The sequence below is a fragment of the Sciurus vulgaris genome (genome assembly GCF_902686455.1).
Source record: "Sciurus vulgaris genome assembly, chromosome: 5".
Taxonomy (NCBI): Eukaryota; Metazoa; Chordata; class Mammalia; order Rodentia; family Sciuridae; genus Sciurus; species Sciurus vulgaris.
The window spans coordinates 36,078,933-36,151,021 of NC_136465.1; the positions used below are offsets into that span (position 1 = coordinate 36,078,933).

The 72,089-nt window shown below is 41.4% G+C and overlaps 1 protein-coding gene across 5 annotated transcripts; it reads right to left on the bottom strand.

Moving 5' to 3' along the window:
* Positions 1-17,993: 17,993 nt before the first annotated feature.
* On the bottom strand, positions 17,994-42,712 carry DCTD (dCMP deaminase). 5 transcript variants are annotated; one of them, XM_079140609.1, is made up of 6 exons: positions 42,693-42,712; positions 39,784-39,898; positions 39,418-39,553; positions 22,103-22,219; positions 20,639-20,735; positions 17,994-19,358 (listed from the first exon to the last, which is right to left on the bottom strand). In XM_079140609.1, the coding sequence occupies exons 2-6, from the start codon at positions 39,889-39,891 to the stop codon at positions 19,280-19,282; spliced, it is 537 nt and encodes a 178-aa protein (XP_078996735.1). In that variant the 5' UTR covers positions 39,892-39,898; positions 42,693-42,712; the 3' UTR covers positions 17,994-19,279. The 5 variants fall into 5 exon arrangements, with proteins under 5 accessions (XP_078996735.1, XP_078996732.1, XP_078996731.1 ...); XM_079140606.1 differs by lacking the exon at positions 42,693-42,712 and adding an exon at positions 42,529-42,635; XM_079140605.1 differs by lacking the exon at positions 42,693-42,712 and adding an exon at positions 42,488-42,612.
* Between the last annotated feature and the right edge of the window lie 29,377 nt (positions 42,713-72,089).

Genomic DNA, 72,089 nt, shown 5'->3' on the forward strand with positions numbered 1-72,089 from the left:
TGTTGGAGATGTCCACCTCCCCACCACTTCCCCACTGTAGCTCCTGAAGTAGCCATGAGCACCCGCATTTCAGATCTCTCATACTGCCGAAACCTTTTCCATGCAGTAATCCCCATATTGCGACTGCCATCTCTGTCTTCGTTCATTCAACAAATAATTCATCGTGCGCCATTCCTATGCCAGGCTCTGTTCTCATCACTAAGGATACAATAGACAGAGTCCCTGGCTGATGGAGTTCTTATCCCAGCAAAGGAAGACAGATCATGAACACACACGCCGTAGATAAGGGCTCTGGTTGGTCTTTTCTTAATTCTGCTTGTAACAGATTATAGCAAACTCAGTGTCTCTTGTAGTTCTGTAAGCCAGAGGTCCATACTGAGTCTTGCAGACCTAAAATCAAGATGTCCGCAGGGGTGGTTCTCTCTCAGGCTCCAGAGAGAACAATTTCCTTGCCTTTGTGAGCTTCTAGTGGCTACATGTAGCTCCTGCCTCCTTCTTCAAGACCAGCAGTTTAGCATCTTCTCTCCGAGCTCCTTCCCTGGATGAGACGGATTGTGATCTTGTCAGCCCCACCCAGATAATCCAGGAAGATCTTCCTGAGATCACAAGGTGCTTAACTCAATCGTATCTTCAAAGACCATTTTGCCATATTTGTTCACAGGTTCCAGGGATTGGAGCATGGACCTTGGGGGTCACTATTCAGTTTGCTGCAAGTGCTTTGTTATTTGCACTGTGTGTGATGTGAGGGTGGCTCCATTTTACTCTGTGAGGGATTCAGGAAGGCCTCACTGGGAAGGTGACATTTTAGCACAAGCCTTATCACCCTTGGCATTCATGAAGTTTCTCTAGTGAAAATAATTCATTTTTCAAGAATTAGTTCAAGTTTCCCTTGTCTGCAAAACCCTGCTCCACTCATCTATGTTCCATGTTGAGTTAATGTGGCCAGAGTATGTCTAACATCCCATTGTGATGGTGCTGGGCATTCCATATGATAAATTTTGCTCACATAAGGGTTTTTTCTATAGTTTATGGGTTTCTTTAGGGCAGAGACAAGGTAGTGTGACCACTACCTACCTCCCTCTGCAGTTCCAGGCATAGTAAATGTCAGGTGAATAGTTTCAGAGCAGATAAAAAAAATGAATGAGACCTCAACTTAGAATCAAACCTGGATTCAAATTTTACCTCTCCCACTTAGCAGGTTTTTTTTTTTTTAAGCAAGTTATAAAATCTCTCCTTGGTTCCTTTTCTTATCTGTGAATGGGATGATAATAATGTCACTTGCCATCTAGGATTAATTTGGGAATCTAATAAGAATAAAAATATGCAAAAACTTCCAGTGCTTGGCTGATAGTGGGAATTTCATTAAGTTATATAAAGTCATGTTTTACAATATTGGGGGTGAAAAGCAGTTCATACAAAAGAAGGTTTTGAAAATTAGTCTGTAGTCACTTGAGATTAAGCTGATGTCCTAGCCGAGCACGTACTCAATGGAGTCACCACCCTGGCTTAGGCCCTTGACCCCTACAGGCAGGAACCTTATTTTACCTATGTTATGTCCCGGTGGGACCTAAAATGTATTTGTTAAGCTTAGTAAGTATATTTTGAGCACCTACTGTGTCCAGGAAACTGTGCTGAGGGTACACAGTTGACCAGACTCATCTCAAGGCATCCTAGACATGAATAGAGTAGAAGTGACCAGACCCTAAGACTCATAAGACTCAGGGGGCAGGAAGGGCCTGTTCTCTGGGCAGCAAAGAGATAATACTTGCCTCAGAAAACACCTCGGTCATAGCTCCTGCATTTCAAGCTTTGGAGCAATCTTGAAAAAAGACAATACTTCCTTATTCCATATTTTCCACACAGGCTTCTGTTGACAGCAAAACCACTTTGTATTTGTGAAATCTGCTCATGCACAATGCTGCTCTCATGCACTCGTAAGGCATTTCATGACATTGTGCAGCTCTGTTAAAGAACATGCTCATTGGGGCAGGGGGGAGACACAGGGAGGGACAGTGCAGTGGGCTCCCAGGAAATTTTCATTTGCTCTTCACTTAGCGCTGCCGCTAATCATCATTCTTTTGGTGTGCCTGACTGCGAGATGCTATCGCCACGGTTATTTCTGAGAGAATGTGAGTTTCCCAGTGCAGCTCTAACTCCCGAAAGTATGTTGACAGAATGCCAAATCTCCCTGCCCTTCCCACAAGGTAAGGGCCTCCAGGATGACCCCCACTCCTCTCCCTTGACAGAGGTGGCAGCAAGAGAACCTTCCCTGGTTGCCATTACGCAGCCGCCATCCTCTGGGATGGTCATGTTTGCAAACAGTCCTGCTGTTGTCACACTTCCCCAGCCTGGCAAGAGAGCAGTGACAAGGCTGTGGCACACGCACCTGCCCTTAACCTTGGAGGGTACAGAGGTGGCTCCGGTACAGGTATCAGTCAAGAGGTCGCAGGCAGTGAATGTGGGTGCCAGAGTCACACCAGGCAGGTAAGAGCACTGTGACTTCCCTGATCTTGCCCAGAAAGTGCAGGCGCTACCTCCTTCCACCTGCTCTGCACTCCCGAGCTCAGATTTTTGCTGTACTCGCTAACCTCTGGCCTTCCGCTTAATGTGACTTCTTTTCCTGCCATCAGCATTTTCTGGGAGATGCAGCTTGAATTTTCACCCCTGCCTGTTTGTCCTCGACACTGGTGAGAGTTCAGGATTGCTGGGAAAGGGCAATGTGGCCATGGGGTCTGAGGACTGATCTGGCCTATTTGGAAATTTAAATTTGGTTTTAAGTCATAAAAGGGCTATAAAAACCTTACACTAAATAAGGAAAACGATCCCGTCCGGGGGCCTAATCCCTGCCCCGTTCTGCTCGGCTTCTCTCCCTCATTATGCTTGTATAATACAGTATGGTTTCTATTGAGTGTTTCCTTCCTGTTTTTACACTTATTCTTGCTTCACTGACTTTATTATCGGCAGAATTTTGCAGCATTTTTTTTTTTACACAGCCATAAATACTATTCAATTCAACAAATGCATACAAATGGTTTCCATTAGAATTTTAATCTACTCTCAAAATGAAAGAAAAGCTTAATATAAATCTTTTTAAATTACCAGAACATAAATTCAGACAGGGACAGCTCCACCTAGACTACGCACAAGGGGTCACATCCTGCTGTCCTCGCTCATAAATTAATTGAGGTCTCTCGCCGCCGTAAACGAACAGTGCATCCCGGAAAGATCATATCTGTCAAGATTGCAGATTGGTTTCCCTCCGACTTTGTAAAAGTCACAGCTTACAATACCTTCATTATGCCGATGAGAATGGTTGTCTCCCCAACTGGAAAGAAATAGGTGTTTTGTTCTGTTGGACCAAGATTTACAGAAAGTAATTTTCCTCCATGCAGGAGATATGACAAACCTGCTGGAAAAAAATGTCATTTCACAACTTCTTTCATTTCATCACCTTTTTTACTGCTAGATGTAGATTCTCTCCCCTGTGCGAATGGGCTGCAGTGACATTTAATGGCTAAGTGAGGTAGTCACCGGTGAGTGAAGGCACCTTTCTGAGGGGCTAAGCTGTGGAGAGTTCATGTCCCTCTCCCTCTCCCCCCTCCTCCAGAGACTATCTGGAAAGTTCTCAGCAGCTGCCAGAGGGAGGGAGTGAAACACAGAACTTGGACCCTCTTGAACAGAAGAACTCTCATGGCCCTTGAGAGTCCTTTGTAAACAGCTGAAGTGGCCTCAGTTGTACCCTTGTTTGCTGGGCCCAAGAACCACAGCACGCTTGCTCTGTCCTTGGCCAACGGCGGCATGCTCTCTCAGGAGGACAACTGAAGGGCAGAGTTTGGGCTTAGGTTTTTTTTTTTTTTTTTTGCCATTTCCTCATGTCATAACCTAATGCTGTTCTAGCAGAGCTTCTGCATATTAAATCGCCTTTTAGCAACTGGGAAGAGGGTGGCGTGATCTATGGAGAAAAGGCCCCTCATGTAAATGTATGATGGCTGACACTACCCCACTGAGGAGAAAGGGCAAGATTAACTGAGAGACCAAGGGTCAGCAAACCCCGGGAAACGTCACTCTTTACAGCCACTTCCCTCTCCTTGAGTCAAGAGCCGCTATTCTGGGCTCTTCACCCACAGCTGCCCCATCCCGAGCCTGTCACCCACTGCCTGGTCTCTGGGCCTTGGTTGGTGAGCAGGCTGAAGTCTAAGGAGGGGCTATGGGAATGCTTTGGGTTCTGAAAGCTGCTCTGAGCTTTGTGTACCAGAAAAAGAGCGGGCAGCAAAGTCCAAGTCAAACCTCTTTCCTGCCCAAGGGGACGGCCTGGCCTTGGGCAGCCATTCATGCTGCTGGAAGGTTTCCTACCCAGTGGCCGCTGGGCTGCACCAGGCAGGGAGGGCAGCGATGCCCTAGTGGGGAGTTGTTTCTATGGACTGGTGAGATTTTTGCAAATCTTTCTACAAACGATGATCTCTATCCACATAAAGTGGCATAATAGCCTCTTCTCTTTCCTGAGTGGTGCTGGCTGTTCAAGTGCTTATTTCTTGATTCTTAGCCCATTTACTTTCCATTAGCAGTAATCCCAAGCCTGCAAAACTCCAATTACTAAGTGATAATAGAAACACTGCTCCGCCAGATTCGCTGGCACACAGGGTCCAGAGTGGGCCCAGGTTGCACACATAGCCACATGCAAGCATGTGTATGTCACAAGAGCAGGACACCTGTCAGGCCCTGGTGGTCTGGGTGGGTATTCTCCAAGGGTGTCTGCATTCCAGGGTCTTAAGGAGCTGGTGGGATCAGGATAGGTGCTCCCCAGACAGTCTAAGATGGTCATATAGGGAAGGAGAAATGGAGGCTATAATGTAGAAAGCTGAATATGTGCCTCTTTGAATTTTTGAGTTGGGGGAAAAGATGTGATATAGATTGAATTATGTCCCTCTCCAAATTCATATGTTGAGGTCTTAACCCACAATATGACGGTATTTGAAGATGGGACCTTTGAGAGGTTAGCAGGATTAGAGCATTTTATAAGACCGGGGTCCTCAAGATGAAATTAATGCCCTTATAAAAAGAGCCCAGAGAGGGTGCATGTCCCCTTTCTTCCCACGATGTGAGCACACAGCAAGAAGGTGGCTAGGATCCAGGAAGAGAGTTCTCACCAGAATCTAGCCATGCTGGCACCCTGATCTTGGACTTCCCAACCTCCAGACCTGTGAGCAATAAATGGCTATTGGTTAAGTTCCCTGGACTCTGGTATTTTGTTATAGAAGTGCAAGCTAAGGCAGGATGACAGGACTGAGTGATTGCAAAGACATAATTTACTCCAACATACCTGTCTGCCATGACGTTTTGCCTCACCACAGACCCAGGAACAACAGAGTCAAGTGACCTGAAACCTCTGAAACCATCAGCCAAAATAAACCCTTCCTTCTTTAAGTTGATTTTCCTCAGGTATTCCGTCATAGTGTTGGAGAGCTAAGACATCACTGCATGTATGTGCCACGTTTTGTTTATCTAATCATCCATGGAGGAATGCTTGGGTGACTTCTGCCTCTTGGATATTATAAGTAAAACTGCCATGAACATGCATATGGGGCAGCTAGTTTATGAAGAGAACTGTCAGACATTTTAACAGTACTCAGATCAGCAGTCTGCCCTGTTATTCTGTCTAGCACCTCCCTGAAGGACTGACCCCTGATTTTTTTTTTTCCTCACAAATTCCCTCCTTCTTCACTAAGCTCCCTATACCCTAATTAATGTTACCCTTGGTTTCATTCTTCCCAAGGCTCCCATCCCTTGAAATGGTCTCCTTTTTGGCCTGCTACCAGTCTTCTAGAACATCTACTTTTTCTTTTACTCACTAGCCTCAGTTTACTCCACTATCAAGTCCACCAAGCGCTCTCTCAAATTTTTCTTCACATTCTCTCTCAACCCCAGAATCCTCTTTTTTTTTTTTTTTTTTTTTTTTTTTTTTTTTTTGTGGTGCTGGGAATGGAACCCTGGGCCTTGTGCTTGCAAGGCAAGCACTGTACCGACTGAGCTATCTCCCCAGCCCCAGAATCCTCTTTTAAACATTTTGGATTAACCTAACTTTTTCTCAGTTTCACACCCAGGATAGGCAGATCCAAGCAGACAAAAAGACAGTGGTGTTTCAGGGGCTCCTGAAACTCATTTTGGTGTTTCATGTCCTCGTTCATATGTCTGTACCTGCATCCACATAAGAAACCTTGTAATTCAGTACTGTTGCCATCATGCAGACACATGCGGGTTTGTCACCTGGGTGACAATCCTAAAAGAATGTTCTTTCCAACAATAAAAAGTAGCAAAGAAAACAGTATGTTCTTCCTCTCTGACCCCTTTGCCCTTTTCTCAATCAAATTAATTGCAGCACCAGCCACATTCTTTTTAAAGAATATATATGTATTCTTTAGAGCAGTTTTAGGTTTACAGAAAATTGAATGGGAAGTAGAGGCTTCTATTCCATATTCAATTCCTGGCCCTCTGCTCCTAGCATGTACAATTTCTCCCATTATCAATATCTTGAATCTCACTCAGGGACTGGCCCTGTCTCAGCTGCTGTAGCTGCCCTAACCCAGGAGAGGATCCAGCCCAGCATCCAGAACTTCATGGTCAGCCTTTGCTGCAAGTGGCTGACCAGGACCTGCCTGCTGTAAGAGAAGGCCTCTGTGGATGCCCTGTGGCATAGCTGCAGGAGCGCCATGCACAGAGCATGCCACAGGCAATACACCCAGCAGTAGTACCACAAGGCCACTGCCTCTTAGACGCTAAGCAACCACTGAGGGCAGAATCATAAATGCCCACTTTGTATATAACAAGCAGAGTCCATTTACACCACCCCTCAATCTGCATTGTTTCCCCTGAGCCCCAAGAGATGGAAAAGCAGTCAACTGAATTAAAGAACTTTCATAGACCAAGTTTATCTCTTCACTCAATTAGTCACTTAATACCTATTTATTCCTGAGCCAAGCACTGTCCTAGGTGCTAAGGAGTCAGCAGACAGTAAGACGGGCTTGGCCCTTGGCCTTGGAGGGGTGCTATGGTTTGAATGTGTTCTCCAAAGTTTGTGTTTTGAAAATTCAACCTTGGATGCAGGTATTGACAGGTGGGACCTTTGAGAAGTGATTAAATCATGAGGGCTCTGCCTCATGAGTGGATTAATGTCATTATGGTGGGAGTGGGTTAGTTAACATGGGAGTAGGTTCCTGATAAAAGCATGAATTCAACCCTCTCTAATCACTCTCGCAAGAATTCTCATGTCCTCCTATCTTCCACCATGGGGTGATGTAGCAAGAGGGCCCTCACCAGATGCTGGCACCTTAATATTGAACATCCCAGTCACCATGATTATAAGAAATAAATTTCTTTTCCTTATAAATTACCCAGTCTGTGGTATTCTGTTATAGCATCACAGAACAGACGAAGTCAGGCAGAGACAACAAAAAACAATTAAAAAACAAGCAAATTGTTTATTAAAGGTAAAGGGAGAAATTGGATTATGTATTTGTTAACTGGGAAGCTGTCGGGGGTCCCTGGAGGGTAGCTAGTGAGGACAGGTCAGGGTAGGCCTATTTGAGGAGTAATACTTGAGCTGAATGCTGTAGATGTGAAAGGACAAACTGTGTGATGAGGTGAGGAGGAGGTTTTTATCCAGGAAGGAGAAATAGCAAGCACAGCAGCCTTGATCTAGGAAGGAAACTTCAAGAAGCAAAAGAGTTCATCAAGCCTAGGGCACCATGAACAGGAGGGCAGGAGAGGCTACACACATAGCCATGGTGGAGAACTGCAGAGCATGGTGCTTACCTGCCTAACTCTAAGACCTGTCTCCTTTGCGACCTAACCCAGTGACATGAGCCTCAGAATTTGGAAGTCTGAGTTCCCAACCAGTTCTACCTTGAAAACTATGCTAGCCTGGCTACATTCCTTAACTGCATGTCCTTGTCCACAGGTAAGACTGAAAGACGTGATGCTCTACTCTAACATTCCCCAGTAGTCACTGTGGGATACTGGTCACCCCTGAACGCAGACGCATGGAGAATACTAGGAGTCTAAATGCCAAGGTGCCCTGCGTGCATTTAAAGAGACTAGGATCTTCCCTGCAAGCTCTGCTGCGGCTCCTCTGAGAGTGGAAACCTGCCAACGTGCAGCCCAGGGACACTAACAACTCACTTGGCCAGGGAGCCATGTCACGGTCGTGTCCAAGAGAGGAGAGGCAGGAGGAGAGAGGTAACAGGCAGGAAGCCCACTCCCGGACAATGAGGCTCTTCGAGTCCTGACTGAGCAGCGGTCTAAATTGAAACATCATCCCACCGCAGCGGAGTGATCGCACTGAAGCAAGTTGGCAAAACATCAGACAGCAGGTAACACGGCTGCCCGTGCGGGAGGCTCCAGCTGGCTTCCTAATTGGGCCAAAGCTCCTCGCGCATTCTGAACTTCACTGGCACCACCACCAGTGGCTAAAACTACTAATCCTTTAATCAATTAAACCCTGTTTCCACGGGCATTCCGCAGCCATGGGAATTATTCTTGTGACCAGCTCTGGCTTTGAGACCCATGTTCAGTACTGAGAATCCAAGCAGCGTGGAGCACATGACTCCCAGGCCTCTGCACGTGCGGCTTGGCATGAGCTCCTGGGTGGCTTTTGCTATCTGTCCATTTTGCTCGTCCTTACGTACAGCTGGAGGATGTTTAACCAAGAGACTTTTATGACAGAAGAGGCCCATTCCCCCTTCAATCCTGGCCGTACCATTAACCTTTCCTTGGTGAGAATTTGCTGAGCTGCTCCTCCTTAAGAAAGAAATCCCATTTTGTGTGTGTGTCGCAAAGCAGGCCTATGTCACAAGGCCGCTTCATACGTCTTTTTCCTGTAAATTTCACAAGCTGGAAGTACCTTTTGGGAACTGTCTACTCCCTGATACTGCCCCTCCACACCATTTTTTAATGGTACCAGGGATTGAACCCAGGGATGCTTAACCCCCGAGCCACATCCCCAACTTGTTTTATATTTTATATATGACAGGGTCTTGCTAAGTTGCTTAGAGCCTTGCTAAGTTGCTGAGGCTGGCTCTGAACTTGTGATCCCCCTGCTTCAGTCTCCTGAGCTGCTGGGGTTATAGCTGTGCACCATGCCTGGTTCCCTCCACACCTTTTGAAAGTATTAGTAGTTACCTTATCAAACGTGCCAGTAAAAACTGATGTCCCTATGAGGTAGGAAAGGGCTGGATTGATTGACAGGTGCATGCTTGTTGGATGCTTTTCTTAAGCCAGTTTACATCTTCCTTTCACTTGGTGTGGGTGTGACATGGGAGAGGCAAGCCTGCCTCGGTCATCAGCATCAGGGAAGCCATGGAAAACAAAACAGACGTAGCAGTTGTTAGTTTGTGATGTTTGTGGAACGAAATAATAACTCCACTATGTCCTTTCCCAAACTCCAAAGGGCTGAAACCAGCCTCATGCTCCCTCCCTCTCTGTCTCCTCTAATAATATGAAAGAATCAAGGTTGCAAAACACGCAGAGAACATGCTCACAGTATGCAGTTTCTTCTAAGTAATACTTTTCTGATTCATTTTATTAAGAAATTAAATCGCTGATCCATTTGAACTCTCATTAATAGATATTAAATGTTGCTTATTATAAAAATGCTAATAAATCATTAGGTTTTTAAAAAAATTAACCACCAAATGCCTAACAAATTAAATTTAAATCATTAAGTCTGATCTTCCTAGAGAGGGATCACAGGGGGTGGTACATTAGCGAACCTGTTTTTATTTTGTTTGGTTTTAAACACAAAGAGCCCGTGCTGACTCCTGGCTCGTGCCTCGCTGGCCCCTTTCCAGAAGGCAGTGAGCATCTGCGAGGCAGCTGACCAGGTGGAGGCTGCCATTTAGAGGGTGGCCAGGCTACCTGGGCTACAGGGCCAAGCCCGTGACCTTGGCCTCATTAGTCCCTGCTCTACCCAGCCATGCTAATCAGCACTGACATGTGTTGCTCAATGTGTTGATCGCTGTCACTCATTGCCTTTTCTAGGGCTGCCACTGGTAATTAAAAGCTTCACTACCAAGATGGCTAGTCGGCCTCATCCAGGCCTAGAAGAAAAGCTCTTGTCCCTTTTTAATGAAAAGGATGCAAGAAGCATGAATCCCCGAGCGTGCGGACACAGTTTTAATTAGAACTCAGAGCCACCTTTCCAGCAGTTTGCCTAGGCCACTGAATATTTCATTCTCTTGAAATATATTGCAGTAACTTGACTCAATCCACTCTCTCTTATTAACATTTTAACACAGGAGCATTAAATAAAAAGAGAGTCTGTGATGTTCTAATTTGTAAAACCATAACAGACTGTTCCATTTATTCAACTACAGCAAACCAAGATAGCCTGAACAGGAACAAGAACAAGAACAAGAACAAGAATGTGTCCATTTTCTCTTCTCCCAAGGCAATGATATCAATCACGCTTCCATATTCTGTGTATTACAAGCGATGAAACCACAGATGAGAAGAAAGTAATCTCACTGAACTCTTAAAATACGTCTCCCTCCTCTTGGCAATGTCACCCAGGTCCAAAATACTTGAGGTGATTGACTTAAAAAGAGGAACTATTTATTTGGGCTCATGATTTCAGAGGTTTAAGTCCATTGTCACTTGGCTCTGCTGCCTTTGGGCCTGTGGTGAGGCAGCTCATCTAGAGAGCACATGGTAGAGCAAGCTATTCACTTCATTAATGGCCGGGAAGCAAAGAAAGGAAGAAGAGGCTGGGGACCCAATAACCGCTTCAAGGGCACACCGCCAATGACCTAACTTATTTCCATTATGCCCACTTCTTAAAGGTTCCACTACCTTCTAATAGCAGCATGGACAAGGGAGCAAGCCTTAGGCCCATGAGACTTTAGGGAACATTTTAAATCCTAAACTATAGCACCCAGGAATATATAAATAAAAAGTGGAAAAGGTAACAGTGTTTAGACATTTCTGAAGTGCCCTTCAGGTTGGAACCACACTGTCATCTAAGGTGCCAGTCAACATCTCAATAAATTGTTCTGTAATTCTTTCTTTGGGTCCACACTTTCAAAACGATTTTCACTATAATACTAAGTTGTTCTTTGGCTTTGTTACTATGTTGATATTAGCACTGATGCAACAAAAGCAAAGGGGGCTAAAAGTTCTTGCCAATGAATCAAAAGCAGTGGCATTGATATGTACTAGTACTCTTTGCTACCACACACTTAGGGAAAGAAATTTAAAGAGGAATTAAAAAAAAAAAAAAAAAAAAAAAGCCAGTTTCCCTTAAGAATGTTCTTAATGATGCCTGAAAAAAGCATTACTTATACTAAATCTTGACTGTTAGGTAGTCAACTTTAATAATATTCCGTGGCTGAGATGGGAAATGTGCATAAAGTACTTCTGTTGCATACCCAAGTACAAAGTGATACCAGAGGGTTGTCTTCAGGAAAAGCACTGTGCAGTTGTTTGAGTTGCAAGCTAAACTAGCCACTTTGTTCATGGAACACCATTTATATTTAAAAACCTACAAGCTATGGATACTCAGATTTGGACACACTCAGACATTTTCTTGAAACTGAATGAAGTCTATCATTCCAAGAAAAATGAAATGATAAAATGATAAAAATGGAAACTTTCAAGATAAAATTAGAATTTTCAAAAACTTACCTGTCACTGTGATCTTGACAATTTCCCAAATGCTTAAAAAGATTTTTCTGATGAGATCTGTGGTGATTTATAAAAGTGATTTTTGGATATTGTATAATGAAATGTGTCAACATTTGGATGATCTGTGTAACCAGTATTTTTCAAATGACTGATACATTGATAAAACACAAATTCAAAATACAAGCTACACCAATAAAATTTAAAAGTAAGACAATATGAAATGTTCATTGATATGATTTCTGGTTCCACACTGTAATTGATCTGTAGGAAACTCTATCACTTATCAAGTTGTGGTGTGATTTCAAGAAAGAATATCCATACTTTTCTAAAAATGCTATGTCTCCTTTTCTAGCTACATATATGTGTATGGTCAGTGTCTTTGTCTGCTTTGTGTTACTATAACAAAATACCTGAGGCAAGTTAATTTAGAAAGAGGTTTATTTGGCTCATGATTTTGACCAACAAATTCAAACATAGCATAGCACTAGTATCTAACAAGAGTCATGTGTGACAACATGGCAGAGAAACAGAAAGGGAACTGATTGCATGTAGAAAGGGCCAAGCACATGAGGTGGACTTGCTTTATTTTTAAAAAACAATAATTATTAATGCATATTCATTATACAAACTAATGAATTTTACTATGACATTTCCATATGTGCATATTTTGTGCTTTGATCATGTCCACCCTTTCTTTTACCCTCTCTTACCCTTTCTCCTTTGGACCCTTTCCCTTTACATGAGAGAGTGAACTCATTTTATAATGACCTGTACTCAAGACTAAGCCAGTCACCCAAGACCCACTCTTGTGAGACCAGAATTACTCCCTGCAAGGAGTATTACTCCATGATGGAATCACCTCCCACTAGGCCTCATCTCTTGGGTTCCACCAATTCAACATCATTACTTCAGCACATGAACCTTTGGAGGACAAACTATATCCAAACCACTGCAACCAGTTTCTTCACATCCTAGAGCTCAAAAGAAAATCTAGCTGTTTTCTATTAAGCTAGATATCTGAAAAGTTGAAAAAGTTTTAAAACAGTGCCACTCTTTTCCTAAATACTTTTTGTAGTCCTGGAACCCTTACAAGTTTAAATGAATTCGAATATTTTTAAAATTTCTCAGTTTTAATTTCTGATGCAGTAAATATCAATAGACATAACCCACGTTAAAAAAAAAAAAAAAATTCTTGGAGTCCTCCATTATTTTTAAGAGTGTAAAGGAGTCCAGAGACCAAAAAGCTTACAAACTACTGATTCTAAGGAATCTTAGCAGAAGGCAGCAGGAGAAAGGTGCTCTCTTCAGAACTCGTGCCACTGTGGAAATGTTCCAGATAGAAGAAGCTAAAGACACCTGACAACTGAAGGCAATACCAAACCCTAGGCTGGATCCTGTTCTAAAAACACTATGAAGAAAATGATTTGATCAACTGACAAAATTGGAATATGAACAGCAGATTAGATTGTAAAAACGTTAAATTTACAAGTCAGCAAGTACATTGTGGTGATACATGAAAATATCCCTATTTTTAGGAACTAGGGACCAAAGACCAGGATGTAACTTAATCTCAAATTTGCGCACACAGAAGTGTACATGTGTTTACATAAACAAACTCTTTTATATGAGTTTTATATACTCTTGTATATGTTTGTTTCTAAAAAAAAATAGAATTTTTTCTACATAGGAGTTTGAAAGTTAATGCAAAATTTACAAAAATTTTGTGATACAGGTATCATCTCTCAATTCAACAAATACTGAGGCTGTAAAGAGTAGCTGAGCAGAAACTACGTAGTCTGTTTCACAACATTCCAAGTAAAGAGTATGCCGAGGGCAGTATCATAAGTAACAGCCATTACTACCCCCCCTCTCTGCAGCCTGTGCTCTAGGACCTGGACTGCTAAGTAGCCTGCCAGCTTTCCTCACAGCCAGGGGTGGCCATGTGATCCTGCTGTGGCCAAAGAGATAGAAGAGAGTATTTACTGAAGGTTTCTGGGAAAGTTTGTTTTCCTGCTCAGAGGGACAAGCAAGAAGGGAAACGTCTCACCCCATCCCACTTCCTATCTTTTTTGTTGCATTTAATGTGATCGGGATGCCTGGAGCTTGACAGAATAAGCTTGAAGACATCAAGTGAAAAGATGGCTAAGCGAAAATAAAGAAGAGTCTGGATCTTTGCTGCCATCATGCAGCTGCTAGACAGAATTCAGCAAATGCTTACTGCTATATTTCTTATTGTGCAAGAAAAATTTGTTTAAGCCACAGACAGGTTAGGACTGCACACATTAATGATGCCTGCTTATCCAGGAAGTGGGGACAAGTAGAAGAAATACAAACAGAATAAGAATGAGACTGTGCAGCACTGTGCAGAGGAAGCAACTCCAAAACAAAATGCCTATTTAAAACCTACACCAAATGGTATGTTGAAGTTTTTATGCAATGCCAAGATGCTAACAATTTTCATTTTAAAAAGTTTAAGAACTCCTATAACAGTAAGCATGCTACAGTGATTTAAGACCTGAAAAGGACAAGACATCCTCTAATCAGATGGGTTTCAATGCAAACATTATTTCTGGGTGGTCTGCCAAGAGTGTACCTAATTGCCAAATTCCTGATTTAAAACTATATATAAGAATGCCTTCACTGAAACACAGAAGTGAAAAAATAAGACTTTTAAACAGCAATCTCACTTCTCTCTCAAAGATAAATGTGTCCATTAACACTGGAAGATTTCTTTCTCTTACATTCTATAAGGCAACTTTTTTCCAAGGTGTTCATAAAGAAGTCAGCATGAAAAATAATAATTTAGGAAGTTGGCTTCTGATCAGCTACTTCACTGAATTAAAGTACAATCAGGTTCATAACTTTTGAGAATATTAAAAACATGGATGAAATCCTTCTACATAAGGTCCTGTACAAACACATGGGAAGAATATGAAGCAGTTGGGGACAGCAGATACACACGTACTCTGGTATAGTTCACCATCTAGTTAGGGCAGGAAGAGATAAATGTGAAAAGTTAAATGAAATGTTTCAATAACAGTTCTTTAGAACTGTAGAAGAGATGTCACACAGCAGTGCACAATTTGCCGAAAAGACTGTTGTTGATAATAACAGCTGCAGAATTTCAAAGAAGAAAAAAATTACTTTAAGCCAGGAATGTCCAGGGAGGCTATAAAGAGAAAGCAAGATTCCAGTTCAGTCTAGAAACATTCATAGAAACCTACAGGCTGGTATCAGGAAGCACATTAAGAGCCTCTTAGAAATGCTTAGAGCTGAGGATGCAGCTCAGTGGTAGAGGGCTTGCCTAGCATGTGGGAATTCCTGGGTTCAATCCCCAACATTACAAAAAAGAAATGTTCATTAAAAAAAAAAATGAGAAAACCTTTAGGACAGATAACTGGTGGAGGGAGAGAGGCAGGTGATCAGGGACTGAGGAGATGGTGCCAGGTTAAAGAGGAATACTGGACTTTCAAAAGAGAATGACAGCCCAATGGTGGCAACGACCCAAGGGTCTGCCAAGGAACCAATGCTAAACAAAATGTGTTCTGTACCTACAACAGGATATATCCTTCAGAAAATTCTGACACAGGCTACTACAAGGATAATGCTTGACAACCTCATGCTAAGTGAAATGTCATCACATAGAAAATTCTGAGCGATTTCATTTGTATGAGGCAGCTAGAATAATCAAATTCAATCCAGAAAGCAGAGCGCTGGCTGCCAGGGGCTGGGGAGTCAGAGAAGGGGGTCAGTGTTCAGTGGGTATGGAGTGTCAGTTCTGCAAGGCAAAAAGAGCTCCGGAGATGGATGGTAGCAAAGGCTGCACAACGGGAACATAAGATGACAAATTTTGTTATTATATATATATTTTTTCTTTTTTTTTTTCTTTTTTTTAGAAATTTAAAAATTTTTAAGAGAGGAAGCACAGCATCAAGCAAGTGGAAAGAGTGGAATGGACTCAAGAGGGGAAGCAGAGGTTCGGCAGTTGGCTCCCCCAAACATGGAAAGCATTTTTGTTCAAGGCTCCAGGCCTACGACTACCCTGAGCCCCACAAAGTACTTTTGCTCTGAAGTGAGTGTTGGTGTCACTTTTCTTACACCGACATAGAACTTCTCCCCTACAGTTCTTTGGAAATACTTAACTCCTTTTAATTTGATGAAGGACCTTTATCATCTTTTAAAGACTTTTGCCTCAGTAAGAACCAGGCTCCTGCGGGTATTCACTTCTGGCCCTGACCTTTTCTTCCCTGGCCCTGCTCCATCGGATGTTGACACAAAATGTAGACAGAGTGCAGGTCACATCTGCGAGGCTCAGGTACCTAGAGAGCATTAGTTAGTTTAATAAAGAGGTGGGCACAGTTGGGCTTCCTCTAACATTTCTAGTATCCAGCTATCTGTCTATTCCAACCTTAAAGTAGGAACTATCAGAGAACCCAATGCCTGGTAGGCCTAAATAACTATTTGGAGGTTTATATAATCTCATCATGAAACGGCTTTAGAGTCCTCTAAGAACTCTGCAAGAAAGAGGGCCAGCTCTAGCTCTTTCTAGAACTCTGGGGCAGTTCTCACTTAGGCTGAAGGTGTCATGCTTTTCCCTCTAAATGTGAGCCTAGCTCCAAAGAGTTCTGGACCCAGGGAAATTTTGCCTGCCCCTCTGCAGCTGGTAACCTGTAGCTCTACTCATCATGGGTCCCGGACAAGAGATAAGTTTGCAAAGCATTGCCACTTGAATTGTGGTCCTGCCAGTGGGCTCAGTGGACCTCCTGGTAAAGACAAGGAAACTACCATTTCTAAAGTGGCCTTACTTTAAAAAGTGAACTAGAAACATGAAAACATTCTATTGATGTCACCAGTAATAAAACTGCCTCCTTGCATTCCTTGGGCCCTTCTACAACAAATTCTTCCTGTTTTTAATCCTCAGATTAGAGGATTAAAATTTTTGATCACCAAAAATTATTCATGGCCCACAGAAACTTCAGAACATCAGGCATGTGAGCCTAAATTTTTATTCAGGAGGTTTTCTCAGTTTTTATGCTTTTGTTTTGTTTTGAAAACAAAAAGAAAAGGTGGCTAATATATTAGATCACTTTTATTACTAGGTCTTGTTGGGCTTGTAAGTCTTAAAGGACAGGTTCAATTCTTAAAAAAAAAAAAAGGGGGGGGACGAAAGCTTAAAATGTCAGGAAAATGGGGTTCCTATCATTTCACTCTCAAATTTTGCCTTTTTAATGTAGTTCTGCCAATGGTTCAGTGAAAGATGGCTTCCTTATTGTCATTGATTAGCCATGACAGGCAGCAACACTTCTCTCAGATACAGTCTCCCTTCGCCACAATTATCTAGTAATGCCTGCAAGGCAAAAGACTGCTCAAAATTTCTTCCTTCTGGAATGCTTTTCCCAAAGGCAACAGTTCAAAGCAAACCTCTATTAACTGGAACACTGACATCTGCAGAATTCTCTGGACAGGACAATTCCACTACTTCTAGAGTGATAGCAGAAACTAAGATGTAATTACCTACAGTCCAGTCACCAGGAAATCAGGCTTCAAGAAGTTTCGAGGTGGAGGTCTTATATACCCACACTGACAGCACCCCCACCCTTAAGCAACCCAACCAGACTGTCATCGTCACATCCTTTTAGTGAGGACCCTTCCTCTTAACCTTCCTCCAAAAAGAAAAAGACAAAAATTCCCCAAAACCTTTTTTCACTAAAATTCAATGCAAGAGACCAAATATGACAGTATCAAAGTTAAATAAATGTACCATCTCTTATTAGCCCCCAGATATATATGCAAATGTGACATAAAAATTATACACTTCTTGCTAACATGGATCATAACTTGTAACTTACAATATAAAAATACAATGTTTTCTATTTTAACTCTCTTTACTGATTTTTTTTTCTTCTACTTTCCTTTTGTTTTGTGTATCTTGGAGCAAACACAGGGCAAGGGGTTTGGAGGACAAAAGAGAAATAGAGGAGAAAAAAAGATGTAGAATACAGTGAGAGGGCAGCAGAGGATGGGCTAGGGAACTGAAGCATTCCAGGAGGGAGCAGCTGGGGACCTATCAGATGCCTGCACCTGAGACAGGGAGCAGGAAACCCAGGAGAGAGTCATAGACAGCCTTCTACCAACACCTGAAATTGGTCACAAGGAAGCGTCACCCATCGACCCTGGGCAAGTATACAGCATACAGTACCTCTGACTGTTCTCTGAGCATAAATCTATGTAATGTGTTTCACGACAATACAGAAATGGCAGAAATAGGGAGCTAAGCACATAATTATGAGAATATAAAAAATGAACATACTCTGCTGTGGTGAATTTTAATAAGATTTTAATAATATTGGTAAGGAGCCAAATTACACAATGCCCTAGAACACAGGAGTACAAAACCTCAGAGACAAAATAAAAACTCATGAAAACATAAGAGCACTCTAAAAAAGGTAATAATCTTTAAGATAAAGAAACCATTTTCTCAACAAAGGTACTGAGCATGTTTAATAAAATTTAAATGAGATTAAAGACAAGGTGCACAGCCACACAGTCCCGACCCGCAGTGACGGGGAGGGTGATATCCGTGCAGGTGAAGGCATGGCGCCAGGAGCTCAAATGAGCTCCGGTTGCCAATAGATCTGGAATAAGCAGCCTCCAGGTGGGTGGAATTTCTCACAATTCAATTTCAGGACAGGAATTAATTTGCTCGGAAATGAACCACGCTGGCGTGTGCAGGAGAGGCAACCTGTTTCCACACATCAGAAGCCTGGGGGACATGCCTCACGCTCCCATTCCCCCAAAGCCCAGTTGCCACCACAGCAAGGTTTGGTCTTGGGGAGGTGACAAGGGGAGATGGGCTGTCTCCTCTGAGAACAATTCATTATTCAGATAAACTAAATGTAACAGCTCTCTGTGACCAACTAACCAAAATTAAGAAGCCAAAACAACAGGGGTCTCCACCCCCAGAGGGATAATGTGCCACTCGCGTGTGTGCAGCAGGATAGCAGGAACAGAGAAAATATTCCTGGTTCAGTGACGCTGATCATCTGTCGGGACAGATGTGCCATCCTATCTAGGTTTTCTGGGTGGATGGGTGGGAGCTTCCCTCAACTCTGCAGCAAAGACTTTAATGCTACTGTCACAGGTCTTATTTTTTTTTCCAAGGGCACTACATGTTCTGCTTCATTTGGGCCAGATGTTCACTTCAGTGTGCCTGCTCATTCCCACTAAGAACACAACAATTATTTATTTGTCCTTCCTGCACATACAGCAGTGAGGAGTCGCTGTTCAAATGTAGTGGGGAACAGAGAGCTGATGCTCTTCTGCACAGCCCCCAGCATCCCAGCAGGCCAGGCCACAGGGAGGAGACTCCCTCACTCCAGCCGTCTGCAGGATCCCTTATTTTCAACCCTAAATCAATAGTTTAAACTGATGCAGATTCCATGTGACAGGAGGGACAGTAAGGGAGAGTTGAGACTTTATATTCTTTAGATGTCTACTGGCACTGTGCTGGCTATTAAAAAGTTATGGGCAACTTCAAGATGAAAGGCATTAGCAGCTTCTAAGAAGAGGACAGTCCCAATCTTCTGGAGATTTAATGAGATGGAACTCACTGAAGCTTCTGACTCGGTCGGTTGTTAATTGAATCAAAGTCAATGACAATCTTGCTGCACTTGGGTGTGAATTTCCTAAACATGAAAAACAAAACATATAAAGATATTATCCAATGAGTAGTTAAAGCAATTTATTTACTTTGGCTTAAACTATATTTTCTGTGCAGAGGAAAAAAAATGCTCTGGGATTTGCTTGATAGTTTATCTCTATAGGAGCCAATTATAGTGCACCATACCGAGAGAAACATGGACCAGAAAAGACTAAGACAAAAAAAAGATGCATGGGGTGGCTTGGTTTGTATGTTCTTCAGCTACCTGAGTTCATGAATTATCCGGGAGTCAAAGGATTTCTAACAAGTTAGCTGCACAACATGATATCCGTTTACTCGTTTTCCTATCAGATCTATCTTATTTTGTAGGAAATTTCTGCAGCCAACTTGGAGTCGCTCTGAAGCAAATGATAGTAAATTTTCTTCTGCCTCTTATACATAGCAAAATACAACTAGCTTTAGTGAGGAGCAATTTTTTAAAATCATATTTTGAAAAGGCAAAGATAAAATAAACCCATGAGTATTTTTGTTCTCATTAGCTTTTTTATTCATTACTCATTACCTCTACAGCAACTAAAAAGAAAATTATTGGGGACCTAAACATATTCTTTTTACAATCAGTCAATAAGAGGATTTAAAGTCTCATAAGGCACAACAGTTTACTTCTAGAGATTCATCATGTAAAACCCATATTCCGAATAGTGAACACAGGGGGCTGAATTACAGTCCTACCACTGCTGACCAAAACTACCATCAAGCTTTGTAAAAGCTTTTCAGTATCTAATGAATTTTCTGCTGTTAATCAAAGATGACTGATTTAATTGCAAGTAAAGCATGCTACATAATCTTTGCTCAGCAAAGATGATCATAAAAATCCAAGACTTCTAATCTCAATTAAAATTTGCTCTGAAAAGAACTCCTAGTGTTTTGACCTGACAGGTTACTTTCATCCTAACTTGTCTATGCCAGAGCTGGTACATCTGCAAAATTTACAAAGGTTTGGCATTACTATACAAAACTTCTAAATTTTTAAATTTCTCGCTATTTGAATAATTAGCCTAAGCCCTGGGAAGTTACTAATATTAAAATATAATCATTAAACAGATTGTCTTCAGATACTTCTGTCACTACTCTTAAAAATCTACCCCTAAAATAAGCTTTATATTCTTATGCCATCACGTTTCTGAATACTCTTCCAAGCGTGGAATTCAGGTATCACAAGGAGAAACTGAATATCAGACAAGGTCAAATATATTGCTACATCAGCCCTTCATACCATCTTTCCCCCAAGGTCTCCCAACTTACCTGAACGAAACCCCAGCCATTTCAAACATGAGCCTTGCTGCTGTTGTCTCATCACTGTCATGGTATTTATCAGACATAAAAATAACTTCTTTTATACCTTAAAAGGGAATAGTGGAAGCCCCATTAGTATATGCATATATAGATCCTGCAAAAGAAAGGCAGAGGCAGATGGAGTACTTGTAGCATCTATGATTAATTACCTTTTCCAAGTGCTTGCAGACAATGTCCAGTTACTAAAATATATATCTGCTGCTTTCTAATACAGCAGAGGGTGGATTATATTTAATTTGCCCTCCAGTCTTCACGGATTTTTTTTTTAACAAATGCAAAGTGAAAACACGTCAAACAGTCAAGCCTTAATACAATTAACAAATTTTCTTTATTGCAGGTGAGCAAATATTCTTTATTCACAAGGCAACTACTCTGAACTTAAGGGGCACATGGGAGGAGTGGTGGGTGCTGGACAAGTGAGAGATTAGTACCACTGGGTTTCTAAGAATGGCTTGGCAGACCAGTACAACCCAGCTCCACAGAGGGCAGATCTGCTTCCTTTTCATGCTCTCGCCAGGCAATACAAACCTGAACGTCAGGAATCCCAATGGCCCTGCACTCCTCCAGCTCTGGAAGGAACGAGAGAGCTGACCACACAGACCGTAAGCTGCTCAGTGTATACACTGCTGCCACCTCTACAGCCTACAGACGGCCGAGGAAACATCCCAGAAGACGGAATAGCAGCACCAGCATGGAAGCCCATGCCGCTCCTTAAGGGCGGCTTCTGATTCAATCAGACCTCTTCTGTTCTGAGATCCACGGGGCTCATGATAAACAGCCCCTTTAAACCACACATCTGGCTAAACATGCTAAGTCTTTAAATCTCAAGCTGAGAGCTTTATGGAGATAAAGTGTAGCTGAATCTTAGATGTGACAGTTTGAGAAAGGTGAAATATTCAGAATACAACCGTGTAGATTTATGGTAACTGTAATATAAGAAAAACTTAGAGTAGTACCATTTGAGTCTTATGGCATTTATATGCAAAGATATGCTTAGATCCTCAAATATCTACCATGTATTAGCTACAAATTAAAATTTGATATACAGACTCCCAGCTGACCTTGTTTCTGACAGAAGTTCATTTCCCTCCCTCCCCCCTAATCTATGCACAATATGTCAGAGAATGGTAAATTGACAGTAATTATATGCAATGCCTGTGTTGTTTTTTGGCAGCTTGCAGTTTAAGAAGTTGCAAACTAAATTAAAAACATGCTAAGAATCACAGAGGATGCAATTAGTCTTAGACTACCTGGCACCATTCAAAAACAAAACACGGGAAATATCTTGCAAAGTTGATAGTGCAATTAATTTAGATCTAAACAATAGCAATTTAAGATCAAATGCATCTGCAATGAGCTACTGATGAGCAGGCAGCAATGCAAATGTGACAAATGGAAAGGCCGGGTTCCTACCTGCCTGGATGATGAGCTTAGCACATTCATTACATGGGAACAAGGCGACATACATGCTGCAGCCCTTCACATCAGCCGAATTCTTGTTCATGATGGCATTTAGCTCAGCATGGCACACTGTGAGTTTGAAAAAGAAAGAAAAACTTCGATCGCAGTTCATGAAGAATTTACCAAGTGTTAGGCATTCCACTCCCCCCTCTGAAATAGGCCAGATAAAAACAAATTGATTAGAAACAGCATACACTGAGAATACCAAATGAGGGCCACGTGGTCTGAAATATCTTCACACTGACAGCCCTCAGTCCTTGCGCACTAGAGCAGCCAGGGGGGCTGAGGTCAACTGCCTTCACCCACCTTAGGCCAAGCAATAGCTCATCGCTCCACAAGACCCTGAGGTATTGAACTGCCCACATAAAATGGCTCATTTGTGTGTGGATACACACACACGGGGTACTTTGTGTGGCTGTTAAGAGGGCAGGGAGCAGTAAGAGCAAGAGAATCAAGAAGCAAAGCTGAGCATTTCTACCCTGAGGGCTCTATCTGCTTCACCTCAGCATTCTCAGCCCAAGACACACAAGGAAAAACACAGGGAGATAACTAGCAGTTTATCTTTTATAAGAAAAACATTCATCCACTTAACAGCAATGAGGAGTCAAGATCTTGAAATGCTGTCCTATTCCACCAATGATCCCAAAGTGAGGATCCAGGGTCATCCTCAGGGTTGCCTGAGTTCAAGGTCAAAGGGAGCACCGTCCTTTCTTCCCCACTCCTGTCTTATTTCTTTAGATCTCCCTGCAATGCCTGAGGAGGACTCTAGCCTTGGCCAGTTTTGAGTCCCTTGACCTGCCCATGAGGCTTCCGTATGGCCATCCTTATCATTATTAAATTTCTGGGTGTGTTATTGGAGACCATATTATACACTGCTAATGGCAGTAACTGGCAAACTTGGCCTTGGAGGAGCTTCCAAAACATTCAAATCTGTGTTCCACACCCAGAATGTGATGGGGGGGTGGGCCAGTGGCCTGAACTTGGGAACTGCAACCACCTCTGGGCACGTGTCCCCAGCAGCTCGGCAAGGCTGCGGGCAAAAAGCTGACCAAGAACTCTCTCAGGAAATGTTAGTATATACTAACGTCCCCCTTTTAGACAAGGAATACCATTTTTTAGGAGGTTTCAGCCATGTGTGAAAATGAACATTCTCTGGCTTTGCAGGGAAATCTAAAGAAATAAGCTGTGCTTAATCAGATCGCAGCCCATCAGAGAATAATCCTCGCTAGTCACACAGGCCTCTGAGCCACACCTCCCAAGACTCGCTGGCCTAACAAACCCCAAGGCCACGGGAAGACAAAGAGAGAGAACTCAGGAAGGAGCAGCATGGCCATGTGGGCACTGGCCTCGGACAGGCCCCCCAGCCCCTTCTCCCCTGGTGACCAAGATGTTCGGAAGCTGGCATTAACACTGCTCAGTGTTAAAACCAATTAGATGTAATTGTTTCTTTTATTTCCCCCTTGAGGGCAGAGCCCAGCCTTCTAGGTTCTTTGTAACTTCCCCAGAGTCTAATGTGATGCCACGAACATAATGGGTGTTAAATATTTATTGAATGAATAAAGGAGGAAATGCAGATTCCAATTATTGATGGTGACACTGGGAAATACCAAAAGTTCTCATAAATTCAAATATCAAAAATAGGTGTTCCCACCTAATAAATATTTTTTGATGGTGTTGGTATTAATATTCAGAACTAGAGTCTTCGAAACTGTTACGAAACACTATTATGATGTCCGTTTTTCAATCTCTTAAGAATTGTCACACTGACAGCAACGATCTTCCTCTAATTCATCTGAGGCAGTTTGGGGCAAAATTTAACACTGTAGGTCTGGATTCATTAGTGAAAATTAGCATATGAAACAGACTCTCTAGGGAAGTATCTGATGTCCCTGTGTATCAAGGGTGGTTTATAGAAATAGACTTCTTTTCTCTTAACTTAAAAAAAAAAAATCAAAAGATGAAAAATACAAAACTTCTTGTTAACAACGGACAAGGTCTCGGGACAACATGAATGCCAGAGGGGCAGGTACATGGGAAACTCTCACAAGGAGCAGTTCACAACCCACAGTCCCACATATTCAAAACTAGACAATGACAAAAAAAGAAAACAAAAACAAAAACAAGCATTCAGTCAAGAGCACAAGGATGTACCCAACGCTGATTCCTCTTGCTCAGTCCTGCACCCCTTCAATTTCAGACACAGCCAGCACCTGCCTCCTTCCCCGGAGTCCTCAGCACCCCAAGACCTGTCTGATTAACACCTGCTTCCTGGATGCACTCAAGGGGCTAAGGAGAAGAAGCCCTGGCCTAGGGGAACACCAGCCCCTGTCCACCTCATCCCCACCTGTTACTCTCCATGAGCTACTGAGCTGTCATTCAGGTCCTGAAATCTGGCCTTGCCCTTCTGGCCTGATACTTGCCTCTCTGGTCCATGGTCTCCACTGCCCCTGTAGTTTTGACTATTGCCTCCCTCAAAACCTCCTCACAGGTTCATTCCACACGAGGAGACATTACTCTATTGGGCCTTAGGCCCAGAACCCTATACTGTCCTCAGAGAAGAAACCAGGCAGACCAACTTGATGGCCATCCATTCAATTTGCTTAACACACGTTGGTGTGAGTGAAGTGTTGGGACTCATTCACTCAGACTAGCCATCTATATTGATCAAATAACAGGTAGTTGCAAAGTGTGCTCCTGCACAAAGAGCACTCAGAACCAACGTGCCTGACCTGTGCCATGTTTGCTCCCAGCCCAGGATAGTTAGATGCAGAGCCACGCACCTGCCCCCTTTGCATGGTGCACCTTGGCAGGCAGGCATGGAGCAAGAGCTTTTGCAACAGGGTCAGCACCACGATTCCAGGCCCAATTTGCCACTTAGAAGTTGGATGACCTTGGGGCTGGAAATGTAGCTCTGGGATAGAGCACTTGCCTAGCATGCACCAGGTTCAATTCCCAGTACAGGAAAAAAAAAAAAAAAGAATGAAAGAAAGAGTCAAGGATGACTTTTGACAAGGTGAAAAGTGCCCTTTTGCTTTGCAAGAGTAACACTGGCTCTAAGAAAGTGTATTTCCAACTAACTAAATAAAAACAATTTAAAAAACACCAAACACATGGATTTTTTTACTTCTTCCCAAATTCTCAGTTTCATTCAGTGCTCCAGAACATATAATTATCTCTTAAAAGTTTTCACTAAGAAAACATGGATCTCCTTTGCTGGTGCCAACCCTGAGGCCCCAACTTGCCTCTGCTTGGTTTTTGTCACCTTTAAACACAGACACTTAGTCCTCATTCTGAAGGGGTCATCCCGCAGCATCTCTCCTTCCTCCTCTCAAGAAGAATCAGTATTTCAACAACAGCTACCCTAATGTTAACAATCATCTCCTGACTTTGTACTACAGATTTAATCTCTAGTTTTCTTTAAAACAATGTTTGTTTTCAAACTGCAAGTCCTACAACCAGTTTAATGAGTTATAATCAGTTTGTTGTTTTTTGATGAAACACACAAGGTAAAGGCAGAGACTGGAAAGCATCCCACATGTCAGGTTACATACTTCTCCTAAAAACTATGTTCACTATGTTTCAGGTAGACATTTGCTGGGTGGCCAAGTACTACATGGGAGAATCACTACTCTATGGCAACCTGATGGCTCTGTAATTTGCTGATAAATGTTCACAAGCAATTATTTAAAAAGGAGGAGAAGGAGGAGGAGGAAAGAAAAGAAAAAGACCTGATTTGCAGCATATACCAATTTCTGTCATGTAAACACGGCCCAATGTGACAGAGCTGGGAGAAGTGTGGACCTGACTATGGTAAGCGGATCAGACCCAGCTCCTCCACACCACGGCATGACCCTACCGTTACCAAAACCCAGAGCCTCTTTGTGGTTGCAATCTTTGAATTCACTTGTTCTCCTGGCCCTGGAATAGTGGACTCCTCTCCACCCTAAAACCTCTCAGGACCACCCAACTTTTCTGTGCATCCTTTTCTTTCTTCTGCCTTTCTGGGCCATTCCCGAGGTTCCATCTTAATTTTCAATTTCTTTCTTACAGTCACTGAATTAAGGATTCACCTATTCATAGATTCTCAGATACCACATCTGTTTGTAAAACCCTGAAATCCACATTTCTACCCCTAACTTCCCATCTCCTCCTCAAGCTTTCTTTGGGGTGAGGGGTTCTCTTTTCCCACTATAATGAACACTGACAGCAATAAACTAAAGAATAAATTTATCTTTCTCTAGAGCTAACATTTTCACATGTTGCCAAAAAAGAACTGTGGCAAGGAACAAAATACACCTGTGTGCAAAGAACAACCAAAGGCTGGTTCTGTTAGTTTTAAGCACAGTTTTTATATTCTAAGTAGGAATAAGGACCAAGTATTTAAAAGATACACAATATCTAAGGACTACTGATAGTCTAAATTGTCCAAAAACAGATGAATTTTCCAACTACTTGGACTAATAAACCGATGGCTAAGCAATAAGCAAAAGAAATCTCCAAATAATACATATATTTGATAAGCACAAAGAGTAACACAAAACCCTTCAATTACTCCCAACATTGTTTAAAAAGAAGAGAATCAAATGCTAAAAATACCAGATTAGTGCTTATAAAGTTCTTGATTGCCAGAGGAGAACCTCTGTTTCAGGTAATTATAAGACAATTCATGTGCTTTGGTCTTGTCTTTTCTATTACTAACTGTCAGAATTCAGAACTGCATTAACCTTGGACCACTGAGAAGAGATTGTATAATTAGAAAACTGTATTTTTCAAATTCTCTCTTACTAGGGCTTGATTAATTCTCACTGTCTCATGTAGGCGGTTCTTTAGAAGTTTGACAAATTAACAGGATATACTCCATCCTTCGTTAAATTTAAGAGATTCAACATTTTATAGATTTGACTTCCATCTTATTTGATATTAAGGCTAATACAATATCTATTTTTGACAGTAGTACTATTAAGGTTACTCAAATAGTTTAAAAAAAAAAAAAAACCTGAATAAAGCTAAACAAATTCTAACTGCTACACAAATAATTTAGCAGTCACCATGTGATTCAGCCCTCACCTGATCTTCATCAGCTACTGCGACATGACAGGAAATACTGGGGCCTGACACGATATGGACTCAGAAAAATTAAGTTTCTATTCCAGTTAAAGAAACTCCAGTGTTTTAAAACTCCTCATTTTTAGTGATACAGGATTTTACTTGAAGAAAGTGACTTCCTCTGACCTGAGGGGGACTCTGCCAGGGCTGACCTGAAAAGACCAGGCAGGCTGGGGGCAGGGCTGGGACTAGGAGACTCGGAGCAGTCCAGCTCTCCTCCTGCCACCATGCCAGGCTGAAATGGGCCACCTGGACGGCTGGGTCCACTGACAACACAAGGGTCAGAGCCAGGAATGGAACAGTGGGGTATGTCACTCTCTGTTCTTTCGACTGGGTCCTCACCCTGCAACCAACAGTCATGAACTGGGGCACCTGCTTAAGACTGACCTGTGAGTTTCTACCTGTAATAACTCAAGGGTTAGTCTATAAGATATCCCACCTCTAGTCAGATAACAAAGCTTTCCCTCATTAGTCCTCCAAGTAGAATCTAAGTGCTTTTATTTCTGGGGTCCTAAAGTTATGAGTCACTTCGTCTGGGCACATCTCTTAGAGCACAGGCCCACACCCTTGCCCTGATTGCTGGACAGGTGCCTGATAGAGACTTCCATCAAAGGGTGGGATATGCATCTGCTCCTCTATCAGGTCCATTTAAAGAACTACTTCACAGCATTTGGAACTAAAATTGAATTTCAACGACTTGTTTCTTAATTATTGAAAGATATCCTGAGAGGGCCTCATATGTCACTGCCAGTCTCCCAGGTACCCATCCTTCAAGTCAATAATTTAACAGTAGACCAGCCTCTAAATTTAAGCCCCAAACCTACCAACACCCCAAGCACCCTGTAAGGGGCTACAGGGAAGATGCACCCTTACAGGGCATGCCCCTTGGGACCCACCTGCCAACAGTTATCACCCAGCTAGCCCCAAACTAGGATGGACTGATTAGGTTGTAGCACTCACACTTCAATCATTTCACCTCCGGACATTCCTGCATTAACAGGAGCTCTTTGGGGGGACACCTCACATGCAGACCATGACACCTGTCGACTTATTGGAGCACATCAAAGCTGCTTCATTCTTATGGCTTCTAGGTACCAGCCTGCCCCAGAGAGAGCATCCCATTCTTTTCTGTGCTATGGCAGAAAGAGAAACAGTTTAAAACCTTCAGCATTTCCCATCTATGCTTTGATAAGTTCTGGATGCAAATACTACCCACCTCCAGGCCAAGCATTCGCATGGTAAGGACATGGGGCCAGGACTGCAGGAAGGAGGTGGGTCCGATCCCTGCCGAGCTCACACCCAGATGAACAGATGTCCAGGCACAGAAACAGCCAGGAAATCAAGTCAAAGTTACAGGCACTATAGAAGGGCAGGAAGTGTTAAGAAATTCAGTACAGGAGGACTCACACACACTCTGCAAGCAGATGGAGAACTGGATCTTTAGGTGATACTGTTTCTGTAGATAAATGTATTGGATTACAAATGTCTTTTCAGAACAAAGGGGGTTAAACCCTGGCATCTGCCCTCACACAGGTAAAGCCTTATTCAAGCCTCGGACTCATTCTGCTACAGGTAGGAATGATGATCCCACCCCTTTCCTTACACAGGGTTACATGAAGAGCAGGAGGAAAAACCCTTAAACACTTGAAAGAATTATGCAAATGAAGCCTTTGTTACCACTAGTCAGAACTGGACTTGTTTCCTGAGAAAAGACAGCCTCCAGTCTCCAGCAGAGTTGGGTGCCAGGGGAAAGCATCTTCCGGAGAAGAGAGGAAGGTGAGCACACTTCTGCCTGACCACCCAACCAACTTGTGCTTAGCATGTAGACACCAATGCCTGGCCCTGTGTGCAGTTAGCAGCCTTTCCATTCACAAGATAAAGTAACTTGGCCTCAATACCTTCTGGCATTGAGGGACACACAATTCTACTTCAGAGTGTAAGTCTGTGTGTGAAAATAAAAACAGGAAATAGCGATATTGTAGAGAACCCAGCCTCATGAATGGAAAACATCTCATAGTAATCCCACCCTGTGTCCAGAGAGGAAGTCTCTGCTAGAAGAAAATAATGCAGAAAGGAATTTGGGCCAGGTCTGGGAAGAGAGGGGTGAGACATTCACTTATAAAGCAGCCAAGCCAGGTGCTATGGGGATGCCTGTAATCCCAGCAACTTGGGAGGTTGAGGCAGGAGGATCATGAGTTCAAGACCAGCCTCAACAACTTGGTAAGACCCTGTCTCAAAAATAAAAGAGTTAGGGATGTAGCTCCACACTAGAGCACCCACAGGTTCAATCCCTAGTACAAAAAGGTTGTTGGGGGGAGCGGTGCAAGTTCCAAGCCCTTGGCCAAGTGTGGACTCCCAGGGCACCCCTGTGCCACTGGCCCAGCTCACTAAACACTTCAGCGTTAACATCCCAGGTCCACTCTTAGGCTAGTGCACCCTCAGCTCTTGGAGCCATCTGTGGCTCCCTCCCCCGCACTTCCTCTTTACCATGTTCACTTAGCTGCCTGCTGACACACTGCCTTTACTAGGTGGGCCTAGTAGTTCAATGACCATAAGTACCTTTAAGCCTCAGCCTCCTGATCTGTGAAATGGCAAGAAAAATCCCTGCATCCAAGAACTATTAGAAAGACTCAAGTCTGTTAGCACAGGTAGAAGATCTATCTGGTAAATGTTAGTGCCTCCTACCTCCTGGGGCTGCCCACTTGGGACCAAGCAGTCCTGGGCTGCACAGCTCAGCCTGACCAGAGGAACATACATTTCTTTCTCTCTCCCCCTTGCTCTGTTCCCCACCCCTGCCCCCTCCCTCGCTGCCTCTTGCTAAAGCTGCTGGCAACAACTCACGACACCCAGGGGAGCCACTTAGCCCCAATGGTAGTGCTTAGGGCTAAAGAGATTTCTGACTGTGGTGTTTCCATTATTGATAATAAAGCCCCCAGAACTCTAATTACACTGCTTCCCCATGTGCTAAGGGCACACAATCAGGTCAGAGGGAGGAGGACGTGGAAATAAGTGCATTTCATCCATGGGTAAGCCAGGCCAACCTCTTTCCTACTGTTCGTGTGAAATACATGTGCGATGCCTAAAAGGTACTAAAAAGGCACCAGGAGCAATGGGCACTAATCATCCTTTGACAGTTTTGTAATGTAAATATACACCACCAGGCTTAAAAGCTTCCCTCTTGTGCTCACAGCTTTTAAAGGGCAAACTGGGACTGAGCACTGAGCACTGGAACAGGAGTCAGGATCCGTGTGTTCTAATTAATTCCAGCTCCATAAGGCCCGCCTCGGGCAACTCACTGATCCTGTTTCAACTCATGGAAAAGGGGGATTAACCGACCTAGCCCAGGATTCTGAGGGAAGATACAAGCTTCTGACACTGCCCTACATTCCTGGGACATTTCTCTGGCAGGCTTCTCTTGGTCCACAGCCCTCGCCTCCTCCCACCATGTCCAAGCCTGCTCCCGTGCCAACTCCCTGCTCCTGCAGCTGCCAACCTGCCTCTGCATCATCAGAAAGACTGTCATTTATCACATCCCATCAGCAACTCCATGAACCTTGGCATCTGCTCTCATCTGCCCCCTCCATGCGCCTTGGTTTCCTCCTATCACTAACCAGTGTGCCTGGGAGGCCAACCCCACTCACACCTTCAAATGCTTTGCCTTTTTCCTTTTCTCTCTCCCTCTCCATAGATGATTCCCATCAATTCAAAAGTGTCTGATGCAAAAAAAAAAAAAAAAAAAAAAAAAAAAAAAAAACCACAAACTTTTCTCTCAGCCTGTCTCCTCTGGCCACATAACCTGCACGGCGCTCTCTTCACAACCACACCTCAAAACTTTATCTAAATATTGCCCCCACTTCCCTGGCTTCTGTTCTTCCTATGACTGGCTCCAATTTGTCTTTCACCCTCGAAAATGCTCTTGGCAACATCAACAATTATCTCCAAGTTGCTAAACACCATAGCCATGTTTAATCTTACACCTCTCACTGGCCTTTCACACAGAGTACCCTCCTTCCTCCTTAAAATGCGGCTCTATGGGCCACATGTCGCTCTCCCTCACAGGCCTTCCTGGATCATAGCACCTTCCCCTCCATCTTCCCATGGTATGGGGTTGGCTAGCTCTCCTGGGCCTCTTAAAAGGCACTTATTCCTTGGGCTGAGGTTGTGGCTTGTGGTAGGTCGCTCACCTATCATGTGTGAGGCACTGGGTTTGATTCTCAGCACCACACATAAATGAATAAATAAAAAATAAAGGTCCATCGACAACTAAAAAAAAAAATATCTTAAAAGGAAGAGGGCACTTATCCCACTCATGGGGGCTCTGATCCTGGGATCTAATCACCTCCCAAGGGCCCCATCTCTTAATATCATGCTCTTGGGGTCAGGGTTACAACATGGACTTATGGTGGGTCATAAACATTCTGTCTGTAGCACAACTGAAGTATCTTTTGGGTCCAAACCAAAAGATACTTTACCACTTCAAGCTTGGGCTAATTCTTGCGTTGGTATGTGCTGCTCCAACAGCGCTGCCACCTGAGGGCCCTCACCCAAGCAATCCCTCTGCTTGGAACGCTCTTCCCAACCCCCAAAAACAACACCCATCTTCATCTGATGGGGCCCATCTGATGCTTCAGATCTCAGCTTAAATGTATTTCCTTAGAAAGGAATATTCAAAGCAACTGCTTATTTCATTAACGTCCACCTCCTTTCACAATTAAACTGCAAACGCCTTGAAAACAGAGGCCAGACCATGTATGTTCTATTTACTACTGCAGAACGTCTGGCAAATAACACACATGATAGGTGCTCTGGAAGTATCTGTGGAATGAATGAATGAGAACATAACATACTCTGAAAAAAAAAATTTCAATGCATTATAAGATATGATTATAATTTCTAAGAAGGAAGCAAGATGACTTAAGAGAACACCCCCACCACCAGCAGACAACTCACACTGGTAAAAGAACAGATGACTCATTAGTATTTATTTAAATTCCTAAAAAGTGATAACTCACTTGCAGAAGGAAAAACGACAAAGGAATTCTGCTTCCCTTTATTCACCTAAACTCAAAATTAATGGCATTCTGAACAAAGTCTTTTAATTGCAGAATTTAAAAATTCATGCTCAGTTATCATATTCAATATTTTAAATTTACTGTGGCATCTATCATTTGAAGGAGGCACGGAGATAAAATTTACACCTCCACTAATTAGCTGGCACCAACCAGCATGAAGGGAGGGGTCTGTGTTCTCCCTTGTGGCCCAACTCCCTTGCTTTCACCAATACTCTGAGTTTATCACAGGGAGGTCCAGTGCCAGGCAAGTATCTACACTGCAATAAGTACCACATTGAGTGATTCACAAAAGGATTTCTAAAGTTCTTTCTATTTGGTCTCAGACCAACTGCTTGTCTCCAAATAGTTCTAAATGCATTCATATATTCATATATTCTCTTTACCTGGACACAGGATCTTTTCATTTACTGCTGTTTTCCAATCTTTTTTCATCCAGTATCTTTTAATCTCCACGGTTGTAGGGTAACCTACACACTTTAACCAGTCCCTTCTATTTGCGCGTACTGTCTTCTATCTGGTTTGTATTCATCTTAGAACTGCAGCAGATTTTAATTATTGGAAAGGAAGAAAGGAAAGAAGCCTGTTTCTATGTATTAATTTATCCACATGCACATTCTCCCTGTGTTACTGCCACCAATAGCACTCTACAGCTCTGCAACCTTGACCGAGAATGCTTTCAGAACTCTGCAAGCAGAAAAACAAACTAATCTAATATAATCAGAGCTACATTATTTATATTTTTCTTCAGAATTATAGAACTGGAGGAGTCCTCAGAAATAATCTGTTTTACAAAGATACTGAGAAATAAATGTCAAGTAATGTATCTAATAGCTGCTCAATTGCTGGGTATAAATAAACCAGACTTGGAACCCAGAGCTCTCCATGGCTGGTCCAGGGTTCTTCCACTGGAATGTGGTCACTGTTTTTTAAGCACTGTGGGGGTTTACTTAGCTAATGTGTATTTTACAGACACACATAACAACATTGAAACATAAAAGTCCTAACAAGCTGGAGAGTGATATTGGCCAAATTACTGTTATACTGCATGCATGTTCTGATATGTAACAACAAATATCCCATCATTATGTACAACTATAATGTACCAATAAAAAAAGGTAGAAAAAAAGTCTTAAGAAGTAAAAGTGAAAAGCAGTATAAATATTTACAAGGATTTCTAAGAACAGGGTTTTACTGCAAATTTCTGGGAACAAACAGTACATACATATTCTACTTTAAAATACCAGTATTAGCAAAACTATGAAAGGGAAATTCCTGATGAAAAAAAAGGTCAAAATAAAATACAGTCTTAGTAATTTAGCCAATTTCAGAGAAGATCTGTCAAAATCAACACAAATGACACAAAATACATCAACAGAATAAAGACCACGAGATTCATCATTTTCAGGGAATCACATAGTAACCCAGAGCTGCTAAGGAGACTCAGCAAATTTAGACTTAAAGAAGTTGTATTTATCATCAGGAATACCCAATTGCATTCAGATCATTAATATGCTCAAGTACCTAACATATTTGTTTTCAAAAGGAAGTTGAATGTGCCCTGAAATTCTATAAAGGTCATTAATTTTTCAAAAAACCTCTTATTTTGAGAAATAGTATGAAGATCAACTTTACCCCACTTCCAAGAACCACTTTTATTTCAAACTTCTGAGGTGAGCTGACTTTAAAATCACTTTTTAGCAAAAGGAGATAGACATACATATTTTTTCAAGGGTAGGTCTGAGTCCTTTAGATGAGCATTTTAGTTTTTCCTACGTATGCTTTTTAGGACAGGGGGTTATGCTGATACTATCCCTCCTTTGCAGGTATTTATAATGAAATGACTCGTAATGCTTTAAAAATAATTAACTGTGTCTACAAAAATACATACATAAAAATCAAGTGATTTTTAAAAATTACTACTTATTCTTTTCCGGAGACTTTATGAGCAATTATACCTTAAAGTGAAATAGTCTTATATCATGCTGGTTAACTTTAGGGGGCAGGGGAAAGACTCAAACATACACTGTTGAGTTCCTGTTGTTCTAAAGAACCACAAAGCAAGCCTGGGTTTGCCCCTTGATTCATAAAAACAATCTACTTAATTTCTTTCCTGCACAAGTGCTCAAAGGTTTTCCATTGATTACATTAGTTATTTTGTACAGAAGTCCCTAATTAGACCCGCAGTCAGGCCATAACTCCTAGATGGCCAGGCAGGGGTGGAATGGCAGGAAGCTATAAGTGAAATTAAATTCTGCAGAAAAAGAAACAGCAAGTCATCAAATCCAGGATCTGCCTAACAAAACCAGAGGGCATTCAATTTCAACTGACTGAAAGAACAAATTTGATCTTAATTACTAAGAAGCTCTTACAAGTTGTGAGGAAGTCACAGCTTAAGAAGGATTGGCCTCCTAACTTCTTGATAAATTAGTTTCTCAAGACTAACCTTTTGGATGCCAAAGAAATACATCATACGCATGGCAGTCAGGAAAATGTCACTGTTCAAGGGGGTAAGGTAAATGGCTAAGTAATCACAAAAATGACATCTATGCATGCTTAACAATATGCTAAGTCTGAAAAATAAAGATTAAATTTAAATATAAAATTTAAAGAAGCACTGCCACACACTGGCAAAAGTGTTTAAAGCTGCCATGCTATCACTTGCCTTAGTTAATTCCAGGTTTTTGCTTCCGAGCATCATATTCTTTTTAGGGTAGTCCTACAGAAATAGGAAATGACAGGTCTTCTTTTCTCCCAATGCATTCCAAGGGAGGCTACCCACAGCTCCCATGTGGGTCAAGACTGTGGTCCTTAACATGATAAGGTGTGATCTAGTGGGCAGGGCAATCCTGGCTTCTCCATCAACATGGGTGGGAGGAGGAGGCCACACCAAGGAAACATTTATAGCCACAACCCTTCACAAATGGGAAGTGTGATGAGTCTAGCAAGTGCTGCTCAAAATTCCTTAAATCTGAACAACGGAAGAAGTCAGCTCTACTTCAACTCTGTAGTCTGTAAACTATAGCATGAAAACTAGTTACAAAAACCTGAGGAAAGAGTGATATCTGAACTACCAAGAGTATTTTACATCCATTTTAAAAAATTGGTATTTTGATTAAATGTGCTTCACCATAATGAATTTCACAAAGAAAAAGAAACTAAAAATGTCAACTGAACACTTCATCATGAGTTTAGCAACACACCCCCTCATAAAAATAAAAGTCTTTTCTTATGGTAAATTAGATAAATTTGCTGCTCCCTGGGTTTTTAATTGTCATTCATCTGGGAGGGTTCTCACTATAACAAAGCTGCCTTCTTCCTGCCATTTACTGATAACTGACATTATACTATCTTCTGGATTTTCCAAGAAAAAGATTAAATAAAAGTAGTTTCTTTAGTAGGGGGAATTTTCATTTTCCATATTAATATCACATTATAATCAAATAGTTTCATGAAGTTTTGATCCTAAGGCTGGAAGAACAAAAACACCCTTTAAAAATGCCTCTCTAGAGACACAGCCCAGGAAAAAACTCTGTCTTCCTAGTATAAGTATTCTGTGCTTCCCTCCTCCCTATAAAGTGTCAATCAAGACCAATGACTTCGAGCTTACAGAACTAATAAAGTAGAATTAAGTTGTATGTTATCGATAAACTTAAATTTACACAATTTCTAAGTTCACTGGCTTAGTCACTTTGGGCTACTACAACAAAGTACTTATTTATTTCTCACAATTCTGGAGGTTTGAAGGCCAAGATCAGGGTGTTAACATACCAGGTTCTGGTGAGACCACATTTGCAGGTTATCACCTTTTTATATCCTCACATGGTAGAGAACAAGCACTTTTTTTTTTTGGGGGGGGGGGTGCCCTACTACAATGGTGCTAAAATCCCATTCATCAGGGCTCCACCCTCATGGCCTTATTACCTCTTACAGGCCCACCTCCAAATACCATCACATTATGATTAGAGCATCAACATACTGAATTATAGAGAGGACACAAATATTTAGTCCACTGCACTCCCCTCTGAAGAAACAGCAAGTCATTTGCAAGTGGACTTCTAACACTAGGCACAGGTCACCACTCTGATTTCTTGATCTCTGAGGAGCTATTTCATCTAAGCTACAATCTGTTCAATTGCAAAACAAGATGATTGGTGTTTCAGAAAAACTGAATTCCTGAGCCTCACTGAAGAGATACAGAGTGGCATAGTAGAAAGAGCACTGACCGTGAAGTTAGGAGATGCCACCATGCAATGCAACAGCACAGCATTCACTTAAAAGAACAGGGTAGGCTTAAACCCTGTGCACCAAACCATGAAGCATTACTACAGTACTGCAAGAGGCCTAGCATGGTTCACAGCTGAATAAATGCTATGTCTAGCACACAATGTGTCATTTATTCCAAACACACATGAATGTTGTTCGAATAATAAACATCACATTAATGTAATGTGTTAATAACATGAAATAGGTTTTGTCATCATGGATTTTCTTACTGAAAAGATACTACAGGTTTTTAAGTTTAAAAGACAGTTCTGTTTGTTCAAGAGTTAAGAATCACTGGTCTAGATCTCTAGGTAATTACCAAAGGTCCTTTACAGGGATTAATGCATAACCTGTTAATCTATCCTTCCTGACACAGCAGCACAGTCACCACTAGCAGAGGTGAGGAAAGAAATACATTATCCAATCCCAGACATCACCACCTTAGTATTAAAAAATCTTAAAAACCAGAGAGAAAAATTTGCATTTTAGTCAACTACCAAACATTTCTATTACATCCTAGGCAATCTAAACATTTCTCTGGGGCCTGAAAAGCCAGAAGACAGGGATGAGTGTACAGTGTCTACCCAGTCATCATTATTTAGACTTACAGCCCATCTTTACAAGTATTATGATGGCAGTAATACTAAATGCCTTTTAAAAGCCATTTAATACCTTCTACAACTTTTATGGTACATCAAATTGCAAGCTTACTCCCGTGAAAGAAAATTACCTATATTCTAACATAGCTGCATATAAAATGAATAATTGATAAGTAAGGGCAAAGAGCTTTGAAAACTTAGAGGTATGATATGGATGATAAAAAAAAAAAAAATAATGTAGACCACCAGTGCTCTAAAACTCAGCAGTTATTCAATAAAAAACAATCAGTGGAGTTGGACAGATGCCTGTGCGGGTTTTCAAAAAACATTTTTTTTCTTATGGAAAGCAGCTCTGAAAGGTAGTCTATCCCACTTGAACAAAGGGGAATGTCTCATAACAAATACAACCAGTCACTTGAGAGGTTATGGAACACTGGCAAATGCAAAGGTTTGGGCTTGCAGGTCACTGCAAGGAATGTCCCTAGGTGAATTTCCCTGGGGCTCAGAGTGACTAAAGGCACAGGTCCCATGAAGAGGGCTGCCCTTGACCACTGAGAATCCTTCCACACTGGTTCAGCCACAGGCATCTTCTGCAACCAGCCTGAGTACAACAGACTGAATCTCCTAAGAATTCCTGCGTATCCCAGCTCAGCACGAGGACCAATATTTCACTGTCGTGACTCAGTGAAATATTGACTGTGGTAGTCATACATTTCAATGGAGATCTTTAACGTATCGACCCTTTCACTTTCACTGTTTTTATATGGGACGCTGAAATGTACCGTGAAAAATTATTTTTGCATAGACCTAAAAACAACTAATCATTTCCTCTTCTTACCATCAAAAGCTTACAGAATCAAAAGCAGGATGACAAAAGTTTTTAAAAATGTTAGCACATTTTTCATATAACTCATTACCATCAGCTCTCAAGCTGGGGTGGAGAAGACAGTTTTACACTCTCCCAGTTCTGATCCTACCCTTCCTACTCCTTCCCAGGTGAAGTTAAACTGACCATATGACTATTAAATCCCCTTAATCACTGAGTTATTTTGGATACCTGAACACCCCAAATGCTTTGTAGCTATCCCCATACCCATGCCTCAATTCCTTCTCTAACTTCTACACCCCTTTTCTCCTTTTTCTTTCAAACACAGAGGATTTGGCAGTTTAAAAAGAAATTTATGGGGCTTACTTAACATGATGAAGGTCCAGGAACATTAGAAAAATACATAAATTAGACTAAATGTAGACTTGGAATTCTTCATGAGGAAAACCTACAGGGAAGAGTCAATAAAGCAGCAAAGTCTTACATCATGCCTTGAACTTGGTTTCCTGAAAGCACAATCTTTCCCATTTGGATGGCTTTAATCTACTTTACTTCCAACAGAGCCAGTCTGTTTACTTTCAGACATAAATACAGGCCTGAATATTATGAAAAATCAGCAACCAACATATGCAACCCAATTAGCCTCTTTTATGGCATTAATTGCATATTCTTTAGGGAATAAAAGGAAAAGTGAAGCTGTGGTTTGTCTCTCCCAGATAATTTCTGAAAGGATTCTCCCTGGGGCTTAACAAATTCTAAGAAGCACCCTTACCTAACTTCCAAGTGAAAATCCAGATAGCCAAGCCAAAGGTTTTGCTTCCACACTTCTGGCTTTTGATCTGACAACAGTCCACTGTGGGACTGCAAAGGCCCCACAACAGGAAGAAGAGACTGCACCATCCATCTCCTGAGGTCCAGCTCAGCTTGATTTCTTCTTGCCAGAGATGAGCTTAACTAATTGTCCTCATCAGGCAGAAAGGCTGAATGAAGGCTGCTTTTCATCAGAGCAAAGCTGCAGGCAGCACTCGGTGAGATGACCCACTTCCCAGTAGTCAAGAAACAACCTAGAGAGCCACTATGCACATCCCTCAGGTATCTCTGCAAGGAGCTGCAGACCTCCATGGCTGCTCTGGTATTGTTCAGGTCACCAGGCAAGCACACCAGACCCTCTGGAGGCAGGTCAGGCTATAGAACCTCAGGGTCAGGCTATGGGATACTACCAAGCTTTGGAAACGAACTTAGAAGATGGGGACAGGAAATTGGAGTAGTTCGATAGGACTTTTTTTCTTTCCTTTTATTGGTAACTGAAAAGGATGATAATGCTTCGTGGCTAACTTCTGGAATTAAGCACCTCCCAATTAAGCTAGGTCACTAATCGGGATGGGATATAAACTGCCTTACCATAAGGGTATTTGGTATCCAGCTTATTCTCTGCTGTTCTCCTCCAAGGCAATAGGTCATCACTGCAACCATTTGGCATTCCATTGTACCCAATCCCGACAATCTTGTTTTCTGCATTCACAATGCAGGCTCCGACCTACAGGGAAACAAACCCAAAACCTTGGTGGCCACAATTGACTGGTCTACCACTGGGCAGACAGTGAAGGAAACTAGTCTCTCACAAGAAAATGTATACATGCAGGACTACAGCACAAAGGCAGAAGACTTAGTGTGCATTTCATGTTGACAGGCATCTCCTTTTGTACTCTGCTCACCTGTAAGCAACTCTCTGTGAGTACCTAAACATCGCCTATGAAACTCATTTACCTGGGAATTTGGATCTTTGCTTCTCTGTGCTGATAAGAAGGCCACTGCCATGAAATACTCAGGCCATTCTAAGTAGTCATCCCGTTTTTTGCAGGAAACTTCACTCATGCTGAATCTAGAAGAAAAATGTGACAAAATGTTGAAGAAAGTATTTTGGTAAATCTGATTTTTTATTCACGGTGGGCACCAAACTAAACTCTGGGCCTCTAAACAGACAGTGGAGTCACAAAACATGGACCTTGGACAGTCTGGTCTTTAAATACCATTACGATTTCAGAAGTTTGTATTTGGCACCTATAGCTTCACATTCCCAACTATTTCATCTACTTACTGCTTTCTCATAGGATATTTTTTCAAGTTAATACATATAACTGACCTACAAATTATTCTTCCTCCCTTATAATTTAGAGTCAGCACAGGAGGGGGAATATAAAAGAAATACTTATTGGTCATCTAATAGATTCCAAACAGCTTGTTTATATACATAATCTAACTTAAGCCTCAATTCTTGCTAACGTAGGCAATATCATCCCATCTTACAGATTCAGTGAACTTAGGGAATTTGCCCTAAAGCATGCCACTTGGACTCTCAAGACAACATCTGAAGCCATCCCAATTCTGTATTAACCAGGTAATTTGTCCCTTTCCTTTCCCTAGATGGAACTGAAGTTACGCAGACTCTGAGGACTGGATCAAATAAGAAACTCTGAAGAATGCTATTTCGTTTTTTTTTTTTTAATTTTTAAAAATATATTGTTATACAATAGGTGTTGGAGAGGACGTGGGGGAAAAGGTACACTCATACATTGCTGGAGGGGTTGCAAATTAGTGCAGCCACTCTGGAAAGCAGTGTGGAGATTCCTTAGAAAACTTGGAATGGACCCATCATTTGACCCAGCTATCCCACTCCTTGGCCTATACCCAAAGGACTTAAAATCAGCATACTACAGAGATACAGCCACATCAATGTTCATAGCTGCTCAATTCACAATAGCCAGATTGTGGAACCAACCTAGATGTCCTTCAATTGATGAATGGATAAAGAAACTGTGGTATATATATACAATGGAATATTACTCAGCCATAAAGAATAATAAAATTATGGCATTTGCAGGCAAATGGATGCAGTTGGAGAATATCATGCTAAGTGAGATAAGCCAATCTCAAAAATCCAAAAGACGAATGATCTCACTGATAAGGGGATGATGACACGTAATGGGGGGTGGGAGGGGGGCAAGAATGGAGGAAGGAGGGACTGTATAGAGGGAAAAGAGGGGTGGGAGTGGTGGGGGGGAAGGAAAAAATAACAATGAATCAAACCTCATTACCCTATGTGAATGTATGATTACACAAATGGTATGCTGTTACTCCATGTACAAACAGAAACAACATGTATCCCATTTGTTTACAATAAAAATAAATTTTTAAAAAATATATTTTTTTTTCTATATTTATAATTTATACGTAAAAGCAAGGGATCTGAGCTTTTTGCAAAATGAAAAGTATTACAAATGCAAGAGATACCTAAAATTGAGTAAAGCATAATAATTGACACTTTTAAAAAATCACAATAATCTATTTCTAAACTCAGGTTTTGGTAACACGGGTTTCACTCAGGGCAGGCACCAGTGGTCTCAACAATAGGGAAGAGGGCTGGGGATATAGCTCAGTTGCTAGAGCACTTGCCTTGCATGCACAAGGCCCTGGGTTCAATCCCCAGCACTGCAAAACAAAACAAACAAACAAAAAAAAACAATAGGGAAGAGCCCATGCAGGTGGTCTAGAACCTCAAGTAGGAAAAGTCTTTCAAAAAGAAAGGAAACTAAAGCAAAGAATGGATGACCCCAGATCACTCAGTTACTCAGCTCACTGAGAGAGACTAAAGGAAGTCAAGAATTTATCAAAACTTCCATTTCAGGCTCTGAAGAATTTATCAAAACTTCCATTTCAGGCTCTGAACTCTAAACTTATGGCACTAAGCAGTGCAGAAGTGCCTAACTAGGATACATTTAACAGGATAACTGTCCATTGATTCTGTGGCCTAAATTCTGAGAAGCCTGCAAACCCTCTTAACCAGTACACCCAGATGCTATATTGGCCCGCTTTCCCACCTGGTTTAAGGACTAGCACCCGCAAAGTCTACAGGGTGCCACATAAGTACCTACTAAACAGGAGCCAGAGAGGAAATGGGGGAAGGCAGGACAGGAAGGGAAAGAGACACATTACCCCACCACACGTCTGACCTGTCCTGTGCTTGCTTTAACGCTCACTGGAGCCCTGTGATGACTGACACCCAGCTGCAAAACAGAAGGGACCTGAGGCTAGGATACAACTAGTCCAGAAAGACAGAGCTAGCCACCCCATCCCCCACCCGCCTGGACAGAACCCACGCTTCCCACAACTCCCTCAGCTCTGATCCAGGGACTAAAGCCCGCGTTCCCGCTCCAACACGTGGACCCCAGAAGGGACTGCTGTTTTCAGACTTCCAGAACCAACTCCCTCCACCACCGCGAGGGAGAAAGCCTGGCAGAGGCCGCAGCGTTGGCCGTGAAATTAACCCTGGTCTGCCCGAGAGAAGCCGACGAGCCCTCGCCGCCACCCCACATTGTCCACTGGCAAGCTGCACGCGGCGCAGGGCTTCCTTAGGACCAGGGAGTGGGGCGCCCAGGGCCCCGGCGGCGCCACGTGGCTCGGGGCTGCGTACCGCACGGCTGCCCCGCCCACTCCGGTGCGGGCTCCGCGGACCTGCGGGCCGGTGCCTGTCCTCACAGCCGCTGCCGCCGCGCGCCCAGGGGAAGGAAGTCGCGAGAGGAGGCGGGGCCGCTGCGTGGCCGGAAGGTGGCAGCGGCCCGCGCGGCGCGCGCTCGGAGGGGGCGGTGGCCCTGCAGCGGGCGGGAACCGGAGCGCACCTCTGCGGAGAGCCGCCTGGCGTCTCCGCCTCCGGGTCACCGTGCCGGCTCGGGCCCACAGCCCGCCTTCCGCTGACGAGTTTTAGAGCCGCGCATCTGCCCTCGCGGAGCACTGATGACTGCCCCGGGGGTTCCGGGCCGCTTTGTTGCCCCTGACTTTTTGCGCCAACCACGGCGGCCGCGCCACGAGGTGGAGCAGCGACCTGCCCGGCCCCGCCCAGCATTTCCCCCAGGTGGGACCTGCACCTCACCACTCCCGGGAGTGTGACCTCGTGCCCATGGAGGGCTGCGTGGTTTTTGTTGGTAGTGGTGAGGTTTCTTTCCCATCAGGATCTCCTACCAACTTCTTTAAGCTGTTGCTATAAATATCTATTATATGTAACTGAAAGACGACTCAAAGAATCTAGTGCCGTGAAACTGAAAGGGGCAGCAAGTGAGGGGACCTGGTTTTGGCCTCTGGAATGATCCTCCTGCGTGGCGGTGCACTGGAAGGGACTGTTGGCCACTGCGGGCCTCAGTTTCACTCTAGGGGATTTGTTGGGGCACGATGTGCCTAAAGACACAGATGCCTCGAAGCTGCATTTGCATTTGCGTTTTGCTTGATCGGCTTACACTTTTCTACCCAAATTGTGTGGAAAGACCTGAGGTATTTGCCACAATCTACCACCGCTTCTCTACCCCCATCACCCCCGGCACACTTCACTGTTGGTAATTTCCCTGGTCAAGTTTGCCCACGAAAATTGTGCGGTTTTCTTCCAGTTGTTTAAGAGGATAAGAAAAAAGAAGGCACAGGGCAATAGGAAAGGTCACCCGTGACGTTTCCAAGGTCATATGCCCCAAGGAACTAAATCTGATTTTCTTGCCCTTCATAACTATTCAAACGTCTAGCCCCTAAATCTGATGGAACATTGGTGAATGACAAAAGAACCCGTTACATATGGGGCTTGAGGATACCGCCAGTGCACCATAAATAATAGTTACTGTAATAATCATGAGTTCTGATCAGCACATCCCAGAGCCGAACTGCTAATCCAAACAAAAGCTTGTTAACTGTATTAATTTAGCCTAACGGAGGAAGAATGATGAGAATAAACAGTTTGTTCTATCTAATTTCTCACTACAGCAGACACATCATTCTTCATCTTCATGGTCCAGTCTGTAGATTCAATAATTAAATTATGTACTGCTCTTGGTGGATGCCGGGAAAGCAAAAGAGAAAGATACTTCATTGTTAACTACAGTGGTTTTTTTTTGTTGTTGTTGTTTTTTTTTTTTTTTTTTTTTTTTTGCCTTAATAAAATTCAGACTTGAAGGAGTGATATAGATTAAGATGATGACTTTTAATGTCAAATTGACTTTACTTGACTTTCTTGCTGCCACTAAAATGTATTATATCCTGAGTCCCTTGTTTCCCTCCCCTACCCCCCATTCCATTTCTTGATCCTTGGCAGGCTCATCTATAGTCTTTGGGTCTTCATAGATCCATTTCTCTTCTTACCAATCCACAACCAATACATCACCAATTGCTGCTGGTCCTTCGGCCACAACACATTAAGCTTTTTTCCTTCCTCTGCTCGGTAAAGACTGTCATACATAATTTAGTTACTTCTCATCATTCTCCATTTTGGTCAACTCACACGTTCCCCTCTGCAATAAATTCAAGATCCTGCTTGCTACAAACACATTACCCTGAATGTTCCTGTTTTTCACTGAAAGTTCCTCATCTTAAAGATGGCATCATTCATAATATAGGAAATCATTCTGATTCATGGCTTCACAGTTTAAGGTTTCACATATTCTGTACCAACAGCAAAATCAGGCAGCCAGTAGGGTAGGAATACATTCCTTGGTGTATCTTGCTCATTAACACCTTGTAACTTCAAGTGTGACTATAGGCGTTAAATCTCTCTTGCTAAGACCTTGTATTTTGGTTTATAATTGATCTTTCTTCACTTACCACAGACACAGAGGTCTGCTATGCTTTTAGCCATATATAGATTTCCCCTCCCTAGCAAGAGGAGAGGATTTCACATGGGGGGACACAATCAGCACGTTCCTAAGGACTATTGCCACAGGCTTTGATGTTACTCCTTTATTTATAGGACAGTCTGCAGGTTATCTACTGATCTATCACATAATTTAGAATATATTTCAGTATCTCAGATGTGGGGGACCCAGATTAAAAAGACAAAGGTCCAGGTAAAATTCTTTTGGGACTATCTCAGAAGGAGCTTTTGATGGCATTCATGGATATCTTTCCTACCAAGATACCACCTCCTCCTTCTCCCTCTTCCAGTTTGCCAACAAAGGATATGAATTTAACCCAGAAGAGGGAGGGAAGGAGTCTGGAGAGAGTCAATCTGTGCATCAAGTTTGTCATGGGAAAAGGGACACAGGTCATGGGTTTGCCAAACTTTTTGAATCCTAACTACTTCTTATTACCCCATGTGAACTTCAAAAAGTTCTTACAGTTCTTGGAGCTCTAGGAAGTCAACAACTTTCAATCATTTTTTGTTAATTCTCTGCTATGTTCTAATGCTGCAAGTACCACAGTGAACAAGATAAACCAGTTCTTGCTCCCCACCCCCAAAAACTGCAGAACTAAAACTTCATTGTTGACCCAGTTAACAAAATAATTGTTAATATAAGTTGCCCATTGCAGTATCTTTGCTTTTAGTTCAGTTGTCATCAGGACCAAAAGCTTATTTTTATAGCTCAACAGATAGTTGTACAAAGAGGTAAAGTACCACTTTTACTATTTTTGAAAGAATGGTCGTTTTATGTTTTCCAGGCTGCAGCTGAAGCTGGAGGAAAGTGTTTAAACCCTGAGAAAGGGGAAGATTGTATAGTATTGGCTAAAACACAAAAAAAGTCAATGAAAATTCTAGGAAAAAAATTAAATGTGTGGTGTGGTCAATATATACATATTTACATGTGTTAGATCATGAAGTCAGATCAATGAAAGAAATACAGACTGCAGATGGACATGACAGAATATTGCTATGGGGGAAAAAACACAATTCCTATAATTCCTAAATAGGATTTTCTTCCATGTTCTTTATTGGTGCATTCTAGTTGCACATAATGGAGGGAGGGTTTAGTTACATATTCGTACATGCATACAATATAACAATATAATTTGGCCAACATTATTCCCCACTTTCCCTCCTCTCCTCCCTCCCATTGGCCCCTTTCATCTATTCTACTGTACTCCCTTCAATTTTCACAAGATTTCCCTCCAACCACCACCTTTCTTTTCCTCTAAATAAGATTTTTGTTATGAATCGAGACTGCCAATTATCTTCACCATTCCACATCTTTGAATTTTAATGGTCGATGAGGAGATGTTAATTTGGCATATGCACAGATCTGGCTGCTTTGCTATTGTATAATCAGAAAATATTTGTCGACTAAATGAATGAATTAATATAAACTAATTGCCTTATGCCAAATTGCTTAGAGCATCCAGCTCATAAAGGGAAGTCTGTGAACTCTAACTATATTCTCCTATCTGCCTCCTTTTTCTTCTTGCTTTAGGAGATGTGAAGAATCAAGGGCAAAAGAATTGTTTTCAAGAGGAAAGAATCTGGCTCTTAGGATTTTGGTCTTGACTCAAAAATGACCATTTATGGCACCAGAATGGAAGGCAGCTGTGAAAGCTGTCTGCCTTTTCGTAGTATATCAGCTCTCCCCATGACTTGCTTTTCCTCTCCAGAGCTGAACTTGTAGCCTCTTTCATACATAACTGGTTGAAGTTGATGGAAATTACATGTCTTATCACTTCTTAAAAGAAAAAACTACATAAAATGTAAATCAAAAAGAAATGGGCAATTTTCTTGTACCACTTTATATTTCTGTGTAAGTTACCAAGTGCCAATCATTCTTACTTTTTAAAATTCAAATTTGTCGAGCAGCGTGTAAGCTTTCAGTGTTGTACAAGAAAAGATAATGCTTCAGGTGGAACCGTCACTTAAGCTAGTTCTGTGGAAGTGCCTACCTAAAAAGAATTTATCAGATTGCTGGTTTTATAGAAATATTAACCATCTCATTAAATTACACCCTCTCCTCTGGGGTCACCATGGAATCTCTGGAGGGTAATCAACAAGGTCCTGGATATAGGGACATCAGAGTCCTCTCATTTTGAAGTGTGTGTTTTAACTGGTGTAATAAGGTAAGTGCCTGAGACTTGTAAATGAAAGCCCCTGTTAAATTTTATTTGGAAGTTAATGGCTAGCATCACCTGCTTGACATGGTGTGCCTTTCCTCAGCTAACTGGAGAGCTAGCTGGGGGTAAAGTTCTAAAATGAAAAGGCAAGAGTCAAATTAATATTCTAGTGTTGTGGTTCACCATGGATGTGTGTGTGTGTGTGTGTGTGTGTGTGTGTGTTTTATGGGGGTACCAGGGACTGAAGCCAGAGGTGCTTAACCACTGAGCCATATCCCCAGCCCTTTTTTATTTTGAGACAGAATCCTGCTGAGTTGCTCATGGCCTTGCTAAGTTGCTGAGGCTGGCCTTGAATTTGTCATCCTCCTGCCTCAGCCTCCTGAGCCGCTGAGATTACAGGTGTGCACCACCAGGCCTGGCTATGGGTGTGTGTATAAGAGGGTGACATCTGGGATCCTGCCATGACAAAAACAATGTGTTATTAGCATGATGAGATGCAAAGATGTCTTTTACAGACATGAACCAAAAAAATAAAATAAGGAAGGCAGCCTATCCTATATGAATCACTGTAAACACCTCACAGAAAGAACTCCTCAGCTTTAATACAGGAAGTGAAGGAGAACATGGCAGTAACAAGGTCAGTCCCCATCTTTGACCACCTCTGTCTGCTGCAGTGCTTAATAACTCTAAGATGATGAAAGGTAGAAATCCGTCAGCCAAGAAGCATCTTAAGACAGTGTGATCTTAGTAATGCTACCTTCAAATTAGTCCTGGATTGAGTTAAATATCAAGCGAAGGGAGTGGAATGGCACCGGTGGAATCATCCTCAGGAAAAGGAGAGAGATTTAATAGTTTGGTGGTTACAGTAACCACTATCCTGCAAGAAAAATCAATATCGACACAGTGTTAGAATCGCACCAAGGGCTCCTGGAGCTGAGCCATTTCAGTGAAGAATAAACCCGGATTCATTAGAGTAGAAAGTCAGAATGTGGTAGGAGGTCAAACATAAATACACCCTGGGCTCTTTTGTCTGGAAACCCAAGATGTTCTCCTTTCAGGATGGGAGCATTTTTTAAAAGTATAGAATTTACAGAGCTGGAAGTGACCTTAGCAATCACTAAGTCCAGCCCCTTCTTTTTACAGATGAGGAAATAGTGGCCCAGAAAGATTACTTGGCTTGCTGCCATTCAAACAACTGATCTGGTGAGATTTCTTCCCTACCACGCTGCTCATAAACAGTCTTAGAATCTATGAATCAAACCACAACTGTTATTGTGATCTTCTTTGGAAGGCACTCTGCTATGCCTTCAAGGAACATAAAGAAAGCAAATTGGCCCTGGAACACACCCCCCTTTGCTGGAGAGAAAACTACATAGAGACCTTAAGCAATATTGAATAGTTAAGTAAGTAGCAAAATAAGACAACGATGAAAGAGCTGACCCAACGCAGACCATGATTTGTGTGGGTGTCTTTTACCTACAAAGAGTCCTTCCTACCCACCTAAGAAGAAGGTTGTGGACACAGCAGTATCCCACCTCCCTTCATCATTACTTCCGCTTTGCAACATACTCTATTTATATCCCAGTTTCTTTTTTTGAAGAAGTGCAACATATACAAGATGCAAAGAAGAGGAGCCTGCTCAGACACACGAAATCATTCACATCTCAACCTTGGTATAAGAAGTTGCACAGATATCATTCACATCTCAACCTTGGTATAAGAAGTTGCACAACACGAGGAAAAGATTCCATTGGAGGAAATCTGTACTTGTTTCTGGAACAAAGCCCAGGCAAGGAAGAATGATTGCCATCACTTTGCATACTTTAAATATGAAATGTTCATACGCGCTTAACATAATCACAGCCCCTGAGAACCATCAGGTTTCAGGCAAATAAATATACATACGTCCATGAGTATATAAATTTTCTGCTTTATACTTCAATCCTTGTTGACATTTCAGAGCTCACATTACTTTTCAGATAAATGTCTACTATCTTGTCATACACACAAAAAGTGTCATATGAAATAAAAAATAAGAGTTTGCAGTACACCCTCCCGGACTGGAGATGGTTGTGGCTTAGAGACTGCTCGCCACAAACTAAGCCAACAATATCTGCACAATAATGCATACCCCCCCACACACACAGAGTAAATTTCCTCATCTTCATTTCCACTCCTTTATGTTTTCATATTCATGGCTTCCTGTGAAAGCCAGAAGAGTGTACTTCTTGAAAGTCTTTGTTAATAGCCTATTCGGTCCCTTGCTATTCTCCTGTAACAGCACAAATGGCATGTGTTGACAAAAGGTGAGATAGCAAGTTTACATCTTCTAGCATGATTTCATTTTAAAGCAATCCGTTTTGTTTGTAAGTCTGCCGCTGTTCTAGCCAGTTTCTATGAGCCAGGCACCCGTGCAGAGGAAAGAACTTCATTTTACAAAAATGGTGGCAAATTCTATTAGCGATTTTCGTGCCACATTAAGCAGGTTATTATTAGATAGATCTGACATTTCACATGCAGAAACATTCTTTTCTTGAAAGTCAAGTGTCATTCAAAAGAGGGAGAAATTATTTAGAATTTTTTAAAACATCAAAGAAAATCCCCTGAAAACCTATCCTTATAAATGACTACATCGGTTGAGGAATCAGGGCTAGAACTGATGCCTTTGATTTCTCTTTGATGCAAACAATAACAGCAGAATGGAATGGCTTTGGGAAACACTCATAAGCAGTGGTCAGGAAAGCAGATCCTTCTTCTATATCCACAGTTAGACCCCAGCACTGATGGGCAAAAGCCCAGCTGAAGGCCAGTATTATTCATTCGCAATGCACATCACAAAGAACTCCCCCCTTGCTTCATCCAAACAGAAGCTCATCCTCCTGCTGGATAGATAGATATTGCAGCAGCAACTGGGATGCTTGAAGAGTTTTTCACTGCGTTTGCCTTTGGAGGTACACATTTGGCTCAGCAGAAGCTAAACATTTTTAAGAGCACAGTAAGAAATAGGCCAGAAAACATCAAAGCTTTATAGCTTTTTAGAAAACTTGATGGTCTTGCTGGTACAACTCCCTATGATATGGTTCAGTTGTAATAACAATGGAAAGTGTATCAGTGCAAACTGCTGATGAAACATCAGAAAATGTAGCCATGGGTCTTTTAAACACATTTAAGAACTGTTCTTTTGAACTGTGCCTCTTAGCCTTGGAAAACCTCTTCGAGATTTTAAACAGGGCTTTGGATGAACTGCAGAGTGAGAACCTGAAATTATCTCGTGCACTGGAATCAATATCAAGCAATATTTTCTCTTTGAGAGAAATTCAATCTGACAGAAAAGAGTAGCAGCAATAAGGAAACGGGACCCTGGCGAAAATGCTCGCCTTAGAAATACGCTGTAAAGCAGTACAAATTAGGTGATGTCACTAGAGGCAGAAAACCATAGTGACAGAATAAAATGTTATCTGAGCGTCAGAATACTTCATTATCACTACTACAGGTCACTAAGCTTCACAAAAGGCATCCATCAGCCTTGATGGCCATTTGTGAGCCTCTGCTGGTAGCTAGATGGCGCAGCGACTAGATGCACCACCCCTCCATCACAGCAGACCTGGGTTCAAACGGAGGCCTGGGCGCACACACTGAGCTTTGTTAGTCTTGAAGTGCTCTCTAGTGGCCAGATGAACATAAAATTATCTGAGGTTTGGGAGTCACTTCGGAGAGGATTCAAAATTAGAGTCGCCTTGGAAAGGCAAAATACAAACCCTTCTCACTGCAATCTGTGTCTCCTGGATCCGTGGGAACAGTTCAGGAGCCAACTTGCCTTCCCCAACAATTGGGTTGTTGCCCATCAATTATTAAACTTGGCTATGTGATTTCTATGCTGCATGTCAGAGGCTTATCAAATGAATGGGGCAGCATCTAGGTTTGAATGAATCCTTGAGTATTTCTAGCAGGTTTATTAAGTAGAACACAAAGCACATTTAGTTTGTCCATCTGATCTACCTGACTCTGAAAATGCTCTGTATTGTACTCCAAAACCTCTTTGAAGCAAAGGTGGCAGTTTTAGGGAATGTGATAAGGTTCAACAACCAGAGGCACTGGTATGTTCCAGATGGTTCCATTTTTATATCTAATATTTGTTGAATCCACACACAAGCCCTCTGATACAGCAATCATTATCTTTTCCCTTCCAAAAGGCAAGGGGTGGCACACTTGACCTGTGATGCGCCAAGGAGGCCCTGTTTTCTCTGGAGTACCTGTGCCTATCTTCAGCCCTGCTATTGTCATGTAAAAGCAGTTGAGGACACCAGGTGAACAAAAGAGACTGTCTGCGTTCAGGAAAACTTTATTTATGGACATTGAAATGTGAATTTCTTGTAATGTTCACATACTTCAAAGTATCATCTTTCTCTCAGTTTCATTTCAGCCATTTCATAATGTAAAAACATTCTTACCTCAAGAGCCATACAAAATAGGTAATAAGGTCATACAGAATCCGTGGGCTGTGCTGGTCACAAGCCAGTCTTTGGAGTCCTGTGATGAGGAGTCCAAATCCCTGCCAAGAGTCTATAAGTGGTGGCCTAGGAAGTCACTTTGGTTTGGGTGTTTGTCCCCTCCAAAGCTCATGTGGAAATTTAATACTCGAAGTCGTAACTTAAGTGTGTTCAGAGGTGGGGCCTTTGGGAGGTGATTAACATTAGTTGAGCGTGGGGCAGTAGAGGCTTTTTAAAAGGACAGAGAACCCAGTTTAGGATATTTGGTGTGTCTCACCATGCACCCTCTTGGGCCCTTTGCAGAGTCCCCACTAGCATAAAGGACCTCAGGGCCAGTCTTGAACTTCCCAGTCTTCAAAACCATGAACTAAATAAAACTTAATCAAGGAAGAAAGAATGCAACCTGTTATGGATTGGGTATGAGATGTCCCCCAAAAGCTCTCAGGTCTATTCTAGTTTGAATGGACTGACTGAGTGATAGCTGTAGGCAGGTGGGGTATGACTGGAGGAGGTGGGCTCCTGGGGTGTGGAAGGGTGCCTCTTCCCTGTGGCTCCTCCCCCTTCCCTCTCTCTGCTTGGGCTGCCAGGAGGTGAGTAGTGCTCCTTCACCACACCCTTCTATCGTGATGTGCTGCCTGGCCTTTGACCCAGAACAGTGGAGTTTTCTCACCATGTACTAGACTTCTGAACCGCAAGCCAAAATAAACTTTCTATCCTCTTTACAAAAGAAAAAAGAAAGAAAAGAATAAACAAAACTTTATGCTCTATTAATTACCAAGTCTGGGCATTCAGTTATAGCAATAGAAAAGGGACTAAGTGGTCCAACTGCCTGACTGTCCATGCTAGCTGGGTATCCCAGGTGGTGCCTCCATCCCTAGTGCATCAGACCTGCTCTTGCCACCAACCCTAGATTTTTTTTTTAAGTAAAAGAAAATGTAAAAGAGAACTTCTCTGGGAAGAGCAAGTCAAAGACAAAGAAAGGAAGAAAAAAGGCAGTGGGGGAAGCCAATCTGGCGTTAAAAAATATGTAGAGTTGTTGCAGGAAAACCACTGTATAAAACCATATGAAGATTCCAAAGCAGATGGAAAACACGTTTCTCGGTTCAAAGGGTTTGCTATCATATGGGGAACACATTAGAAATTCATGGAAACATAAATCTAAAAACTTGCAAGTGCATATCCAATAGCCTTCGGCAGTAGGGAAATCCACATAACAAGAGTTACTTGTGGAGAGGGCCCTCCGGGAAGCCAGGACGCTCTCAGAGGTATCAGGTATAAATTCATCTGTAGTCTGAACACTTTTAGGCCACAAAACCCAGGTGAGAAAAATGAAATAGTAAATTATCCTATTTTTCTAGGATTTAGATTTAACTTCTACTTTGAGCTCTTATGCTGCCCAGCAAAAGAAATACAGCCTTCATCATTTCCGGTTTGAAATCAGTTGGTTCAGCATTGCCTTTTCCCCTCCTCCTGTCTAGGACAGGAAACCTTCTAGGGTAGAAGGTAACATTGTGTTCTCAAGAAGGAGTTTTATCCTCAGAATCAGCCCATACAGGTTCATGGCCTCTTTTTGCCTCCAATTATGGTCTTCAGTCCCCACTGGCCTCCACAGAGATGGAACAGTCCCCTCAGTTCCCAGGAACTTTGAGGAACTTTGCTCATTCCAACCTAGTGGCCCTTCATTTCTGGCCACCATTTCCAGCTCCTGCTGACCACCGTCTCAGGCCTTCTCAAATACCCTGCTGCTACCTTGCCCCACCCACCACACTGGTTCTGTGAGAGGGAGTCTGGGACTTGGCTCTCATTTCTGCCCCTCACCAGGAAGCAGGTGCAGATATCTTCTAACCACAGCCCCCAAAGTTTTTCTGGGAAAGAAGCACAGGTTGGTGAGAGAGATGGGAAACCTATTCCCTCACTGCTCTCCAGATCTCAACTTTTTCCTCTACGTAAACTCCCCCCCCCCGCCCCGCCAACAACTCTGCCCCAACTTTTGGGGGGCAGAGAATGGTGTCAATATACTCTTGAGAATTGTTCCTGCATCTATTGTTGAGGCCAAGACCAAGATCTTGGGTCTTAAAGCTTAAGAAAGCTTAAGAGCTGTTTTTCTTTCTATATAAATCTCCAGAAGTCTCTCCCAAATAGTCCAAAGCCTCCAGATCTAGATTTAACACCAGAAAAATAATATGAATTTTTCCCCTAAGGTGTTCTTGTGTGTGTCACTATGGTAGGGGAGGCAGATGGCAGAGAAAATACAGATTAATATTTTATAATATCATTCCAGCACACATTCTAGGCATACATAGTGAGCACCAGTTATGCATTGGTATATATACAGCCCAGTACCTGATATACTTTGGTGAAGAAAACAGAGTCTCTGTCCTTAAGGAGATCAGTCTGGGTGGGTGTAAGGGAGGGATACAGTTCATGTCTTAGTCAGCTATTTCCCTGCCGAGACTAAATGATCTGACCAGCACAATTATAGAGGAGGAAAGGTTTATTTGAGGGCTCATGGTTTCAGAGGTCTCAGTCCATAGAAGGCTGACTCCATTCCTTTGGACTCGAGGTAAGGCTGAACATGATGGTGGAAGAGTGTGGCAGAGGGAAGCAGCTTACATCATCAGGAAGCAGAGAGAGAGAGAGTCCACTCTCCAGATACAAAATAAATACCCATAGCCACACCCTACTACTTTAATTAATCCCAGCAGGGATTAATTCACTGATTGGGTTAAGACTTTTACAACCCAGTCATTTCTCCTCTGAACCCTCCTGCATCGCCTCACATGTGAGCTTTTGGGGGACACCTCACATCCAAACCATAACAGTTGACAAGCCAACAAATTCATGTACCATTATGAGAAGAACTGTGAAATAGGGGGAAGAATTTCATCCATCTGGGTGAACACCTTGTGAAGAATCAGAGACTGGGGGCTGGGGGCATAGCTCTGTAAGGGGACAAATAGATGAGGATGGTACCAACACAAGGTTAAGAGAATAATTCTATAAAATGAGCCCACTATACTGACTCCCCACATGCTTTCTTTGCCAAAAAGCAATCTGCCTGCAGCCCTGCCTGGCTTGAGGGGACAGGATATGTCACATTCCTCAACAAACTCAAGTAGTGGGTAGAAAGTCTGGCAGACAGTGTAGGTAATGAATGATGGGGAGTTGAGAAGACGAGGGCTGGTTATCAAAGAAAAGACAAGGGGTTGCTAACAGCTAACCTCTGGGAGGGATCCCACTTCCCAGCACAAGGAGTTGCTAACAATTACCCCTGTGCTTCTGCCCCTTCCTGCCCTCAGGCACTACAAGGAGAAGAAAGAGAAGATGGGGGTTCTGGTCTATAAAAGAACAAGACATGCCCACTCCTGTGGGCACCCAGCTCTGGGGCCCATTTTCTTGGGAGAAGTCTGCAACCTCTGTCCCTCTCAAATAAAACTTGCTTTCTATACTTGCCTCTGTGTTTCTCAGGTGTTTAATCTTCAACAGGGGGGTGCAGGGGCCAGGACATGTTCCTGATCTCCAAGATGGATATCCGCTTAGTGGTAAAGTGCATGCCTGGTGTGTACAGGACCCTGGATTCAATCCACAGCATTGCAAAAAAAAAAAAAAAAAAAAAAAATTAATTGTTTTAAAAAGAGCCACAGTCTGGAGAGAGCTTAACTTGTGCCATGAACAAAGAAAGTACCCAGAGAGGTATAAACACAGGTGAGAAGGAGAGAAATGCAATCAATGCAGACCACTGTGATGGGGTTGGATTATTTGAATGTGGTAGGAACCCAGCCTGAGAGGGCAGTGATCTGGGAGCACACAGTTGCTGAGGGGAGGACGAGGGGGAGGAGACCAATCCAACAGATGTGCAACGAGGTTTGATGTAATGGGTTTGGATGAAGAGGAGAGATGGACAGATAAATGGGTGGACTTTGTAGATAAAATTCAAGAATTAAATACAGAAGTTAGGGGGAGTGAAGAATTAAGAATGACTCCCAGATATTTCTGAGTAATGGGTAGGATGGAGTTTTCATTTTCTGAGACAGAAACTGACTGGGACATGAAAGTGGTGGTCAATAGGAAATCCAGAGCTGTGATTGGGAAATAGAATCTTGAGCTGTCAACAAGACATCTGAGCAGAAATCCCAAGTCAGCATTCTCACCTGTCCCATGCTTCCCACTATCACTAACTCACAACTGCCATGGTAGGGGTGGCAGAAAGCTCTGGGCACTGAACAAGAATGAAACACTCAGGCACACAGGTGATGGGTGAATAGGGTACCACAAAGGGAAGGAGCAGAGGAGTGGGAAGGGATGGTTTCAAACTTTGCTTGTTGAGTTACTGTTGCCTCGAGACCTACATTGTAGATATAAAAATTCTCTATTAAGTACAGCAAGAATTTACAAATTAGAGGACTTATTACCAAGAGCACTCTTGACAAGAAGCTAGCAGAGACAGTGACTCAAAGACAAGAATAAAACATGAGGGAAAGAAAAGGCAAAACTTCATTGCAGAGTGAGTTGATATACAAGAGGCTTCTTCTATGTCCTGGGCCTTTAATTCATAGAAACAATGCTTCAGGGATTGTGAATTCTATCATTTTCTCATGGAGCCATGGTCTCCTCACCTTTCAAAAGGAGAAGTTGGCAGAGATTCTTAACCTGGGGTTCCTCTAGATGAGACTACGGCTGCTGGGTGATCTCTGGGAGACCAGGGCTCTTCATCCCTAAATCATTTGCAAAAAAGGTTTTTTTGCTTTGTTTTGTTTTTGTTTTTATTTTCTCATTGATTTTATTTAATTTTTAATTTGCTCTAAGTAGTTATACATGATAATAGAATGCATTTATGCCTTTTGATAAATCATCCATAAATGGAGTATAATTTCTCATTTTTCTGATTGCACATGTTGTAGGATCACATTGGTCACGCAGTCATATATGCACATAAGGTAATAATGTCTGTTTCACTCTACTATCCTTCCTACTCCCATACCCTTCCCCTCCCTTCACTCCCCTCTAATCTAAAGTAACTCTATTCTTCCTTAGAGCCCCGGCCCCTATTGTGAATTAGCATCTTCATATCAGAGAAAACTCAGCCTTTGATTTTTTGGGTTTGGTTTATTTCACTTAGCATGATATCCTCCACCTCCATCCATTTACCGGCAAATGCCATAATTTCATTCTTCTTTAAAACTGAGTAATAGTCATATATATATATATATATACACACACGTGTGTATATATATATATATCTCACATTTTCTTTAAAGGTTTTGTCTATTTTTCTTTTTGTGCGTACACATGAACTTTTCTGTGAACCAAGGTGTTCTCTAAAGATTCCTTTAGCTCTGATGTTCTTTAGACCGTTATTCCATGTTTGAACATTTCATTGATTTCAGAACTCAGGTGGGATAAGGAGGACATCTGGATAACAGGGCATCTCAGGACAGGTTATGGGAGCCCACATGGGGTGAGGCAGGCATGCACGGAAAGGGAGGTTCTGTGCAGAAGGTGCAACACAAGTGCAGACGAGTATCTTCATGGGGACACAGCCTGGCATGGGGTGAGGAGAGCATCCACATTGGGAGGTGGGCCCAGTACAAGATGCCAAAGCCCAAGCAGGATTAGAAGGGTGCCCAAGTAGCAGGGAAGCCTGGTGCAGAGTATGGAATCCACAGCAGACAGAGAAAGGTGTTGGTACAGAGGGCGCAGGTATAGAGCAGGGTGGTCTGATAAGGGTTGCCATATCTCAAGTGAGACAGAAGAGGCTTGGCTTATGGGGAAGGAGGGTTCCTGTTGGGGAGAGTTAGCCCAAGAGGAGCAAGGAGGACCAAGTGGGGAGAGGGCTACACGGCCCAGCACCGGTGTTAGAGCCCAAGAGGGTTAAGAAATACCCTCATGAGGAGCAGGGGGACCGACAATGACAGCAGAAGATTGAGTATATTCTGGAAGATTAATCTAGTTAATTAAGAATAATGGGAGCCAAGTTTCTCACTGTCAGAGAAAAGAGTTATAAATATGCAGAAGGGAAACTAGAATGAACCCTAGTTAATGAGTTGCAATTAATGATATCAGTGTGAGCTCATTGTTTTCAGTATACATAAACTGACATAGAAATTAGGACAACTGGAGCCCAGGATTTGGTCCTTACTGCTGCTGGGGTGTCACTGCCCTCACAATCTCCCAGATGACAGCCTGAGGATATAATATCCACATTTACATCTCCATTTATTTCTGTATTCAACCTAATCTGGGGTAATTTGAACATCAAAATAAGTCATGATAGTAACAGATTACAATCCATTGAGTAACATAGGGACCACCACCCAAACTGATATACATACATACATACATACATACATACATACATATGGCAGAATGCATTCACATTATTCCAAAGCATCTTGCCCAAGAATACTTGCCCCAGATTGTTGGTGCAGGGCATGGGGGTAACTCTATAGTGTCAAAGCCCAGCAGACATCACCTTAATCAAGTGCTCAGTTAGTATGACTGATAATGGCACAAATCAAAGTCATGCGCCCTTGAGAGGATGCAAGAACACAGCGTCTATTTTGTGATATTTCTGCCAAAGATATATAACCTGAAGGTAATAATGATCAAACATGAACAAATCCAGACTGGGTATTCCACGTAATAATTTCATACAGTGTTAAGGGCATAAAATTCAAGAAAAAACTGAAGAACTGTTCTAGATCGATAGAAACTAAAGACACCTGTGCTAAAGGCAATGGGTGGTCCTGAGGACTGAATCCTTAGGATAGCTGATAAGACTCGAATGGGGTCTACAGACTAGATGATAATGAAGTGTCAGAATTAAATTCTTGGTTCAGATGGCTGTATAATGATGCAAGCGGATGTCCTTGTTTGTAGAAATACATTGACGTGTTCAGGATGATGGGCAACTCACTCTCAAATGACTCAGGAAAGAATAGTCCTTTGTTCTATGCTTGAAATTTTCTTTGAGTTTGAGATTGTTTTAAATTTCTAAAAACAAAACAAAAAGTGGAGGTATAAAAGTTCAAGAATAGAGAAGACATAGTGGAAGAACAAGTTAAAAGGAATTGCTTTACCAAATATAAAGATATATTTTAAAGGGATTGTAGTTAAGACCATATGGTGCTCATTGGCACAAGGGTAGAGAAATGGACTAAGAGAACAGAATAGAGATCCCATAAACAGCCCCACTTATAAATGGATACTTATAAATGGAGACTTCATAAATTGCTAAGCACTGCAGAACAGTGGTAAAAAGAATAAATAGTGCTGGATTAATTAGAGGTTCATGAGGAAAAGATTAAAATTAGACTATATCAAACACATACACAAGCATTAATTCCTGATGAATTACAGATCCAAATGTGAGATGTGAACAATAAAAACTGGTGTTGTCCAATAGAACTTTCTAAGTAACAATATACCATATAATATATTAGCCCCTAGTCACATATAGCTTTAAATCATTTGAAATGTGACTAGTGTAACTGAAAAACTGTAGTTTTCATTTAATTTAATTTAATTACTTTAAATTTAAATAGTTATTGTGTCAGTCAGTTTTTTTACTATGACCAAATACCTGACACAAACAACTTATAGGAAGAAACGTTTATTTTGGTTTCAGTCCACGGTTGGCAGGCTCTATTGTTCTGGGCCTGAGGTGAAGCAGAAGAATACCATGGCAGAAGGATGGAGGAAGGAAGATGGAAAGATGCTCAGTTCACAGCAGCCAGGAAGGAGAGGAGCAGGCAGATAGGGGACAGCGACAATATATAGACCCCAAGTGCACATTTCCTAGGACCTACTTCCTCCAACCATGCCCCCACCTGCCTATACTTCTAGTAATTCATTCAGCTCACAATGGATTAATCCACTGTTGAGGTCAGAACCTCACGATCCAATCACTTCCCCCAGACCCCACCTTTGGTCACTGCTGCTTTGGGGACCAAGCCTTCAACACATAAGTTTTTGGGGGACATTCCAGATTCAAACCATAACATTTATGGCCAGTGGCTACTGTATTGGACAGCACAGATCTAAAGGATAATTTAAGAAAAAAAAATTCACAACCTTACCATAGGAAAAAATTCTTAAATAAAACACAGTGTCCAACCTAAGTTAGTATATAATGGAAAAATGATACATTGCACTTCTTTGTAATTAAGAACATTCAGTTTTTATTAAGAGAGTAGGGATGGTAAATTACAGCAAAGAAAAAGCATATGGATAAAAGACTTATTTAGTATATACCAAGAATGATTACAAACCAATAAGAGAAATACAACAGAAAAACGTACAAGAGACTTTATAAATGGTAATATCGAAATGACTGGAAAACATATATAACATGTACCCATTGTCATTAGTGATCAGGGAAATAAAAATTATAACTATATTCACATACCACTATCCTCTTCCCAGGTTGGCTAAAATTTAAAAGATTGACAACATCAATCTTGATTTGAATGAGTAGGAACTAATACTCTCATATACTACTGTTCAGAGTATACATTGTTAGAACCATTTTGGACAACCACGTGGCCTTACATAAGAAGTTGAAGATAAGCATTCCCTTGGACCCAGCAATTTCATTTCTAAGCACATACCCACAGGAACTTAGGCATATGTGCACCCAGAAACATGTTTAAGAACAATCATCCTCATTATTATTCATAATAGGAAAAAGTAGAAACAAGCGAATGTCCATCAACAATAAATTGATGAATAAGTTATGGTATAATACACAGAATATTACATAACCATAAAAATAAATGAACTACCGATATATCTAACATGGGTGAATATCACAAACCTCATATAGAGCAAAGGAAATTTTGCTGGTTATTTTGGCAAAGACAATTTAAATTTAAAGCCAATTTAACTGGGGATATAGTTCAGTGGTAGAATGCTTGCTTGGCATGCATAAGGCCCTGGTTTGATTCCTAGCACCACAAAAAAAAAAAAAAAAAAGAATATAAATAGATAAGGTAAATTCAAAGTCTCTTTCAGTGTTGCCTTTCACCTTCAAGCCTATCCTTCCATGCTTTGCTTTGCAATGCTGAGACTAAGACTCTCTAAATCACATTTCGGCTTTGCTAACTCCCTCCCTGCTAGGTTGCACCAAAGGGTCCACAAGAGAGACTGCAAGGCTTGAGGAGGAAGAGGAGAGCAGCTCCTTCTGCAGCATTATCAGTTATTTTCAGGTTTTTCTCCATCACAGAAAAGGCATCATTACGTCTTCTCAGAGGTCTGAATTTAGCTCCACAGCATCCCTCCTTATATCAAAATTTTAGTAATTCCAATTTCTGTCCTTTGCTTTCCCAGCCCTACACATGATAATTGCATTCTGAGGTGGTTCTCTCCATGATACCTTAATGTATCTTTTGGCCTTTTTGATTCTTCAATTCATTTGTTAGCAATTCATTAAATTACCTCTGGGGCTAGGGGTGTAGATCAGATGTAGAGTGTGTGCTTAGCATGTGCAAGGTCCTGCGTTTAACACTTACTCTGTAAAGAAATTTTTAAAAAGATCTCTGTTAAATAACTTGCATGGCTTCTATAACCTGATGCTAGCAAACTCAAAATAGCATGATTCCATTTACACAAAATTAAAAAATAGGCAAAATGAGTGGCAGTTTCAGAATGAAGGACAGGGGAATCTTCATTGGAAGGCTGGGGTGAGGTGCCTCCTGGGAGAGCTAGAAGTCTAATGCTGACTTGGATGGTGGTGACAACAGTGTGTTTCCACATGATGAACTCATGGAAGTGATTGTTCAAGCACATTTCTCTGTATATGGTTTTTACTTTAATAACAATTTTTCAAAGCTTAAACTTATACATAAGGAGAGAGATTCTAAAAAACTAACATTCTTTAACAACACTTTTTCTCCTAGTGTAGACTACTGGTAGGCACCAGGATCAAATATCTCATTGAACATGCAGAAGACAAGGTTTCACTCTCAGAGACTCCCCAAGTCTCTGGGATGGGACCCAGGAGTCAGAAACTTTAGCAGGCTCTCAAGAAACTTTCATACATGCTGAAGTTTGAGGATCCCTAGTACTGACTGCACTGGTCCTCCTCCCATTAGATGGAATTATCCATAGCAACACTGGCCATATCCTTATGAAATGGAGCATCAGCTTTTTCTATCTCCACATTCCTGTCATATTTATTTTAATAAAATTCTAATGTAAATAAACATCTCATGGAATTGAAATATTGGGGTTTCACAAATAACCCTGAATTTCTTCCTGGTGCAAAGACTAGAAATCTGGAAATCTTCAAAAGGTCTAGGTATAAGGTTGATTTAAGTGGTGGTTCTTGTCCTTTCATGGATCTTTGGATCTATCTGTGGGTAGCTCTGAAGACATTCTGGAAATCTGCACAAACACACAATTTGCATACGACTTTGGAGAATTTTCAATCTCCCATCTGTAAATCTCCCAGGGATTCATGGATTTATGGTTCAGGATCTCTACTATGGAGACTCAAAACCCATGTGTGGTGTGAATTTTATTTTAGAAACCAGTAGGACCCTGGGTTTTTGGGAGAGGGTGATGTGTCATGAACACTGGCTTTTCTGTTTTGGATACCTCAAAGTAAGGAAAAACTGTAAAAGAAAATTAAGAAGAGTCCAATTCTAGTTCTATTCCTGACAACTGTGGGAACTTGTTCACATTTCTTCATTTCTGTTCATTTTATTTTCTTACACAGTGGCATCAAAATCTGCTCTGCTTTCTTCCCAGGGTTTTTGCAAGGTTCAGATAAAACACAAAATTACTATACATTGAAAAATTTAAGATGCTATATGTCTATTGGACTCCTACTGTCTAGTCAGGTACAGGCCTGACATGGGCTACAGGTGCAAACATTTATCAAATATTTATAGAAATACAAGGCATTGTTCATCATCCACAAACAAAGGGGAAGTGTAAAACCTGCCTCAAGTTGTGATGATAGACTAGGTGAAATCAACAAACACTAAACAACTGAGATTTTTTTAATAGAAAAAGAGAAAATAAATTCACAAAGACAAAACATAGACCTGAGACTCAACCAAATGTACTATGCAAGGAGCTACTGTCACTAATCACTGTGGCTCACTAAAGGACCATGCAGAGAAGACATCCTCAGGCACCCCCCAGTGAAGCCTGTTCCTGGGCCTCACTAGGCTCCATTCTCTGACTGATAGCTGTTCTGCTAATGCTTCCACCCTTCTTTTCTCTCTTGTCACTTGGAAGTGTGTTCTCATTTGAGTTAATGTAATTGTCTCATTTTAGTATTGTAGGGTCATCTTGTAGCCTATTATCACAGATGATGTTTTTACTACTTGAGATGATCATATTCTGGTCTGCACAACGTAAAAGTAATCTAATCTAATGTAGAGTCTTCATTCTTAGGCATAAATCATTTGAACTAATATTTCTGTCCAAAAACCTATCAAAGGAAGGTAAGAAAGTAACATAATCTACCCCTGCCCCAATTTAGCATCAAGTTTGCTAGTGGGCAGCAATTTTTAGATGTCTTTGGTGTATCACTCTTGACCAGATTCTACTTTCCACTATTTTTGGTACTCTCGGGACTATGATTTTAATATAAAACAGCATAAAACATTTGTTTGAAAAAAGTTGGAAGAGTTTTAGTATCCTTAAGCTCAGCATTGTTCATAGAAATGTTCTCCTACTATGGACTGCTGACTGTTACATAACACTGGAAAGTGTTATATTATAACACATTCTAATGGTTTCATGTATGGAGCCGGAGATGGAGCAAACAAATCTTACCCAGTTTCAGAAGAATTTGCATTACATTTTTAAATTCATATTTGTATCATCAACTGAGATAATAACTGAAAATATACCAAGATTTTCTCTGACAATAATGGATACTGTACTGAATTCATTATTACTTGAGTCATCAAATAGAAGAGTCTATCTGGGGAAACTAATGAGTTTAGTGATCACATGGAAATTAATATGACATATGCTAGGTCATATTTCTAGTATCAATGCTTGAAGCCAAAGAAAATATTAATAAATGTATGTGTACTTTTGTTTATCATAAACTGACATCCAGTTACATAATCATTAGACTCACCAAAGCTTCCTATTTCCAGCACAGAGTAAACATTCTAGGTGTGACTTGAAAATAATAAATTTGATTGTTGTAGAGTCTCATTACTTTATAAACAAATTACGTTTCCTCTTGAAGGAAATGGTTCACCTTTTCCTTGATTTAATAGTTGTACTAAGAAAATATGAAATACTGTAGGTTATTACACAAGTTTTATTTTACTTTCAGAATATCAAAATACATTTTGTCCATTAGACAGCAAAAGCTCTTCCTTTTCTGGATAACTCTATCCTTTGAGTTAACCTCACTTTCTAGAACCTATAAAGTCAGTAATACAATTGACATCCATCAGAAACATCTTTAATCTTTGGAAACATCATCACCAGCATCGTTATCATGATCATCATCACCATCACTATGATTTACTGAGAACTTCACTTGTGTTATATTGGTTAATTATCACAAAAACTCAGCAGGGATGTAATTGTTCCCATGTCAGAAATTAGGAAGTGGAAATTACAGAAGTTAGGTAACTCATCCAAAGTCACATGGATAAGTAGTGGAGAAAGAAGTCAAACCCAGGCAATTTTACTCTGGAGCTGGGCACTACACAGTGCTGCCTTAGCTTCTACACTCTGCATCATCATAAAGGGGTGGACACAGAATACATCAGTGAAATGGATACTAGGTGACCAGGAAGAATTCTATTTCATAATATAAGAAACACTAGAATTATGTTAAAGGGGAAATTTGTAGAGTACTTATTGTACTCTAGACATTGTGGTAAGTTGCTATATACACATTACCCAGTTTAATCCTCATGTTAACTGATGGCATAATTAATTCTGTTAACACCATTTTACAAATGTGAAAACTGAGTCAGAGACTTAAGAATCTTGGCTTAAATCATACAACTAATCAATGACAGAGTCAAGATTTTAATCTAGGTCCATTTGCCCCCAAACTCCATATACTTAACCACTCTGCCAATCTGTGTCTTAGGACACAAAAGTATCCATGTAGCCTGATGTTGATTTCATAGTCATATATTCACTCACACATATTTGTGTGTACATGTATACAGGGGAAAGACTGGAAGAAAACACAAAATATTTTGAAGTGGTCACCACCAAGATTATAGATGGTTTTTATTGTCTTTTCTTTCTTGTATTTACCATTTTCCATTGATGAACATTTATTTTTTAATCAATACAAATATTAATAATATAAAAGACACATATTACTTATGCATAATACTGTCCTCTGGAACCCATGCTCCAGAGAGGACGAGCAAACTCTCCTTCTGTCCTCAGCCTTTTCCAGAATGCTCACCCCATTTCCAGCCCTCATCTGACACCAGATTGACCTGGAGCTCATATGTGAAGGGGATCTTGCCACTCCAGACCATCACTTCCCTCAGCCCTCTCTTGAGACTCACATTATCTGTAAAGGCCACTTTCTCCTCCTATTCAATTGATCCTTCTCCTTCGTGCAACCCTCTCCCACCAACCTTAACATCTTTCTTAATAGCTTCAATATCTACATGACTGACACATCCAACACTCAGGTCAACCAGTTCCTTGGTTTCCTTTGACCAAAGAATCACTTTTTCTCCACTCCACGATTGCCCTCCTCTTGTGAGACTTTACAAGTCAACAAAACATGTTTTACTTCCAAAATATTATGTCCACAAGCTTTTAACCTCTATGTCACTTGATCAAGTACTTTTATCATATTTCACCTTTATCATGACAAAAAAATCCTTGATTTTTCAATCTTCACTGGCCCTTGCCTTTCTTCACATTTTTTCTATAGTAAACTCTGTGGCCATCATTTTAATCCACTTTCTTCTCTCTCCCTTCATCACATTCAACTAAACAGAACCAGGCACCCATGTCTGTACCCAGCAATTAGATTTGGCCAAATTCACAAAGTGACTTTGCTTTAAAACTCATAATCCCACACATCAAATAGGCTTCCATTCTAATGGAATAACCCTATGCTTTTTTGCTAGTAAGATTATCCTTCTTGGTTCCATTTTTTTCTCTCTCTTCTCAAATCTTTTACCTTTCCTTATGATCTCTTTACACCTTCCACCCACTTTTTCCTTATATTTGGTTGAGAAATAGGAGCTGTTGTTAGGTGTTTACTTCCTCATCTTCCCACCATCAGATTTACAAACTTACTTGTACCTATGCTGTTGTCTATTTTTCCTTTAGTTACTGAAGAAAAAACTTCCCTTTCTGCCAAATGCGTCTTTACATGTATTTTCTGGATTCTATCCCTTCTCAAGAAATTCTCTCCTTAGTGATCCTTTCTTTTACCTGAAACACCAACTTTTCTTTAGCTCATTTCCCAAGATCTGATAACAGAATCTTGCGACCTTCAACATTTCTGGGCAAGGGCAAGTGTTAGGATAATTGATGGGACTACATTTCTTTGGAATCAGCTAGTACCAGATTTAGTTCCTTAGGTCCCTACTGGACCCACCCATATCCATTACAGTCTGACTGTATAAAAGAATTCTGTATTTCCAGAGCACTGTCCTTGTTGGTCATCCAAGAGAATAGGTATGACAAATGCACTCTCCTCTTCTAGAAACTAGGTACTCTGGCTAGAAGAGATGTTCTGCTAAGGTAGGTAAGAAACATGGCACAGGAAACATCATGGTGACATGGTGACATGGTGACATCTTGTAAGTTTTGTAAAGCACTTGTAATATCCATGATAGATCTAACTTCCTAAAGTTGACTTCACTAGGAAACAAATTGCTACATATGCTTATGAGATAGATAAGAAACAGAATAAAGATTGTTGTACACATAATGATGGGAAACCAGGAATATTGGTCATTCTCTCTGGCTTTAGTCATGCATTCTAAATATGCCAGCTCTTAAAAATAGTTTCCTTTAATCTTTTGTGTATTACTGGGCAATAAACTAAACATACTATGGACAGCCACTTCCCTGGGGAAGGTTTATTCCAGCAAATTATGTAGATCTTGTGACTCTGCTCTTGTTCAAGAGGTAATTCCACTCCTAGAATCTTTGCCAATCATCTCTCTGCTTTCAAACTAAGCTTTATAGATGGTGGGAAATTTCCTGGACCCAGAAAACAGTAATTGAAGCTTCATCTTACATACTGCTAATCTGACTGCCCATGGACAGACTGATATGAAGAAGGAGACAAAAGAAGAGCTACTGAACAATGAGAGTGATCTACAGAATCAAACATAGCCAGCCATCAATCCTCACAAGTCATCTGTCTTAGAGATGCTCCACTTAGAGGAATCTGTGAAGACCAAGGCTGCTCTTACATAGTACTATAGGTCTCCTCAAGACCCAACTAACTTCTCCATGGCATTGACTATGCAGGAAAGTCCAGTAGGATGAACTCCAACAAGAAAAGAAGAGGGGCAGAGAAAGGTGAGAGAGGGTATGGGAGAAGTTCTCCCAGGCATACAGCTCATCTGACTGTGAATGGGATAATGAGAACCAATGAGAAAGAAAGGGAATAATCTGCACCCATTGTCCTCAAAGCACAGTCTATAGACTGTTAAGTGCATGTGATAAACACAGAAATTGAGTATAATTAGAAACTGTTAAGGGAATTTGACACAGTAATTCTGTCTGTCGAATCGACCAGTAAAATTTTAAACTTGTATTTTACACGTCTTTATTTTTCTCTAGAAATCTATTTTATCATATTTTTCAGAAGTAAAGATCTGGTACAGATTGTGGAAAAACTTCCCAGGTTATGAGAAGCACTGATTTGGACTAATATTTTAGTGAATTCTTAGTAAGAGCATTTTCTAGATAATATAGCTACCTCCTCCCTGTTGTCCAGAGGGCTTACAAGAAAGTCGTTTGTGTGCTACTAGCCAAAAAGAAATGGGATCTTGTTACTTGTTATCTATTTATGATTGAAATTTTTTCCCTTTTTCTTAAAGTTTTCTCTTGAAAGCTCTCTTCTTGGCTTACAGACAGCACCTTCTTGCCCTGTGTATACATGGCCTCTTTTCTGTGTGTACACATCCCTCATGCTTCTTCTTTTTTAAGGACCCTAATTACAATGGATTTGAGTTCCACCCTTTGACCCAATTTAATCTTAATTACCTCTTTAACAGCCCTACCTCCAAAGGCAGTTACCTTGGGAGTTAAGGCTTCAACACCTGGATGTTGGGGGACACTGTAAAGACTGTGACTGGACCCCTGCCTCAGCTGCTACTCTGAATTATACTCAGTAATAATTCTGCAGCAGGGACATGAAGCAGGTCTCAGCAGAGGACAGATGCATTCCTATGCCATCAGGACCACATGCACTGCCTCCCCATTCCTTCTCAGTCCTTCAAGCATCTCCTCCATGTACTTGCTCCTTTGCTTTGTTATTGACAATTCAAAATGTGTAGGGTGTGAGGAGTGGACCCTTCATTAACTCCAATTTCTAAGATTATAATAATATGAAACCCAGATTATGATATTGAGAAGGCAAGACATTGTATAGAGCAATCTCCTCAAAGTGTGGTTAAAGATCAAGTAACTGAGGTCTATAACTTGTTTGTGAATTAAATTTAAAAGGTCATTGTAGCAGATTCTGTCAATACCCAATCCATAACCCTTAGCCTTAATATTGTGAAGTCCAAAGGCCCGAATGCTTTTTCTGTGACCACATTGTCAGCTTTGCCTGCAGGTAGCACAGAGTAGAAGTTCCAGAGAATTTAGTATCACAGTCGCACCCCAATAGTGTGCAGCCAGAGACTGAGGAATTCATGTTCCTGCATTAATTCCCAGGAGGCCCCCAGTGGGATCAAGCTGCAGTACCCTGCATGGTAACTGGTTTGTTGTATTTTCCCCATCTAACTTTCTACTCTCCAACCTGTGCTTCTAAAAATAACTTCCAAATAATAACTTCCACTTGAATCATCCACTCATATTCCTACCCTTAGAGTTTATTTATTAATAACAAAAGAAATCTGATGGATACCAACTTACCTAAGAGAACAAACATAGCATCACCAATAATGGGACAAATTGAGGTAATGGGAAATCCACAGCATCACCCATGAAGTATTCTTCCCAAAAATCTGCAAGTCAAATTCATTCATGAGGAAACAATTACACACTGTTATGGGTTAAAATGTGTCCACCCCAAATTCGTATGTTGAAATTTTAACCCCTAGTACCTTAGAAGATAACCTTATTTGGAAATAGAGTCTTTGAATATGAAGCTTAAATAAATACTGGAGTAGAGTGAACCCTAAATCCAATGAAAGGTGTGTGTGTGTGTGTGTGTGTGTGTGTGTGTGTGTGTGTGTGTCCAAACCCAAGGCTTCCTGCATGCCAGGCAAGCACTCTACCACTAAGCTGCATTTCCAACCCTGAAGAGTGTTCTTATAAGAAAGTCTTATGAAAATGCACAGGAAAGGTTGTGTAAGAGAGAGAGGCAGAGATTAGAGTTATAATGACCAAAGCCAAGGAATGCCAAGAGTCACCAGGAGCAGGAAGAGGCAGGAATACAACTTGACTTTGGACTTGACTTTGGACTTTTAGTCTCCAGAACCGTGAGACAATTCTCTGTTGTTTTAAGCCTCCTAACTTATGCTACATTGTTAAAGCAGACCCAGGAAACTAATAACACACAAATTCAGATTATGGGGCATTCCAGAAGACACCTGGTCTAATTCTTTCAAAATATCAGTGCCATAAATAGAAACACAAAAAGTGGGATGAGATTGCTCTAGATTGAAAAGGATTAAACGGACAAGATAACTAAATACAATACACGAACATTAGTTAGATCCTGGATATTAAAAGGACAACTAGGGAAAATCAAATATGGAGAGATAATATTATACCAATGTTGAACTTCTTAGGTTCGCTAATGTGCTATACAGTTACAGTGATACGCCATTCTTAGGAGTACAGAGTACTTAGGAGTGATGTGCTGTGGTGTCTACCACTTACTTTCAAATGTTAAAATATATATGCATATATATGTGTGTGTGTGTACACACACACACACACACACACACACACATCCAGATTGATCAAACTGTGGCCAAATGCTACCGATTGGTAATTCTAGATGAAAGGTAGTGCACTATTCTTTCCATTTTTTTTTTTTTTTGGTAGTTTTGAAATATTTCAAAATGAGAAATTGAGGGAACTATCACATTTCTTGGGTTTGATGGTTTATAGTAACCAACATCTTTTTCACAGACGTGGAGCCTCCATTTGCTTTCTAACACATTAACTAGTTGTGAACAAGTTGGTAGACTTGTTCAATTCACAGCTTGTTGAAGTGAATAGCTATGAAAGAGATAAGAATATATTCCCTTTTAGAAACCAGAAGTGAATTGAATAGAATATTCACCCCAAATTTAGAGCTCTTAGGGAAAGAGAGAGAGAGTTGCATCTCATACATGCCATTCTGCCTCTGGGAAAACCTGGACTCTAGATATGTCATTGAGCAGGCATCCCACAAAACCAACACACACACACATGCACATACATGAACAAGAGCAGGTGCACACACATGCACACCAAACTAAACAATTAAATTTCCAAGATTCACAACCTAGATGCCCTTCAGTAGATGAATGGATAAAGAAATTGTGGTGTATATATATATATATATATATATATATATATATACACACATATGATAATGAATATTATTCAGTCTTAAAGAAGAATAATCTTATGACATTTGCAAATAAATGGATGGAATTGGAGCATATCATGGTAAGTGAAATAAGCCAATCCCAAAAAACCAAAGGCCAAATGTTTTCCCTGTTAAGTGGAGGATGATATATGATGGGGGGATTGCAGAGTGAAAGAAGAATGGAGGAACTTTAGATTATGTAGAAGGAAATGAGAGGGGGGAGTATGAAAAATCATGGAATGAGACAGACATCATTACCTTAAGTACATGCATGATTACACGAACAGTATGAATCTACATCACGTACAACCATAGAAACAAAATGATGTATATCATTTGTGTACAATGAATCAAAATGCAGCCTGTAAAAAATAAATAAATTTTTTAAAAAGAATAAAATTCGAACTTCAAGTTTAAAAAAATAAAAATAAATTTCCAAGGTTCAACCAACTTGTCTTTTAGCACTTTTCATATCCCAGATTTAAATTCATCATTCCTTTTAAGATAATTATTAAATGCTGTAGACTTAATTCATGAAATAAACCTTTTAAATGTATTTTTCTTCCTCAATTATTTAGACTCAAAGTTTATGTGACAGCACTGAGAACTCTGAATAGGCTTCCATCATAGTCAAAGTATTGCTTCTCTCTGGACACCTTAGGGTAATTTCTGACATTATGACAAATATAAAAACCTGAATGGCTGAACTTGGGAGAAAAAGTAGTTATATTATAGCATTATAAAGTATCTCTCCAAAGGATCCATTCAGTCATATATTAGAGTTCATTTCTATAACATAAAATTTCATTTCTACACTGGGGAATCTCAGGAATAGTTGCTTTATATTGTTCTGGGATTTCCTTCAAGAACAACTGGAAAAGGATGCCTCTAGCACTGCTGTAAGAATATAAGAGGTAAGATGTCCCTTCTCTGGACATAGTGATTAGAGGTAGAATATAAATAAAATTTTAATAGGTAAAATAAGTGACAATGGGGGTGAGTAAGGTATAGACCTCCTGGGTCCTCTGATTCACTTTTGATTTTATTTTCTTTTCAAAACTCTTCCTACACTGTCTTTCCTGCATCATTCTCCTGGTTTTCTTCTGGTCTGTCTGGCTACTCAACTTTATTCTCCTTGATGATTCCTTTTCTTTCAATCGTTGTTCACATATTATCTTCTCTTGGAGTCTTTTCCTGGTCTATCTTCATTCCACAGTCTCTCTGGTACTCTTGCCCTCAGCTTCAGCTATCAATGATGACCCTCAAATGTGTACATTGAGCCAAAAATTGTCCCTGAGAACTTCAAAATCAATTATGTTCTTACCTGCTGGATATCTCCATGCCTATGACCCATTGGAACCCCAAGTACAACCTATCCACCACTCATATAATTCTTTCCTCAATTGTTTATCCTCCTGCATCCCCTTGATCAGCAGGTGATAACCTTTTCCCAGAATAGGACTTCTTATCTGAGAATTTTCTCTCTCTCTCTCTCTCTCTCTCTCTCTCTCTCTCTCTCTCTCTCTCTCTCTCTCTCTCTCTTTCAAGCTAGCTGTTCATTAAATTCTTTTAAATATTTTTCTTTTCTCCATCTATACTTTTATGGCTCAGCATTTCTAGTAATATTCCCAAACTGCCTTCCTCTTTTGGAAAACAGGTGAATCTACTTCTTACATTATTGTCAGAATGATTTTCTTAATATTCAAATAATTTAGTGTCCCTATGCTGTTTGCATTCCTTAAAACCCTTCTCCCTTTACTACTGGAAGAAATGCAAATTCCTTAGAGTGTTCTACATAGCCCTTTCTTATCTTACTCTTTGCCCTTTTACATCCATTCTGCCACCATGATGAATTACATTTCCAAGTCTTGCTCTGCTGCCTGACACCTTTGCACACTCTGCTTCCCTTCTCTGCAATACCTTTCTTCTATTTACTTGCCCATTTGATGCCTACAAACCTTGAAGGAGTCAGCTCAAGCACAATCTCATCTGGGAAGACTGTT

Bases quoted from the DNA above. Each gene is read 5' to 3' on its own strand.
- DCTD (XM_079140609.1), bottom strand. From the start codon at position 39,891: ATGAGTGAAGTTTCCTGCAAAAAACGGGATGACTACTTAGAATGGCCT. The intron at 39,554-39,783 runs GTAAATGAGTTT...GTTTCCCTGTAG, and splicing joins GCAAAGATCCAAATTCCCAG to GTCGGAGCCTGCATTGTGAA. The intron at 20,736-22,102 runs GTAGGAACCCGG...TTCCCTTTTAAG, and splicing joins TAAGCTCATCATCCAGGCAG to GTATAAAAGAAGTTATTTTT.